The sequence below is a fragment of the Muscardinus avellanarius genome (genome assembly GCF_963383645.1).
Source record: "Muscardinus avellanarius genome assembly, chromosome: 14".
NCBI lineage: Eukaryota > Metazoa > Chordata > Mammalia > Rodentia > Gliridae > Muscardinus > Muscardinus avellanarius.
In genome coordinates, this window is record NC_137800.1 from 8,204,265 (window position 1) to 8,272,194 (window position 67,930).

General features: G+C 43.0%; 1 protein-coding gene across 3 annotated transcripts; it reads right to left on the reverse strand.

Moving 5' to 3' along the window:
- Positions 1 to 1,103: 1,103 nt before the first annotated feature.
- On the reverse strand, positions 1,104 to 47,967 carry FZD3 (frizzled class receptor 3; the record flags this gene model as incomplete). 3 transcript variants are annotated; one of them, XM_080710446.1, is made up of 6 exons in its annotated part: positions 1,104 to 1,317; positions 9,935 to 10,168; positions 12,228 to 12,376; positions 30,349 to 30,599; positions 35,547 to 35,679; positions 47,779 to 47,967. In XM_080710446.1, the coding sequence occupies 6 exons, from the start codon at positions 47,965 to 47,967 to the stop codon at positions 1,104 to 1,106; spliced, it is 1,170 nt and encodes a 389-aa protein (XP_080566572.1). The 3 variants fall into 3 exon arrangements, with proteins under 3 accessions (XP_080566572.1, XP_080566571.1, XP_080566570.1); XM_080710445.1 differs by having other exon boundaries at positions 30,349 to 31,366; positions 35,483 to 35,679; XM_080710444.1 differs by having other exon boundaries at positions 30,310 to 31,366; positions 35,483 to 35,679.
- Between the last annotated feature and the right edge of the window lie 19,963 nt (positions 47,968 to 67,930).

The following is a 67,930-nucleotide window of genomic DNA, read 5'->3' on the forward strand; positions in this document are numbered from 1 at the left end:
TTTTTAAGATTAAAAAATACAGCAAGACTAGTCATGCTCCATTTAGCTACAATGATTTTCAAATACCCAAATTAATCACCACTTTGGACTTAGATTATATATATTTCAGCTGATCCAGAAACAGCATACAAACGCGGGGCAAAACCTGCAGCCGACCGGCCACCGACCGAGGCAAGTGCAGACCAGCTCCGGGGTCCGGAGGCCAAGGTGTGGTGGCTGCGCAAGTCACAGCGCACAGCAGAAAATACGAGTACAGAGAAGTATTCCGCCATTTTACCACAAGAACCTTATGATGTGCGATGCTCATTACATGCCTCCACAGAGCAGATCGGAACATGAAGTTCTCTATGAACCAATGCTATTTACTACATGGGAAAGGTGGCTGGGAACTAAAGCGTCTCCGTCATGCATATGGATACGGTAAAAAGAGCCAGTAAAAGCAATATTTACAAAAGTAATAAAGCAACACAATTACAGGGGATAAATGCCCATTTGTTATTCCATTGCTAATCCAAGTCCTGAATTATCTCTAGATGAAGATTTGAGTAGAATTTTGAGAGACTCTCCCACAGACTAATCTGATTCTTCTGTTGTATTATATTAGCTAAAATACCCTTGCTGACGTATCAAATTCTCTTACAGTTTAAAAACAGTCTTTATTTCACTTAGTGGAAAGAAAACTACAAAGTCCTACTACTATTCATCTGAGAAATAAACCTTGCATAGAAAATGTCTTCAATTCTGAAACTTTGTTTTATTAACAGAGCTACCAGAATGTTATCTCACAACTAGTCCATATTATGTGAACTTTACTACAAAGCAGTCACCACACATTTGGGGTTCTTCTAAATATAAAATAAGTGGGTTTATAAAAATGCTTACTAGACAAATAATTATCTCTTTAGACTAGAAAGAATTATTTTTGTAATGATATAACTCTTAGTAGTTTGGGTGCCTCGATGTTCCCAGTTTGATGTGGTATAAAAAGCAAAGGTTTCCCTTCCCAAAGGACACGACGTGCCCTGGCGGGGCGGGACAGTGAGTGACAGCGCTCCGCCAGGCAGAGGCAGAGAGACACCTGCTTTGCAGGGCGCGGCCCCCGCCTAGGCGCTGGTGCCGTCCTCCTCGATGACGCGGTTCATGCTGGTGCCGTGTGTGATGTGCGTCAGGGGGTTGCCGCTGAGGTCGCGGGCGCTGCCGTGCCGGGACTGCTCGTTGAGCCGGTGCGAGCTGCTGTGCCGGGAGTGGTCCGTGAGCCGCGACATGCTGCCGTGAGGTAGTCTCTCCTCCACTCCTCGGTAACTGCACGGCGTGTACCTGGCGCGGGACAGGAAAGCACAGTAGGAAAAGGCCTCCGCACAGCCAGAGGTTGGGAAAACCACGAGAAGGCAGGAACCCGCTCTGATTATTTAGCTCAGCACTACAGAATCATCTGACACGGCCAGCACGGAAGGGAGACCTTTCCATCCAGGTGCAGAATGAAGGGCCTAGTCCCCACATAAACACAAGCTGAGGCCAAGGAAGGCCTGCGAATGTGGAGCTGCATCTGGGTGCTTTTCTCATTTCAGGTCAGCTTTGGGCAACCCAGTGGGTTTGATTATATATATATATATATATATATATATATATTTAGTACTGGGTATGGAACCCAGGCACATTCTACCTCTGAGCTACATGCCCTGCCCTTTTTTAAAAATTATTATTTATTTTGAAATAGGGTCTCACTGAGTAGCAAAGGGCCTAAGTAGCTGAGGCTGGCCGTGAACAACGATCCTCCGGTCTCAGCCTCCCAAAGGCTGGGATTACAAGTGTGCGCCACCACGCCCGGCTCTCCAGTGGGTTTGAGGAGAACAGCATTAATAGAAAAAATGTGGCTCTGATTATAAACTCAAATTTTACTAAAAGACTAGTAGAACTGGACGAGGAAACATAAGAAATCAGAGTAGTGTAGCCTACTCTGATGAGTGTAACCTAAAAGTAAAAGCCAAGTGATTGAATGGGCGAGCAGTGATGACAGTCTGTGCCGACAGCTTCTTCCAGATAGACAAGAGCGGACTAACCACCTGCCAGTGATCTGTTTTACTTTCATTAGGCTTGCGGAGGTGAGGCTCCTCTGACAGACACTGCACCTGGGTCATGTGACACTAACACTCCGTCACCTCTGCTGGCACAGGGCGGTTGCTCTGTACCCCGGGTGCAGGCGTGGGGAGCACGGCCCCTCCGCCGCGGTGCTTTTCTTGAAAGGCAGCAGCGGGGCTGCTCAGCTCTCTCTTCTGCAAGTCTGACTCACTGAGCCCCTTCAGAGGCAAGACTACTAAAATATTCTCAGCCATGAAGAAAGAGAAATTATTAGCTCTAGGCCAGTCAAGGTCATGAAAATCAATTACGTTTTCTTAGGTCTTCGCTTATAGAGTTCGTATGCTATTTATCAATCTTTCTGGCTTAATAGCTTTTTCAGGGCAAGAGCTATATTCTATTTCTTTTAATCCCTAGTGCCTCAAGAAAGATTTTTTCAAAAACAGCTTTTGTTCATACACTTACACATATTTTTGCAAAACATTTATTTTAGGAGAATAAAACTGAAAACAGTATAATTTATAACGTGTGTGTGTGTGTGTGTGTGTGTGTGTGTGTGTGAATATGTATTGCAGTGCTGGGGATCAAATCCAGGACCTCGGCAATGCCGGGCAAGCTATTTTCCACTGAGCTACATGCTCAGACTGTTTTTTTTTTAAACAGACATCAAAAATAATAAGTAATTGCCTCTTTTTTTTTCTTTTTCTTTTTTTCTGCGAGTCTGGGGATGGGCATTCTACCTTCAAGCTACACCCTCAGCCCTATTTTTTATTCTTTATTTTGAAACAGGGTCTCACTGAGTTGCAAAGAGCCTCACTAAGTAGCTGAGGCTGTCTGCGAACCGCGATCCTCCTGTCTCAGCCTCCTGAATGCCGGGATTACAAGCGTGTGCACCATGCCCGGCTAGTATTTACCTATCATTTTTTCATCATAATTATAACACATTTCATGACTCAGTGTGAAGCATTAGTAAAATTTAAAGATCTGAACAAATTCATATTCTACTAAGGTAGTTCTCAGGGTTTATTTTATTTATTTTCCTTCCCCCTCTCCCTCTGGCAGCTCCGTGTCTTCCTATCCTCACGTTTTTTGTTTGTTTGTTTTTGGTAATGGAAATGGAACCCAGGGGCATTCTACTTCCAAGCTACACTCTCAGCCCTATTTTATTTTATTTTTTATTTTAAAACAGGGTCACTGCCGGGCACGGTGGCGCATGCTTGTAATCCCCACGCTTGGGAGGCGGAGACAGGAGGATCGCGCAGGTTCGAAGCCAGCTGCTCTGGCTTAAGAGACCCTGTTTCCAAATAAAACCTATAAAATAGGTCTGGGAATGTAGCCCGGAGGTAGACAGGCTTCCAGGAACTCCAGTACCACAAAAAAAAGAACAAACAAAAAAACAGGGTCACACCAAGTTGTGAAGGGCCTCACTGAGTTGCTGAGGCTGGCTGTGGACCTGCGATCCTCCTGTCTCAGCCTCCCAAGTACTGGAATTACAACTGTGTGCCACCATGCCTAGCCGTCAGTCCTCAGGTGTTAAAGGAGTACTTGTCAAAGAAAACGTCCATTATATTACAGAGTTTTAAAATTGAGACACTAATTAAAAATTGAGAAATTATTGAAAATAATTTTTTAAAAGCATATCTCAGCTGGGTGTGGTGGTACACACTTGTAATCCCAGCTTTTGGGAGACTGAGACAGGAGGATCGCGGTTCAAGGACAGCTTCACCTACTTAGTAATGCCCTCTGCAACTCAGTGAGACCCTGTTTCAAAATAAAGAATAAAAAATAGGACCAGGGTGTGGCTTGGAGGTTGACTACCCCTGGGTTCCACCCCTAGTACAGCAAAATAAATAAATAAATAAATAAATAAATAAATAAAATAAAAAAGCATATCTCTGTTCCTCATTTAAGTAAAACAATTTAAAACAAAAAGATGCATATTCAAAAATTTTTATGCTAATGGATACAAGTATTTAATTTTTTTTTCTTGTTGTTGGTACTAGGGATGGAACCCTTCTACCTCCGGGCTACACTCCCAGACCTATTTTATATTTTTTATTTGGAAACAGGGTCTCTTAAGCCAGCGAGGCTGGCTTTGAACCTGTGCAATCCTCCTGTCTCCGCCTCCCAAGCGCGGGGATTACAAGCGTGCGCCACCATACCCGGGGTATTTAATTCTTACTGTTAAAAGTTATTTCACATTTAGGAACTAAACAGGTTTATTATTATTATTATTATTATTATTATTACTACTACTACTACTACTACTACTACTATTATGTGTGTGTGTGTGTGTGTGTGTGTGTGTGTGTGTGTGTGTGTGTGTGTGTTACAGGGCTTGAATCCAGAGGCATTCTACCTGCAAGCTATACCCCAGCCTTATTTTATTTTATTTTTTGTTTTGAAAAACAATGTCTGCTTAAGTTCTTAAGATCTTGCTAAGTTGCTGAGGCTGGTCTTGAATCTATGATATTCCTTGTCTTAGCCTTCCATGTACTGGGATTACAGGCATGCACCACTATGCCCAGCTACAGACTTAAATTTGTTCTACATGTTTTGGTAAAATAATTAGAATGCTAGCAGGGCATGGTGGTGCATGCTGAGAGTCTAAGTATTTGAGGCTGGCTTCAAACCTATGTGATCCTTCTGTCCCAGCCTCCCAAATATGGGATTACGAGTGTGTACCACTATGCCCAGCTATGGTTTCCTAGTTGATCTGGAGATATTTTACCTCTCTACGGCTTTATAAGTATTCATTTCAAATAAATATGGCTAATGACAACTCAAACTGCACAGTGTTAAAAAAAAATAAGAGCAAACACGAATTGGATATTTTCTAAAATAAAACCTTTATCTTTGGGCCGGGCGTGGTGGTGCACGCTTGTAATCCCAGCATCTGGGAGGCTGAGACAGGAGGATTGTCATTCGAGGACAGCCTCAGTAACTCAGTGAGACCCTGTTTCCAAATAAAGAATAAAAAAGAGGGCTGGGGGTGTAGCTTGGAGGTAGAATACCCCTGGGTTTAATCCCCAGTACCACACACACACACACATACACACACACACACACCCTTTGAGGTACAAAAACTCAAAGAATACATTTTTCATAAAAAATTACTACAGTATGTAATTCTCATTACGAACACCCTAATAAGGAACCAACTTTAAAGTGCAGTGAATACTCTCAATTATATATGAAGGACTTGTTAAATGTATTTATCTTTGAAAGGCGTTTAAATCAATATGACTATTTGTTCTAATATACAATCTGAAAATACAATAATTTCAGTATCCGTTTAGGCAAAATCACTGGGATGGTTGTTTGCTGCTGCTGTTAAAGAGAAATGGTGATTCCAGAGTTCAAATGAAGAAACTTGAAGATGAGCTAGTCTTTTGCTCTCCGCAATGTCTGCCACCATTGACTGGGTAACTGAATTGACTTTCGCTTCCCTGGTATCTCCTTTCCGTTGTCAGAGCATCTGCTCCCAGCTGAATCACTTTCCAAGCTCCACCTACCTGCTCACCACTTTCCTCTCTACCCACCTCTCATCTAACTACCAATTACATATTCTTTGAAGCTGGCATATGGGTAGCTGTGCTCAGCACGGAGGTCAATAATTACCCACCAAGGAGCCTGCAGTGAGCGCTGGGCGTCTGTGGCCCCTCAGCCAAGATACCATGAGAGGGCGAGAGGGTGGCCAAACACAGTAACATGCAAAGTCGAAAGCAGAAGGAAGCGTCTGTAAGAAGGCTTTGGGACTTACGAAAATCCTCATTCGACTTTTAGGTTCTACACAGTCATGGGATCGCTCACACCTGCCCTATATAATACCTTCAAAGGCCGTCACTGTAGCTCTGGGCCTATCCCTACATTTTTCTTTTTTATTTTTATGTGGATCATATTAAAAATGGCATACATTCAGACAGTGATATTCCTACATTTTTTTTGAAGTCATTATTTACTTGATGGATTTGCTCATCTACTTTATTTTCTCTCTCTCTCTTTTTTTTTTTTTTTTTTTTGTGGTACTGGGAATTGACCCAGGGGCATTCTGCCTCTGAACTACACTCTTATTTTAGCTTTTATATTAAAACAGGGCGTGTGTCAGTTGTGAGGGCCTCGCTGTGTTGCGGAGGCTGACTCCAGGCCTGTGGTCCTCCGGTCTCAGCCATGTACCACAGCGGGACATCTTGGTACATACACTCAGGGCTCTGCTACATGCCAAAGAGGAACGCAGAGATTATGTCACCTCATCTCTTTCTCTAGAAGCTGCACTTAGCTCGAGGAAAGAAACTGTACTGAAAATAGTTCATAGCCTAAAAATGATAAAAATAAAAAGGACTAAATCAACTGCCATGGAAATTGGAATTACATAGGTCTTAAAGGATGGTTATGATTTTGACCAAGCAGAGAAAGGCCATTAGTAGAAGTCATAATTTATTCTCTGGTTTTCATGATACTTTCAGCTTCCCTCATACGACTTACGAACATTTTCTGAATCACAGGCCCACTGTGCTTCTCCCCTTATTATTTTTACTCTTAGTCTTACTAAGGTTTTATTTTATTTTGCAGTACTGGGGATGCAACCCAGGGGCATTCTACTTCTGAGCTACGCCCCCAGCCCTATTTTTTATTCCTTATTTTGAAACAGGGTGTCACTAAGTTGCGGAGGGCCTAACTAAGTAGCCGAGGCTGGCTGTGAACCTGTGATTGATCCTCCTGTCTCAGCCTCCCAAGTGCTGGGATTACAAGCGTACGCCACCATGCCCGACCACTAAGATTTTATTTTTTTCAACTGCAATTCAAAGGATTTTATTTCATATTTTAATTACCAACTACCTCATGCTGGTGATTATAAACTTTCTTACTGAGGTTGCAGTTCCACTCAGATTATAGTGATTGAAACCCATCTTTAACTGCCTTCAGAAGTTCTGTACTCAATATGAATTTACCTTTTATCGTTCGTTCAAGTTAGCTCCTCTAATATGTTTTCAAAGACTAATCCAAATATTTCTTTTTTTCTGAGGTTTATAACATCTACTATCTCTAACACTTTATATCCTGGCCTGACCTTCTGTGTAACTGGCTTATCTGTACATGTCCTGTCCTTTCCATACGCTTATGTGCTCCTAGAATGCAAAAATCACACCCTCCCTTTCTTCTGTATACCTTTACACAGACTGCCACATGCACAAGAGCTGTGCTATAAATAACTGATCATTCATCACTGAAAAGGATGAGGCCAATAATGTCAAACATCAATTAATGAGGTTTCAGGCAGGAAGATGACTGGTAAAATATATTCTAAAAGACTGTAGAATTCCTTATCAGTATCTTAAGTTAGGACCCCTGGGTTACTGTAGAAACTCCCTAACTGATTTTACGTACAGTCGTCTTCTTTCTTACACTGTTGCCAAGGGATTTTCTTTTCCTTTTTTTTTTTTTTGGTGCGGTACTAGGGCTGGAACCCAGGGGCATTCTACCTACCAGCCCTATTTTTTTTTTTTTTTTTTTTTTTTGGTGGTACTGGGGTTCCTGGAAGCCTTTCTACCTCCAGGCTACACTCCCAGACCTATTTTTACATTTTTATTTGGAAACAGGGTCTCCTAAGCCAGCGCCCGCGGCTGACTTTGAACCTGTGCGATCCTCCTGTCTCAGCCTCCCAAGCGCGGGGATTACAAGCGTGCGCCACCACGCCCGGCAACCAGCCCTATTTTTTATTCTTTATTTTGAAACCGGGTCTCACTGAGTTGCAGAGGACTCACTAAGTAGCTGAGGTTGTCTGCGAACTGTGATCCTCTGGTCTCAGCCTCCCGAGTGCTGGGATGACAAGCGTGTGCCACCACGGCTGGCTTGCCAAGGGATTTTCTAAAATTCAAGTTGATTTTATTACCCGATGCTCAAGGTCCCAGAATAGTTTCTCACTACCATCAGGAACAAAGTCTAAACTCCTAAGTGTGGTTTCATCTCCTAAAACGGCCCCGCACACTGCGCTCTGGCCGAGCCTCCCACGCTCTGGTGCCCGGGCGCCGCTGTCCTCGCCTGTGTGCTCTTCCCTTGCCCCTGCTCCCTCACCTGCTCTGAACCCAGTCAAAGTGCCACCTCCTGGAGAGCTGCCTCTGACTTCATAAGGCGAGTGTTCTGTTCCCTCTGGATCCCGAAGCACCTGTACATGTTTTTATTACACCTATTACGCTGTACGGTAATTATTTAGTTGCTACCTTCCATCTCTGCATCCTCAGCACTTAGAACGCTTCTCACATAGGAGTGCTTAGTGGAAGGAGAGAAGCCAGAAAGCAGAAAGGATCTTTGAATGTGGTTAAGATGTCACTGGTGATGTAGGAAAGTACAGTTGCGGTAAGTAAGAAGGAGAAAAAGACTAGATTTACCAGGAATGGAGAAAGGAATACATACAAAGGAAATATTCAAACCTTCATTTCAAAAATCTGACAAGGGAGCAGGGTGTGGTGGCACACACCTGTGTCTCAGGAGATGGGAGGGTGGCAGGTTCAAGACCAGCCTCGGCAGCTTAGCAAGACCCTGTTTCAAAATAAAAAGGGCTGGGGTACAGCTTGGGCGTAGAATGCCCTGGGTTCAATGCCCAATACCCTCCTCCCCTGGCAAATGTGACAACAAGGCAAAGAAAAAGAAACAGATAAAACAGAATCAGAGCTGGAGTGATGGCCCCGCCCCGCCACCCCAGCTACGCAGGAGCCTCAGGCAGCAGGATCAAAAGTTTGGGTAACAAGACCCGTCTCAAAATAAAACATTTGAAAGAAGGGCTAGGGATGCAGCTCAGTGGTAGAGTGCTTGTCAAGCCCATGTGAGGCCCTCAGTCCAATACCCCGTCTCCCGCTCAGTGTGTCTCTGTCTCACACACACACACAAAGATTTATCAGAGTCAAAAAAGAGTGCTGCTTTTAAAACACAGAAGGGAGGGTAGTTGATAAAGTTTTAAGGCAAAAGAAGGTAAGATGCGAGGAAAAACCAGAAGGTCAAGAGGATAGGAGCTGGGCACGGTGGCGCACGCTTGTAATCCCCGCACTTGGGAGGCTGAGATAGGAGGATCGCGCAGGTTCGAAGCCAGCCTTAGTGAGGCTCTCAGCAACTTAGTGAGACCCTGTTTCAAAATAATGTATAAAATAGGTCTGGGAGTATAGCCCGGAGGTAGAAAGCCTCTGGGTTCCACCCCAGTACCACAAAAAAAGAAAAAAAAGAGTATAAGAGCCACATTCTACACTAGGACAGGAGAGAACGGGAACGCTCACCATGTGGCTCCTCACTGGCCTGGACGGTCACACGCAGGCTTCACTTTAATTCCTCACTAGCAGCCATAACAGAAGCTAGTAGGCGGCACTTACCGACTCGGGCGCCACTAGGGAGCGAGGTTATCTCAGTAGTTTTTACGTTACTGAGGGAAGATGTTGACACTGCTTCTGTTTTCATGGGTGAGGAAAGGAGGCTTATCCTTCCCACCCACAGTCTAACCGCCACACTGTCTTCTACACACTATCTTCTAAACAGACCAGGAGCGGCGACCATGCTAAGCCATCCCCATTTCCCCAGTGCCACCGCAGGTCTTCTATGACTCTAAGTGCCAGTGCAGTCGGTCCTGCTGACACACCCTCCCTCACCGCGTCTTCTCCTGGTCAGTGCCCCACAGTGGCTCCATACTGCTTGCCTGTACTGTCCGAGGTCCCCTCATTGGCTTTGGGTCTGACCTTAATCTGCAACAACTCTACCTAGCAAACTTCCAAGTCTTACTGCTCAACTTCTGCTTTGAAATTGGCTACGTTTCTTTCTTGGGCCGTATGCCCATATTAACACAGGAAACGAACGAAGCCGCGGCGGAACTCACCTGCCGTCCCGCGAGCGGTGCAGGCTGCCGTGGTAGCTGCTTACTTTGCTGCGGACGCTCCCGGCTTTGCTCCTCTGATCGTCCACCACGGCCAGCTGCGTTGAGGACGCGTGGGTGGAAGTCCCTTGAGTGGAAGTCCCCCGTGACTTTCTGATAATGGGAGTGTTCGGGTCCCTTAGGAGCGACTGGGCAAAGTCAGGTTCTTGGAGCACCTGCCGGCTCTCATTCACTATCCTAGACGATACAAGCACGAGCTTAAAATACAGATTAGCATCCCTACACACCAACAGACAATACTGCCGTGAAATACAGAGCTAATATTGACATTTGCTGCTCTACAAATTAGGTCTCCAGGCTTGACTCAACGTAGCACTGTTGAGAGAGGGAAGAATATAACAAAAGCCATGTCAATCTGCCCCCGAACGTGGTATGATGGAAAGAACAATGTGTGAATAAAAAAACCAGCTTTCTCGAGCTGGGCGTGGTGGCGCACACTTGTCATCCCCACGCTTGGGAGGCTGAGACAGGAGGATCGCACAGGCTCGAAGCCAGCCTCAGCTATTGTGTGAGGCTCTCAGCAACTTAGTGAGACCCTGTTTCCAAATAAAAACATTAAAAAAAAAGAGTTCTGGGAGTATAGCCTGGAGGTAGAAAACCTCTAGGTTCCATCCCCAGCACCACACACAAACAAAAAAAAAAATCAGGATATAATATATCAATACTTATTTATACTTATTTTATTAATAAGTATATAATTTTAGGCATCACTTTTTTCCTTCACTTTTCTCATGTATAAAATGTTACAATGATATAAAATAGAAACTTTTTTCTTTCATAGTTTATGGAGATAGTAGAGGCCTCATTATAACAAAACGTTTTTAACTTGTAAGAGCACACGTGTGTGTGTTACTGGGGATGGAACCCAGGGGAGTCTACCTCTGACCTACACCACCAGCCATATTTGATTCTCTTTTAAAACAGGGTCTTACTAAGAGGTAGATGGCCTCGCTAAATTGCTGAGGCTGACCATGAACCTGCGATCCTCCTGTCTCAGCCTCCCGAGTACTGGGATTACAGGCATGTATCACATGGCTGGATAATTTAACACTGAACACCTGAGAGACTGGCCAGGTACTTCAGAATACACATCAACCTTCTCAGGATTATCACAAAGAACAAGTAAATATGTATAGAAAAGAAGTAATTTGATTTTAATTTAAGAACATATAATTTGGATATTTTTTCCATACAGATTAATTAGCCTTCTGCCAGATGTGGTGACACATGCCTGTAATCCCAGTATTTGGGAAGCTGAGACTGGAGGATTACAGGTTCAAGAACAGTTCATCAATATAATGAGACTCAGCAACCTAGTGAGATCCTATTTCAAATAAAAAAGGTTAGGATTGGCCGGGTGTGGTGGCACACGCTTGTCATCCCAACATTCGGGAGGCTGAGACCGGAGGATCGCGGTTCACTGACAGCCTCAGCTACTTAGTGAGGCCCTCTGCAACTCAGTGAGACTCTGCCTCCCAAAAATAAAAAGACTAAAAATAGGGCTGGGGGTGGAGCTTGGAGGTACAATGCCCCTGGGTTCAATCCCCAGTAACACACACACACACTTTTTTGATTAGTCCAGGAATATACTGTAGGCATGGTTCTACTTGGCCATCTTCAGTTTTTAATTAAAACCTGCTACTATGCCAGTCATAACTGGTGGCTGCTGCCAAAGTCACACTCTTATTTGACTAATTCTCCAAATCCAAACTATATTTTTTTCCCATGGTACTGGGGATAGAACCCAGGGGGCATTCTACCTCCAAGCTACACCTCCGGCCCTATTGTTTAGTCTTTTGTTTTTTGTGAGTCTGGGGATAGAACCCAGGGGGCATTCTACCTCCAAGCTACACCCTCTCCCCTATTTTTTATTCTTTATTTTGAAACAGGGTCTCACCGAGTTGTGGAGGGCCTCACTAAGTAGCTGAGGCTGTCGGTGAACTGTGATCCTCGGTCTTAGCCTCCCAAAATCTTAAACAAATGTGAAGTTTGCTAGCTGAGCAGGATGGCTCATACCTGTGATCCTAGTACTGGGAGACTGAGACAGGAGGATCACAGGTTCAAGGTCAATCTTAACAACTTAATGAGGCCCTCAAAAACTGTTTGAAAATAAAAATTAAAAAAAAATAGGGCTATGGGTGTAGCTCAGAGGTAAAATACTCCTGAGTTCAATCTGCAGTATTACCACCCCCCAAAAAATGAGGTTTGTGAATACTCTGAGAATTTATAAACTTACTCTTTTTTCCTACGACCATGAAAAAAACTGGCCCATTCAAAGCATGTCTTTTTGCTTCCAACCCAAAAAATAGAGGGAATGCCAACGATAAGAGCCATCAGGTACTTCATCAGAAAGAGAATCAGGTCTGGACGACTCATCTGAGTAACCTGCAAAAAGGCAAAGAAAAATACCTTATACAATAAGTTCCTATGAAAGACCATTGTAAACATTTAAAACAAAATAGCAACAGTAAAACAATTGTACAAACCTCATATATGAGACGCGATAGGCAATTTCCTTGTTTTATGGTAAAGATAAGCCTTGGAAGTCTTGGCAATAAACTTACACTCTATGTATGAAGCCCTATATTTATTTTTACTGACTGACAATAAGCATCTGCTAAAGAAAAAGTTTGCTAACTAAGAAGATAAACCACAAGCCGGGCGTGGTGGTGCACACTTGTAATCCTAATACTTGGGAGTCTGAGACAGGAGGATCACAGGTTTGCAGCCAACCTCAGCTACTTAGTGAGGACCTCTGCAACTTAGTGAGACCCTGTTTCAAAATAAAGAATAAAAAACAGGGCTGGGGGTGTAGCTCGAAGGTAGAATGCCCCTGGGTTCCAACCCTAGTTCTGCCAAATACAAAACAAAACAAAACAAAAACACCCTCTTCAACCATGTCTACTCTAGTGCTTATTCTATCATTCAATTTCCATAATCTTATGTTTCACTTAAAGTACCCCATCGGTCCAGCTCTGAGCTACTGCAATCCTACCTCAGCCTCCTCCCTAGTGCTGAGATTGCAGGTATGCACCAGCACACACAGCTCACACTGACTTCTCAGGAGGTATGCGAAGAGCTCAGTCCATTACTTTTGTCTCATCTAAGAGTGAATGCATTTTCTAATTGTTGATTATGTTGGATACTGTTTTAGGTTTAGCTTTTTTTTTTTTTTTTTGCAGTACTAGGGATTGAGCCCAGGAGCATTCTACCTGCGAGCTACACCCCAGCCCTATTTTTTTTTTTTAAATGGTACTAGGGGTGGAACCCAGGGGCTTTTCTACCTCCGGCCAGATCTATATTTTTTTTAATACTTTATTTGGAAACAGGGTCTCAGTAAGAGGCTGGCTTCAAACCTGTGCAATCCTCCCGTCTCGGCCTCCCAAGCGCGGGGATGACAAGCGCGTGCCACCACGCCCGGCTAGCTTTTCCTTTTTAATAGTGCTTTGGAACTTAGTTTGTAGATCTTGAGAAGGCGCTCTCCCCTGTCTCATGCCCGTTTTTTGTTTGTTTTGTTTTGTGTCATATTGGTGACTGGAAGCTCAACATACTAAGGCTCCCACTGATTCTGGTACTGAGCTGTTGCAGTGTGGCTCAAGTCCTGGTTGGTCTTCAGGCCTTCTCATATCTCTGGATAAATGTTTTTGTATAAACCACGCCTTCAGGGAGCCCATCTGTCATTCCTCCTCAGCCAGCGAGCCCAGCTATGGCCTCCTGGTTTTCATACGATATCAGCCCCCAACACCACACAGGAAAGGAACTGCCAGTCGCCTCCAGCCACCTCCACACCTAGAGTCCTGTAGACACGAGTTTTATCTTTAGTCACGATTCTGCGTTTGTATTCTACAAATTAGTTTATATTTTAGAATATATTTAAAGGTTTATTCCTCATTAGGTTTTACCTTGTTACTGCCAAGTAATTATGTTTGGCCTGGTAAATTCAAAACACAGAACTTAAGTTACAATCATGATTTGAAACTAAGGTGTAATTCCTCTAGGTCTTACAAAAAAACACCCAATAAATAAGTATGGGTAATCTACCGCTCTGAGGATAGTAGTGAGTCCCATGGACGTAAGTATAGTAGGTGCTCTCACCATGAAGAACTCCAATTGAGAAGTGGCAGATCACAAACTCCTCGTTAACACACACAATGGCTTCTGCGGTATCCTTTTTCCAACGCTTCTATGTAGCATCAGTTATCAATGGTCTTCTATTCTACATGTATTTGCATTTTCTCCTTGGCCTCCTACTCCTGCTTTCTTCTACCATTTTCTCCCCTACTGTCCTCTTTATAGTTCTCTTTTAATACTTATATCGGCGTAGTCTCACATCCTAAAGTAGTTGAGACTGACAGTGATACCCACATGCATAGCACTTGGGGAGATCCCCCTGGCCTCCCCCATACAGGAGACTGAGACTGGCCTTGGTATTCTCGCAGATGTACATAAGTCGCCTTTCTCTTTATAGTCTCGACTACTCACTCAGAAGTCATCCAGTCAAACCCTTTACCTAGCAAATAAGTTGGCTCTTGACTTAGTTTTGTTCTATGGATGCAACTAATCCAGCAATACTGATAAAATACTAGGCTGCCTCGACCATGTTCAAACGCCTATAGCTGATCTGGCCTGCAGAGCTACAAGGAATAAGGCCACAGGTGCTGTCCAGAAGTCCAGGCCAATCAGTAAGACATCCTGCCAGTCAGAAAACACTGTGAGCACCGGGAACAAAGAAACAAAAGGCTAGCCCGAAATCAAGGGAAAAGCTCACGGAAACGATCAAAGAGCTCGGGAGGTACGCTGGACGAGATTAATGTAAGAAGCCAAATGTTTTCTTATAGATCAATAACCAGGTTAAGAAACACAAGAAAGCCAATTTCCTTTATAATATCAATAAATACTACACGACGCGCAGGAGTAACTCCAACAAGAAACAAAGGGAGTAAAATCCCCCTGAAGAGGAAACCCCGGCAAATGGAGAAGCGACCCACGTTTCTACACGCAAGGCCTGTGTTTAAAAGGTCAACCTCACTACCTCCCAAATCATCCTATGCACCTAATACGACCCCAGAAAATGAACAGAAAAAGGTGGCATTTTGAATTAATGTGAAAAAGATAGATGGCTTAATACAGGACACCTGAAAGGTTAGCCATCCAATCCACTTGGAAACAAAATAATTTAGATGCTACCTCACATAATAAAGAAAAATAAAACTATACACAGGAATAAATAATAAAAGCATGAAAAGAACATGGAACATTTTTATAATGGCATTTTTATAATGGGGTGATGGAACAGAAAGTTTTTTTTTTTTTTTTTTTGGTACTGGGGATGGAACCCTTCTTTCTACCTCCGGGCTACACTCCCAGACCTATTTTATATTTTTGTATTTGGAAACAGGGTCTCTTAAGCCAGTGAGGCTGGCTTTGAACCTGCACAATCCTCCTGTCTCTGCCTCCCAAGCGCGGAGATTACAAGCGTGTGCTACCACGCCTGGCCAAAAAGGTTTTTAAAACCAGTAGTGTGAAAATAAAAAGATACAAAGTGAAAGTACTGACAGTTTTCGTCCACTAGAAATTTAAGACTTCTACAGATACAGTGAGAACATATACATCAAATTAACAGACAAGTGGCTAGAAAGAGTAATTGTACTATCAATCAATAAAGCAAACTGAAGGAAAAGAAAATGAAGGATTAACAAAGACATTAAATAATTATAAGACAAAAATACTGGATTAATTAATAAAACCAAAGTTGGTTATCTAAAAAAAAGTAAACAGACCATTCTCTGATCTGATTAAACAAAGGGAAGCGTAAAGCACACACACGTGCACTGATGAGGAACTTTACAAGAGCACTTTGCTCGATTCCATGCAGACGTACTTGAAAACAAAAATAGACAGGAAAAATGTATCTTAGCAAAACTGACTCCAGAGGAAACAGAAAATGTAAACAGCTGAATTGCAGAAGAAATGAAATAAAGTTGTCAGAGGGCTGCGTCCTGGACTGAAGCCTCCGCCTGTGCAAGGCCCTGGGTTCAATCCTCAGCACGGGAAGTGCGGAGTAGGCAGCTACCTCCTTGCAAAAGGCACCGGACTCAACGGCATCACAGCAGGTTCTAAATGGTTCCAGGATAGTTGCAGCCAGATGTGGTGGCGCACTGGTAATCCCAGCACTTGGGAGGCTGAGACAGGAGGGCTGCAGGTTCAAAGCCAGCCTCGGAAACTCAAAGAGGCTCTGCAACTTGGCGAGATTATTTCCAAATAAAAAATAAAATATGTCTAGGGGTGTGGCTTTAGGTAGAAGGCCCCAGGTTGCATTCCCAGCAAACCCTTCCCTGCCCAGAAACCCTAGTTGTCCTAAAACTTGGGGGTGGGGGGGGGGGAGAGGACCACTCAAAATCTTTACATAAAGCAAGCATAAAATTGTATTTAATACAGACTCCATATAAAATAAAGGCAGCCGGGCATGGTGGTGCAGGAGGATCGCAGGTTCAAATCCAGCCTTGGCAACTTGGCAAGGCTTTCTGCTGTACTTAGTGAGACCCTGTTGGGTTATGACTTGGAGGTAGAATGCCTCTGGGTTCCATCTCCAGTACCAACCTTAATTAATGGAATTGCAATTTGATTTTACTCAACCATCATATGGAAAACATTTACCCACATTTTGTTTTTCCTATTTAGATTCATAATCTACCAGACACTGGAGCTTAAATTCTTAATTAAACAGAAAAAATTACTCATGCTATAGGAAAGCCTTGCATAAAAAGAAAACCACCCCAGGCACACTCATGGTTACTTGGTGGCCTGCATTCAGTTCTCGTTCCTGGGGCCTTGGCTCTGATCAGGCTGGCAGTCCTTGGCGTCTTATCAAGTGGAATCTATACTGTACTAATGGAGACACATAGTGCATTAGGTGTGGTGTGGTTTTGTCTTATAAAATGTTTACTTGGATCAAGCTTGTGGTCAATTAAATCAAATGAACTACTTACTGACCAAGCTCATAAAGAGTCTATCATACAGTAGATAAATAGCAACAATTCTTGAATAGTATCTTCTGATTCCAACTTTGGGGCACTTTTTAATTACACTACACTGCTTTATCCAGTCTTTACTTTTTCTTTTATAGTACAAGGAATTGAGCCTTGGGCACACCAAGCAGCCACTGTACCACTGAGCTAGATCCCAGACTTTTTAATTTTATTTTTGGGGCAGGGTCTCACTAGGTTGACCAGGCTGGCCTCAAACATGTGATCCTCCTGCCTCAGCCTCCTGGGTATCTGAGACTACAGGCATGTGCTACCATGCCTGGCTATTAGCCTTTAATGTTATGATGATATGAAAGTGACCTACTTACCCTATCAGATATAAAGGCCTGCTATAATGTTATAGTAATTAGGACAATTTAGAAGAGACAACAGGGAACAGAACAGCTAAACAAGTTTCCCATATGGAAATGTGATACACTGTCAGAGGCAGCAATGCAGTTCACTGGTAAAGGACGGGCTAGTCAATAAATGGTGCTAACTGGGTTTATGCACACTTAAAAATGGCGTCCTCATTCATACCCAATATAAACAAATTCTACGGAGTAAAAACCCAAATCCAAAAAGCAAAAGTTTTAATTGCTAGAAGAAAATATAAGAAACATTTTTATGACTTGGGGGTATAGATTTCTTAAATAAGACAGTATTTAAACAAAGAAAAATATGAATAAATAATAGATAACATATTAAAATGTAAATTTCTGTTTATTAAAGGAAAACACTAAAGAAATAAATAGCCGAACCAAATGATAATCTGTAAAGCATGAAAATAACAAAGAATTATAACCTAGAATATATGTGTTTATATTTGTGAGTGAATAAATTAGCAAGTCATAGGAAAGGATATCTGGATAGCTAATAGGCATAAGAAAGGAAGTTGGTTTTCACTAGTAATCAAAAAATATAAATTAAAATTGCACGGATGATCCAACAGCCTGGATCCCGAGTGAAGGTAACGACTGTACTTTGACAGGGGCTCTAAACTGGCAGAACCACCACGGAAAACAACTGGCAACACTAGTAAAGTTGAAGATGACCCCCAGACTCCACTGTTAAGCAAGAGCTTCGGGGAATCACAGACATGGCTAAGAATGTCAGAGCAGCACTGTTAATAATCTAAGAAAAATAAGATACAACCTTAATAGCCATTAAGAATCAACAAACACCACAGAATGCTGAACAGCAGAGAAAGCAAATGAACACATGTTACCCCAGATGAATATCACCACCAGGAATGACAAAGCCTGCAGAAAGTCTCGTCATCAGAAGGTCTAAAATATAAAACTAATATTACATGTTACTTGGAAAAACACACATATAAGTAACTGTGTAAGGAAAGACACAAAATACTAAATTCGGGACAATGGTAGTTTAGAAAGGAGATGTGATCAGGGAGGGGCAGCCATGGTGTTTTGTTAGTATGCTATTTATTAAATAGTCGATCTATTAGTAGTTAATGTATTATTCCTTAGCGTATATATCTGCACATTAGAAATGTCTTAAAAGGAAGAGATGAGGCGTGTGTGGTGGTACATTCCTGCAATCCCAGTACTTGGGAGGCTGATAGGGGGATCTCAGGTTCAAGGCCAGACTCAGCAACCTAATGAGACCTTGTATGTGTGTGTGTATGTATGTGTGTGTATATACATATATATTTATTTTGTATTTTATAAAAAGAAATATTTTTTTAATAAATGCCCCTGGGAGGCAGGTGTGGTGACGCATGCCTGTCATCCCTGCGCTTGGGAGGCTGAGACAGGAGGATCACACAGGCTTGAAGCCAGCCTCAGCTACTGAGTGAGGCTCTCAGCAACTTAGTGAGACCCTGTTTCCAAATAAAATATAAAAAATAGGTCTAGGAGTGTAGCCCAGAGGTAGAAAAGCCCCTGAGTTCCACCCCCAGTACCACACACACACAAATAAAGAGACTAAAAAAACAGGGCTGGGGGCATAGCTCAGAGGTAGAATGCCCAAGTTCCGAGTTCCTTCCCTAGTACTGGAAAAAAAAAAAAAAAAAAAAAGCCCCTGGTTTCCACAGAGGGGGTAGGAGGAGGGAGTGAGGTCAATCTTTCTATAATTTACAATATACTTTGTTCTTCTCAAGGAAGAAGAAACTTCTTTTTTTGAGTTGTTTTGTGTTTTTCTTTCTCCCTTTTTTGGGTTGGAGGTTTAACCCAAGGGCACTCTTATCTCCAAGCTCCATTCTCACCTTGTTTTATTTTTGATACGGGGTCAGCTAGGTTCCAGAAAATGGCCACCTCGTCCCGGGATCTGACATGTACTTCGAGGTTAGGCTTATTTGATCAGGGTCTGGAAGCACACGCTGACCTAGCAAGTGGCACACGTGCGAGTGGGTTATTTTGGGGCCGTTGGCATCCACTCCCGCACTCTCTGAGCTCCTGGGAGCTCCGTCTCACCTCTTGCTCCACCCCCACATAAAGTGTTCAGATACAGTCAAGGACAAAACCAAGCTCTCAGAAAGGTCAGCCTGTACCAACAGATGGACATTTTGTGGGAGGGGAAATGAAATGTAAAGCATTGGGAGCAAACCCTGATGATTCCTTTCCTTTTCCCTTGTTGACATGTCCCTTTTCTTACTGTGAAAACCACCACTTCCCCGATTAATCTTTGTGGTGCTGGGGAATGAACCAGGGCCTCCCACAAGCTAGACAAGCAGTCCAGCACTGAGCCGTGTCCTCAGCCCAACGTGTCCCTTTCACTGGAAGGGCAACTAGAGTTAGGGAGGGGCCCGGAGAAAGAAGGCACAGCGGGCAGCTTGAAGGCTCTGTCCAGAAGGCAGGCTGTCATTTCACATCTTCACTACCAAGGACAGCTGTGGAAGCCTCAGAGAGGACAGACATTTGTAAAGCAGGCCACGTGGCCTTTCTCTTGTTAAAAGGGGCAGATGAAGCCCTCTAGACAGACAGACACACAATCCTTTCAAATGAGCAGCACGTAAACAACTCGCCAACCTTAGAACAGCAGAACTGCAAGCACCAAGAGGCATGCAGAATATAACTGCACTGTGCACATAAAAATGGGTCTGCATGTATCTGCATGCAAAGTACTGTATTTGGTGGTATTTTAAAGACCGTTTATTTTTACTCTTTCCATAGTTATCCTTTAGGATTAAAATGCTCCATTTTATTTTGGGGTAAAGATGATAAAACGTGTTTGAAAAACCGTTAAAGTGATTATCTGGCTGCTGTTTTTTGTGGTACTGGGGATTGAGCCCAGACGTGCTCTACCACTGAGCTACAACCCATCATTTGCATTTTAGGACACAGTGTCCCTAAGTTGCTGAGTCTTTTAGTTGTACATATTCTGTGTACTAATATTTAAAGTAAAAGCAACAAGCCAGGTGTGGTAGTGCATGCATGTAAACCCAGTACTTGGGAGGCTGAGACAGGAGGATCGCCGGTTCTAAGACAGCCTTAACAACATAGCGAGTCTCTCAGCCATCTGCAAGATCCTGTTTCAAATAAAAAAAAAAAAAAAAAAAATTAAAGGGCCGAAGGTGAAACTCAGAGGTAGAATGCCCTGGGTTCAACCCCAAGTACCACAAAAATCAATGAATGAGTGAATGAATGAATGAATGAGAAAGGAGATTTAGATTTAGTGTTATTCTGCTATTTTTATAATTTTTTCTGAATCAAGACTAGATAAACAGTGGATGGGATGACTTGAGTAGCTGGAAGAATAAAGTTTGTTTTCGATAAAAATTAACTTTTTTAGAAATCTACAAGTGGCTCTAATGTGAATTTCATAGACTAAGCTGCTTGGACTATGGTAACATTCCTCTTACTGAAACAAAAGTTCTAGTGTCAAAATTCCTTGGGACATACTGCACTGGCTGAAAGACGAGAAAAAAGGAGTCCTTCAGGAATGGAAATGTGTGCTTCTGAACATCAATGTTTAAAATTTAAAAAAAAAGCCGCTTCTTGGCCTTTGGCTAAGACCAAGTACAAATTTTTTTAAAAAGATGATTCTGATGCTCAAACCTAAAAAATTATGTACTTGACAAATTTAATATTAAAATTTTACTTTATGCAAGGCACTCTAGTATGAGGCTTATATTTGCTTGATTTAATCCTCATAGCCACTCGAAAAAGTTACTTTACTACATATAATATTTCCTGAATTTTACATGAAGAAATGGTAAGGCTAGGACATAACCCAGCCCTCTGACTTTAAAGCTCTGTTGTGTGTGTGTGTGTGTGTGTTACTGGAGATGGAACCCAGGGGCAGTCTACCTCCTAGCTACACTCCCAGTCCTATTTTATTCTGAAAAAGGGTCTAAGTTGCAGAGGGCCTCACCAAGTAGTTGAGGCTGGCCATAAAGCTGCGAACCTCCTGTCTTAGCCTCCCAAGTACTGGGATTACAAGCATGTGTCACCACGTCTGGTTCTAAAGTCCAATTTTTTAACCAATATATTACATTAAATGCAAAATCTATTCTAGAAAAATCAACAACCTTTGAGAATTGTATCTCATAAATTGCTTTGAGTCTCTTAGAAGACACTAAATAGAAGTTCTTATTAGCCAGGTGTGGTGGCCACACTTGTAATCCCAGCATTTGGGAGGCTGAGACCAGAGGATCGAGGTTCACAGACAGCCTCAGCTACTTAGTGAGGTACTCTGCAACTTAGTTCCATCTTCAGTAATACAGCCCATGTTTCATATTATAAACTTAGTATTTTGAAATAATGTCATAAACTACAAACTAGTTTTTCAGATACTTGAAATATTCTATAATATAAAATGACTATAAAGTATCCCTGCTTTTTTTTTTTTTTTTTTTTTTTTTTGCAGTTACTGGGGATGGGACCTAGGGGCATTCTACCTCCAAGCTACACACCCAGCCCTATTTTGTATTCTTTTATTTTGAAACAGGATCTCACTAATCTGCAGAGGTCTCACTAAGTAGCCGAGGCTGGCCACGAACCTGCAAAACTCCTGTCTTAGCCACCCAAGTACTGGGATTATAAGCGTGTGCCACCACACCTGGCTTGCACCCTTCCTATATTTAATAAAGTATATTCACATATTTTTCCTTTTTCTAAGTCACTTGAGGAGGATACTCCAGCACTGCTTAATCCATTCGCTAAGCGTCTCAGCCAGATGCAGCGGCACGCCTGCCATCCCAGGAGGTGGGCGGCAGACAGGAGGATCGCAGGCTCAAGACCAGCCTCAGAAACTTAGCAAAAGGCCCTCAGGTACTGTGCAAGATCCTGTTTCAAAATTTAAAAGAGGGAATAGGCTAGGGGGTAGCTCGGAGTAGTACCAAAAGAAAACAAAACCAAAAATATAAAAACCCTACTTCTCATAAGCCTTTCCATCAGAAACTCCTATGTGTTCTTTAGGCATGTTCAATGAGAGCAAATCTTCAATTACGTGTGGCTACTACTTTAAAATAGGAATGTAAGCCTGGCGTGGTGGCACACGCTTGTAATACCAGCATCTGGGAGGCTGAGACCGGAGTATTTCAGTTCTCAGACAGCCTCAGCAACTTAGTGTGACCCTGTTTCAAAATAGAGAATAAAAAAATAGGGCTGGGGGTGGAACTCAGAGGTAGAATGCCCCTGGGTTCAATCCCCAGTGCCAAGAAGAAAAAAAAATTTAGTATCACTGTTACTCAACTCACAAGTCTATGTAAGATTTCTCTAAAGATTTTGAATGAAAAGTATACTAATATCCATATCTGAATATTTAAAAACCACAAACTAGAATATTATATAATTCCACTTATCTGAGGTACTAGTGTTATCAAATTCCTAGAGACAGAAAGTAGAGGAGTGGTTGCCAGGGCTGTGGGAAGAATGGGAGTCACTTATAATGAGTAGTCTCTCTGTAGGAGAAGTGTCTGGATAGATGGCAGTGATGGCTGCATAATGAAAATGGACTTATTTAGAAGTGTATGTTAAAACGGTCAATTTTAAGCTGGGCATGGTGGTGCCGCTTGTAATCCCAGCATTCGGGAAGCTAAGACAGGAGGATCCCAGTTCGTGGACAGCCTCAACTACTTCCTGAGGCCCTCTGCAACCTAGCAAGACCGTGTTTCAAAATAAATTTAAAAACAAAAAACACAGGGCTGGGAGTGTAGCTCGGAGGTCGAATGCCCCTGGGGTCCATTCCCAGTACCACAAATAAATAAATAAATAAATAAATAGGTAAATCTTATATACATATTTAATAAATTCACATACAACTATAATAAAAACATAATAGACAATCAATGATTTCATATATTTAGCACTTTCTGTTTTATGAATAAGCCAGGTTCAACCCAACATCTGTTTACTTGAGTGAGAATTGAAAGCATGATCTCAAAGGAATTCATGGAACTCGTAGAGAATACAGCTTTCACCATATAAGTACCCCTTCCAGAACAGCCTCTGAACTATGATGTTAAAGAGAAAACTGAAGCTGGGCCTCACAGAACACACCTATAATCCCAGTTCTCGGGAGGCTGAGACAGGAGGATCACAAGTTAGAGATCAGCCTTGGTAATTTAGTGAGACTGGATCTAAAAAAAAAATTAATAGGATTGGGGGGTTCAGTGCTTCTAGGTTCAATCCCTAGTACCACCCCATCCCCAAAAGGGGAGATAATAAAGTTAATAGTAATTCTGGGGCGGCATTTTTTTTTTTTTTTTTTTTTTTTTTTGGTACTAGGGAGTGAACCCAGGGGCATTCTACCTCTGAGCCATACACCACAGGCTCTTTTTATTCTTTATGTTACTACACACTGGCCTTAAACCGCTAATCCTCCTCTCTCAGCATCCCAAGTACTGGGATGACAGGTGTGCAGCTGGCCTGGCTACCCAAATGTTGAGTAACCGTGAAGACGTGCCCTTCGGCACGTTTGCCCTTGCTTTCTTTCTGGAGTGCCGGGGATTGAACACAGAGCGCACATCCTAGGCAAGAGCTCTGCCACTGAGCTGCATCTCCAGCTCGGAAAAGTCTTTCTATGAAGAAAAGAAGGCCAGGTATTCTCTAACTTGAATGAAAAGTTCTCAAAATAAACCAATAAAATGTCACAGAGCTGTCAAGAATAGGGAAGAGAACGAATGAACACCTGGTTAGTAATGATCTTTTGGTTAAATTTGCAGTTAACTACTAAAAGCATTTTAAAAATTAGGAAATACTAATATACGAGTTATGTTTTTAATTCAAGAATCTAGAAAAACAGTTATTCTAAAGAAATAAGAAGAGAAATAATCAAACTAAAAAGATAACCTTTATCAAGTCTGATCAGGGAAAAAAGGATATACGTTAGGAACAAAAACAGAAATGGTAAAACAAAATTTTAAATATAAACAATCTTACATCAATGCATTTGAAAGTCAAAGAAAATAATTGTTCAGAAAAATCTACATTATGGAAAGTACCTCAAGAAGCAATAAAAGTGCTAAATAAAGTGATTAATGCCCAAGATGTGAAGTGGTCATTTTTAAAACCTAACCGTTTTCACATCTCTTCTCTTACTTCACAGATTTCAGGAGAGTTTTAGGAAGAGGATGTGGCAATTCTTTCAAAGAGCAGACAGCTCTTACTTAAAATAGAAGAACTAGAAAGCTTGGAAGAGACAAACTTGTCCTTATTTACAGATAATATTTCTACAAAAAATACCTAAGGGAATCTATAATTGGAACTAATGAAGGCACTTAGTAGGACTGTTCCATTTAAAATCGATATACAAAAGGAATTCGTGGCATTCCTGTACCCAGGTAATAACCAATTTAAAATGTAATAGACATCTCATCCATGATTGTAACAAAAACTATCCGTTACAAGTGAATAATAATATGAACAAAAAGATAGTAAAACTCAATATTACCAAGATGGCGACTTCCCCAGTTTATGAATAAAAACAATCTCAATAAAAATACCAAGTGTTTTTCATAGAAAATTGATTCTAAAATTCATATAGAAGAACTATGTTCCAAGAACAGCTTAAATAAATCTGAAGAACAAGGCAGAAGAAAGGGGGAACAGGCGTGTGGTTAAACAAATGGACCACCAAACAGAGAGCCGACCCTGAATTCAACCTGCCAGCGGCTGTGTTAAAACGCAAATGGGTGAGTTTACATAGAGTGCAGAAAGCACATTACTTATTTGCAAGAAAAATATAATTATGCTCCTATAACAAAGATAAAAATAGATTTCAAGAGATAGAGATCTTACAAAAAACAAATCATAAGATCAGGTAGAAAAATTGGGGCAGAAAATCTTTATGACTTAGAGCACAAAAGGTTTATTTTAAACACGGAAGACACAGCTTAAACAGAGTGAAAAGACGAGCTAAAGGGCAGACACCTGGCACACAAGAACTGACAAAGAATACCACGAATATTAAACAACAAGCAAATAACGCGGCAGAGCACTGGGCGGAGCTAACAAACGGCGAATGGCGGAAGAGAAGCCCCGTGGCCGGCAAACACTTTCTCTTACTAGGAACAAAGGGCGTAGAAATGACCAAATCACCGAGGTTTTGTTGTTGTTTGCGCAATACTGGGGATTGAAGCCAGGGTCATTCTACCTCTGAGCCACACACCCGGCCCTATTATTTATTCTTTATTTTGAAACAAGGTCTCATTAAGTTGCGGGGGGGGGGGGCCTAATAGCTGAGGCTGGCCGTGAACCTGCGATCCTCCCGTTTTAGCCTCCCAAGTACTGGGATTACAAGCGTGCAACACCACCACCACCGGCTCTGAGATTTATTTTAAAGGCTGGCAAAAAAAATAAAAGCCTGAGAACACTAAGGGAGAAAAGGAAAATCCATACTCTGGTGTGAACTGAAATTAAATAACCACTTGAACTGAAGACGCTTATGTCTTACATCGCAACAATTCCACTTTGGGTCGGAATCCTATGAAAACTCATACTCTTGTGCGAGACAGACAGGCATAAGAATTTAATTGAAAAGTGGTTTATAATAGAAAAATTAGAAACTACCTGGGCATGGTGACGCACACCTATAATCCCAATACTTGGGAGGCGGAGACAGGAGGACTGGAGGTTCAAAGACAGCCTCAGCAGCTTAGTGAGACCCGATTTCCAAACTGAAAAAACATAAGGCTGGAGTGTAGATAAGAGGCTTCTGGGTTCCATCCCCAGTACCACAAAAAAACAAACAGGCAAACAACCATATATAACGACATCAACAGAAAACTGAGCAAATAAACTAAAATACATTTATATAAGAGCATGCTACTGTAATTAAAATAGACAAATTAGAATATATATGTTAAGCCAGGCGTGGTGGCGCACGCTTGTCATCCCCGCGCTTGGGAGGCTGAGACAGGAGGATCGCGCAGGTTCGAAGCCAGCCTCAGCTACTTAGTGAGGCTCTCAGCAACTTAGTGAGACCCTGTTTCCAAATAAAATACAAAATAGGTCTGGGAGTATAGCCTGGAGGTATATATATATGTTGATGTATAGTCTCAAAAACATAAAATTGAATGAAAATAGCAAGCTACAAAATGATCCCTGTATTTTTAAAAGTTTAATATTTACTAGCAGTATAAAATATTTGGAGAATATAACTCTGAGTGGGAGATGAAAAGGGAACAGAGAAGGCATTGGCTGTACCTTTCATACTAGACACAGACAGTTATAGATGAATTTGACATAATGTTAAGACTTTAAGATAAGCTGGGTCTTGAGCATATGGATGTTACTTTCTATACTCCTAAATATTTGGAGTATTTTATACTATAAAGTTCCTTAAAAGAAACACATTAAAAATAAACTATACTATTATTGATTTATTTATTTAGCGGTACTGGGGATGGAACCCAGGGGCATTCTACCTCTGAGCTACATACCCTCTGCCCTATTTTTTATTCTTTATTTTGAAACAGGGTCTCACTGGGTTGCAGAAGCCTCACTAAGTAGGTGACGCTGGCCGTGAACCACGATCCTTGTCTTCTAATTTTACATAGACTTACATATACAATGACATGTGTGTGTAATGGATAGACTTCATGGGAATGACATGCTCAGGATGATGGCTCCCTCTGCACACAGAACAGGAGGAAGAGTACTCGGGAAGAGTACACAGAAAACTTTAATAAATAGGAAATATAATTTTTTATTTTTTATTTTTTTGTGTGTGTGGAACTGGGGATGGTACTCAGGGGCATTCTACCTCTAAGCTACACCCTCAGCCCTATTTTTTTATTCTTTATTTTGAAACAGGGTCTCACTGAGTTGCAAAGGGCCTTACTAAGTAGCTGAGGCTGGCCATGAACCATGATCCTCCTATCTCAGCCTCCTGAATGCTGGGATTACAAGCGCGCACCACCATGCCCGGCTATAATTTCTTTTAAAAGTCTGAAGCAAAGACCGGGCGTGGTGGCGCACGCTTGTCATCCCCGTGCTTGGGAGGCTGAGACAGGAGGATCGCACAGGTTCGAAGCCAGCCTCAGCTACTTAGTGAGGCTCTCAGCAACTTAGCGAGACCCTGCTTCCGAATAAAATATAAAAAAGGTCTGGGAATATAGCCCGGAGGTAGAAAGCCTCTGGGTTCCACTCCTAGTACACCAAAAAAAAAAAAAAAAAAAAAAAAAAGTCTGAAGCAAGCCAGGCATCGTGGTGCCTGCTTGGGAGGCTGAGACAGGAGAATTGTACAGGTTCAAAGCCAGCCTCAGTTACTTAGTGAGATCCTGTTTCCAAATAAAGTATAAAATAGGTCTGGGAGTATAGCCCAGAGGTAGAAAAAGCCCCTGGGTTCTACCCCCAGTACCACCTCCCCCCAAAAATTAGAAGCCTGAAGCAGCCGAGCATGGTGGCACACACTTGTAATCCCAGCATTTGGGAAGCTGAGGCCAGAGCATCACAGTTCGTGGACAGCTACTTAGCGAGGCCATTTGCAACTCAGTGAGACTGTGTTTAAAAAAATATAAAGACTAAAAAATAGGACTGGGGGTGTAGCTTGGAGATAGAACGCCCCTGAGTTCCATCCCCAGTACCACAAAAAAATTTTTTTTAAAGTCTGAAGCAGAAGGGAAGGAAAGGGGATGTACTTGGGACTGAACCTGATCAAATTATGTTTGAATATGCAACAGTGAATCATATATAATTATAATACATAATATATTTTTAAGTCTGAAGCAATATTGTATTTGCTACAACTTTGTATGTGGTATCTTAAAAATTCATACACATATAAATAACAGTAACAACAGCAATAATAAATAGAAGAGTAAGAACAGAATTAACCTTTTTTTTTTGGTGGTGGTGGTACTGGGGATGGAACCCAAGGGCCTTCTACCTCCGAGATACACCCCCAGCCCTATTTTTTATTCTTTATTTTAAAACAGTCTCACTGAGTTGCAAAAGGCCTAAGTAGCTGAGGCTGTCCTTGAACCATGATCCTCCTGTCTCAGTCTCCCGAATGCGGGGATTACCAGCGTGCGCCATCACGCCTTACCTAGAGGTAACATTTAGCTGGGCTCAGTGGCACATCTTTTCTGGCCTCTAAATTTTTAGTTACTTTTATAAAAACAGTAGCTGTATTTATAAATGACAAAACACCATCTCTGCAGGACTATTTATATCCCAAAGCAAATGGGAAGTTGACATTCTCAGTCACTGAATGTACTATGTTAACCCCATACTGTGTCCCCAGTACTGCTATTTATGTCCCTTCTTCTCAACCTCTACACCCACATTCACCACTTACCAACCTACAGAATATGTTTTGGAAAGTAAAAAAGTTCACAATTGTACAAGTATACTGCAGTAGAGGAAAAAGTGAACAAAGTTATCTATAATACACAAGTGTTATTATTATTATTATTATTATTATTATTATTAATTATTATTGTGTAGTACTGGGGATTGAACCCAGGAGCATTCAACCTCTCAACTCTGACCTCTTAGTTTTTATTCTTTATTTTGAAACAGGGTCTCCCTAAGTTGCAGAGGGCCTCACCAAGTAGCTGATGCTGGCCACGAACCCGGATCCTCCTGCCTCAGCCTCCCGAGTACTGGGATTACAAGCGTGGGCCACCATGCCCAGCTAATACATAAGTACTTTAATAAAACATTTAAAGTAGCCAGCCCCGCTGGCTTAAGAGACCCTGTTTCCAAACAAAAAAGTATAAAAAATATGTCTGGGAGTGTAGCCCGTAGGTAGAAGGGTTTCCAGGAACCCCCATACCACCAAAATAAATAAATAAATAAATAAATAAATAAATAAATAAAATGGCTGACTAGGGATACAGCGTGGAGGCAGTATGCCTCTGAGTGTAACACACACTCACACACAAAAAAGAGAACTCTTTTTCCAAAAGGAAGAAGAGGGTACTAGGTTCTAAGGAAGAATTTAAGGTGGGAGAGATAAATACTTAGCATCAATTCCTCAGAACTATTTTCCTTGGCTGTACTCTAAAATTAAATTCCAGTTAGTCATTTACTAAACAAGAGCAAGTCACTTACCATCTGTAAGCTTCAAATGAGAGAATGTTTAAAAACTGAATCAGAGAGACAATCTCAAAAATGATCTCTAAAGATCTTTCAGGACTAGTAGAGGCTCTGAAACCTTTAAACCCAAAGGTATATCATAAAATAATCAGTAGGCAAACAAGGAAAACCCACACTGTGTTTGTATAGCTACATTCTATTATCTTGACAAAACTGTTTGAACAATTAATTCCTAATCTAACTACAGTAAAATTTCCACAAAAGACAGGGCCTTCTGATCAGAGTTGGTACAGTATTTTCCCCCATAAACCTGGACTTCTAAAGAATTAATAGAAAACTGTTTTGTGACGATGGAAATAAATCACTTAAAAGCCCACAGCTTAGATGTGTAAATCATTTTAAATGAAGATGTCTATGCAAACATACATATTGCATACTTACTATATTTGTTATTTTTCCTTTAAATTTTAATGCATTCTACAATGAAACCCATTACTCTGTATAATTAAAATGCAACAATACAAAGAAAATAAAATCAATTTTAACATACAAGTTAGAAACTCATGAAGTTTTTTTTTTTGTTTGTTTGTTTTTTTTTTTGCGGTACTGGGGATGGAACCCAGGGGCATTCTACCTCCGAGCTACACCTCCAGCCCTTTTTTTAATTCTTTATTTTGAAACAGGGTCTCATTCAGTTGCAAAGGGCCTCACTAAGTAGTAGGCTGTCTTTGAACCACGATCCTCCTGTCTCAGCCTCCCAAATGCTGGGATTACAAGCATGCACGACCACGCCCGGCTAAGATTAGTTCTTTAGAGTAATAAAAAATAGTTTTTTATTTTTTACTATCACACAGTTTGACATCCATAACAAGGTCTCCCTTACCTGATATGGACATGGAATGTGATACTCTCTGCAGCGTTCTTGTATCCACGTCGTCTCCCAGATGCCACGGTACGCTTGCTCATAAAAGTAGCATCCGATTACAACCAAGAGTGGGACCAGATAGAGGATGCTGAAAACACCGATCCGGATCATAAACTTCACTAACTTATCTTGGTTCTCTTTTTCTAATGGAATCTCAATTCGAACTCTGTTCAGGGATATAATGCCGGCTAAGAGGAGAGAAACCCCGACTACCACATACAGGCAGAGGGGGGCAAGAACGAAGTACCTCAACGCATCGACATCGTAGAGGCCAACAAAACACACGCCACTGATATTGTCACCTTCAATTTTATTCATCGCTAAAAGGATGATAGTCAGAGTTCCAGGAATGCCCCATGCACTGGCGTGAAACAGCAATGCTTTCTTCTCGATAGCTTCACTACCCCACTTTGGCACAGCTGCTAAAAACCAAGTGATGGTAAGAATTACCCACCATACACTGCCAGCCATCGTGAAAAAATAGAGTACCATAAAGAGCATGGTGCAGGCTTTATTGTGAGATCCTTGTGTCACTGTGGAAGCCTTATACTGTGCGGGGCTAGATGCATTGCAGGCTACTCGGTCCTCAAGCAAAAACCCGATGAAGAAAATTAACGATACCATCATGTAGCAGACTGCATAAAATATAATCGGCCTTTCAGGATAACGGAATCTTGTGACATCAATCAAAAAAGTTAAAAACGTAAACAATGTGGCAGAGAGGCAAATGATTGAAATCAATCCTATGAAATAGCGGGCAAACGACAGTTCTTCTCTCCTGAAGTACATGTTTGGACAAGGAGGTGAACAATCACGCACGTGCAAAAAAGAGTACCCAAGGTCAGGATCAATTTTCAGCTCTCGGGGACACCAAAAACCATAGTCCCTCTGCACTGCCACTGGGGCGCCTTCAGTCGGATCTCCAACTAAGTTCAGATCCACAAGTCGAGGATATGGCTCATCACAATCAGGAAACCTAAAAAACACAAGATGAGAACCACTTGTACTTATGGGAAAATATGCTACCACCTAGCGATTTGAAGTTCCAAGACTAGCTCCCATGGCCTTACTTATTCCTATGTTCCTGGAGGGCAACTGCCTAAGAAGGGAAAAAGGAAACGGGGATAACTTGTTTGTGGGACAACAGAACCAGATTTCCATGGTTGGCCAAAATAAGATATGGTTTTAAACTTATTTTGTTTTGCCCTCAAAATCATCATTCTTTATTAAAAGAGTCAAACATAGCTCTCAGTTATGAATGGTATAAAGTATTTATTTAGGACACAGTTAAAATTGCCTATGACTCCAAAAAGAGAAAATACATAGGTATAATTATATAACTCAGCTAAGCTGCATTAAACTTCCTTGCAAGCTGGGTGCGGTGGTGCACACTTGTAATCCCAGCTACTCAAGAAGCTAAGTCCGGGGTCATCATGAGTAACTTTGCCAGATCCTATCTCAAAATAAAATAAAAATGGCTGGAAAGATGTACTCAGTGATAGAGCACTTGGCTGGCACGTACTGGGCCCTATGTTTAATCTGTAATAAAAAAAAATCCTGCCGGGCGTGGTGGCGCACGCTTGTAATCCCCCCCGCTTGGGAGGCGGAGACAGGAGGACCGCGCTGGCTTAAGAGACCCTGTTTCCAAAAATAAAATAGGTCTGGGAGTGTAACCCGAGTTAGAAGGGCTTCCAGGAACCCCAGTACCAACCAACCAACAAACAAACAAGCAAACCAAGAACTATAAAAAAAAACCCTTACAAGTGGCTCTCAGTGTTCAGATGTTCTCTTTCCATTTCACGGTTACTCTCTGCTTATCCTGCTGGCTAATGAAATGGCTGATAAGGTCTCTAACTAGCCAACTAGTTCTTTCCTACCATGCCGATTGCTCTCTGCCCCGCTACATTCTCTAATTTAGTTATTTTTACACTTTGCTTTGTATAAAAAAACTTGAAAATATTTTAAAAGTGAAAATTATTGGTCTCTACCACCACAAATCATACTTCAGAATGCTTTGGACTGAGAGCTCGGAAATCCGTGCTTTAACAAACTTCCAAAGAGAAATGATGCACAGACTGGAGAAAGTGTCAAAGCCTCAGAACAAAACCAAGCTGTGGACAGACAAATGTATGCAACTAAGGGTGCCGCTCTCACAAATTCCTTCCGATTTTCTTGCTAATATCAGTTTCTAAGCCCTCAGATTCCCAACAACTAGCTGCTTACTGTTTCATGTCAAATAGTTTCCAATAAACTATCACTGATGTTAGGTTTCTCAAATACATGTGTAACCATAGGTGATTAAATTTTCAAGTTCTTTTATATTCTAATATAAGCCATTTTCTTCATGGGGCTTAAAATTCTAAAAGCCAAACTACGGAAGCTTAACCTATTCAAGTATTTATTGGAACCCTGCAGTAAGCCGGGAGCTGAAGACAGAACAACAACTTCACAAAACCAGGCTATCTTTTTGTACTGGGGGTTGAATTCAGGACATTCTACCTCTGAGCTATACCCCAGCCCTTTTTATATTTTATTTTTAAACAAAGTCTCACTAAGGTACTGAGGGCCTTGCTAAATTGCTGAGGCTGGCCTAGAACCTTTGATCCTGCTGTCTCAACTTCCCAAGTACTGGGATTACAGGTGTACACCACCACACCCAGCTCAAGAAAAGCTATTCATTCATTCATTCATTCTATTTTATTTTACATTACTTTGTGGTACTGGAAATTGAACCCAGGAGCATTCTTTTTATTATTATTCTTTATTTTGAAACAGGGTCTCACTAAGTTGCAGAGGGCCTCATTAAGTTGCTGAGAACCTGTGTCTTTCTATTTCAGCCTTCTAAGTATTGAGATTACAAGCATGTGTCACACCACACCCAGCTAAAAAACACTTTTAAAAACTACACTGAATTTGGGCGTGGTGGCACATGCTTGTAATCCCAGTACTTGGGAGGCTGAGAAAGGAGGATCACAGGTTTGCAGCCAGTCTCAGCTACTTAGTGAGGCCCTCTGCAACTCAGTGAGACCCTGTTTCAAAAATAAAGAATAAGCCGGGCGTGGTAGCACACGCTTGTAATCCCAGCGCTTGGGAAGCGGAGACAGGAGGATCATGCAGGTTTGAAGACAGCCTCTCTAGCTTAAGAGACCCTGTTTCCAAATAAAAAACATAAAAAATAGCTCTGGGAGTGTAGCCCAGAGGTAGAAGGGTTCCATCCCCAGTACCACAACCAAAAAAAAAAAGAAAAAATAGGCTAGGGGTATAACTCGGAGGTAGAATGACCCTGGGTTCTATTTTTTTTTTTTCTAGTACCGAAAAAAAAAAAAAAAAAGAAAGAAAGAAAGAAAAAAACTACACTGAGATTCCATCTAACTCCAGTTAGAAGGGCAAGCATCAAGATTACCAACAGTAACAGCCGCTGGTAAGGACGTGGGGGAATATGAGCTCTGATTCACTGTTTGTGGGATTATAAATTATTATTAACCACTATGGAGATGAGTTTAGGTTCCTTAGAAAACTAGGGTGGAAGCACTGTATGACCCAAGCACGGCATTCTCGGTATCTTTTCTGAAGACTGAAGTCAGAACGCTATCATGATACACACGTGCCCGCCTTTATAGCCGCACAGTTCACAACAGCCAAGTTACGGAACCAACCCTGGGGTCTGCCAGCAGGTGGATGGATAAGGAAGATGTGGTATATGCGCACAACAGAGCTTCACTTAGCCATCAAGATGAACAAATCATGCCAGTTGCAGGAAGATGGTGGGACTAGCGAATGCTATGCTGATTAATCAGTCTCAGAAAGTCAAGGGTGGTATGTGTTCTCTCATTTGTAGAAGCTGGAAACAATACGATATATGAGGGCTTTTTTTTTTGGCGGTAGTGGGGATGGAACTCAGGAGCATTCTATACCTCTAGCCCTATTTTTTATTCTTTATTTTGAAACAGGGTCTCACTGAGTTGCAGAGGGCCTAAGTAGCTGAGGCTGGCTGTGAACTGTGATCTTCCTGTCTTGGTCTCCCAAGTACTGGAATTACAAGCGTGCGCCACCATGCCCGGCTCATGAGGGACTTTAAAATAATGCAGAAAGCTGGGCATGGTGGTCCATGCTTTCAATACCAGTGCTTGGGAGATTTAGAAAGGAGGTTCATGGGTTCAAGGGCTGTCTCAGCAACATAATGAGACTCTTAGCAATCTAGTGAGACCCTCTATTAAAACATAAGAGCTGGGCGTGGTGGCGCACGCTTCTAATCCCCCGCGCTTGGGAGGCTGAGACAGGAGGATCGCACAGGTTCGAAGCCAGCCTCAGCTACTGAGTGAGGCTCTCAGCAACTTAGTGAGACGCTGTTTCCAAATAAAGTATAAAATAGGTCTGGGAGTATAGCCCAGAGGTAGAAAGCCCCTGGGTTCCACCCCCAGTACCACCAAAAAAACAAAAAAACAACAAACAAAAGCATAAAAAAAGGGATGAGTGTGTAGACCGGAGGCACAGTGCCCCGGGGTTAATTTCCCAGCACCCCTTCCGCACACACAAAATAATAATAATGCAGAGAGAAAGATCAGTAGAATACATGAAGGAGGTTAGGAGAGAGCCAGAAGGGAAGGAGGAGGACGGAGGAAGGAAACAGTTCAAACGATGCTGAGGCAGTACATGAAGGAATTACTACCACCAATCCCACTACTGTGCGTGGGGGGAGAGTAGGATGTGGAGAGAAATACAGAAAAAGCTATGTGCATGAACCTCACTGTGATACATAACTGGACTGTACCAATGAAGTATTTTTTAAAAGCTTTTTGAGCCGGGCGCGGAGGTGCACGCTTGTGATCCCAGCATTCGGGTGGCAGAGACAGGAGGATCGCGGTTCGCGGCCAGCCTCAGCCACTTAGCGAGGCCCTTCGCAACTCAGTGAGACCCTGTTTAAAAAAAATTTTTTTTAAAGACTAAAAAGTAGGGCTGGGGGTGTAGCTTGGAGGTACAATGCCCCTGGGTTCTATCCCTGTACCAAAAAAAAAAAAAAAAAAAAAAACTTTGTGAAACAAAAGAGATGTATTTTCAAACACACTGCAGCATCAGTGACCATGACTCATACCTACTGCACTCCATATCCTCAGGCCAAGGAACACCAAACATCTCCATGAGCTTGGAGCACTCACTGTAGGCCCGCTGGCACAGCCTGCGGCAGGGCAGCGTGACGTGTCCATACTCCATACAGACGGGGGCATAGAGCGCACAAAGAAACGGCCGGAAATCCTGAGAACAGTCCAGATTCACCATAGGGTGGAATGGCTAAGGAAATAAAATTGGATAATTAGAAAAAGAATGCATGGACGTTAAAGTTTTTGTAGTATTTCAACTTTCATTTTTCCATCTTAAAAAAGTTCTGAAGAGCCGGGCGTGGTGGCACAGGCTTGTAATCCCAGTACTGATGAGGCTGAGCAAGGAGGGCCACAGGGTCACGGCCAGCCTCAGCAAATTAGTGAGACCCTGTTTCCAAATAAAAAATAAGTAGGTCTGGGAGTGTAGCCCAGAGGTAGAAGGTCCTGGGTTCCATCCCCAGTAACACACACACACACACACACACACCACCACCACCACCACCAACAACAACAACAACAATAACAACAACAACAACAAAACAACTTCTCAAGATTATTAAAAACTTCTATAAAGAGTTTTTTAAAATAAAACTCTTAGCTTTACTCCTAAGAATTCTGACTGAGTTAAGTCCAACATTTATATCAGAAGCTGTATGTATATTCTAAATGTTAACATATGATTATTACTGAAAGAGCAGGGATGAGAACCACTAATAATAAAAATATGATCTTACATAGGGAAAAAACCCACAAAAGATATGCCTCAAAGTTCAGAAGGACGATTACTGCTTGGTGGTGGGATTATAAGAGATTTTAATATTCTTAAACATTTCAATTTCTACATTTTCTTGAGTATATGCATCAAAGAGAGAGGACAAGCCATGAATGAAGAAAAGGAAAGAGAGGGAGAGGAAAAGCAGGTGTATGTAGGGGTTATTTGGAAGGCTGGGCTGGGGGAAAATCTCTCACTGCAACTCACTGTGACCCTGTTTCAAAATAAAGAATAAAAAATAGGGCTGGGGTGTAGCTTGGAGGTAGAACGCCCCTGAGTTGAACCTCTGGGAACACACACACACACACACACACACACACACACACACACACACACACAATTTAAATGAAAAACAGATGTGACATCTCATACGTAGCAATAAACTACATGTGACCATCACTTCCAAGTACGAGGGAATTGTTTTTGTTAACCAATGTTTCCATCAGGAACAACTTAAAAATAGTGGAAAAAAAAAGTTTGAGTTTCCCGTTTAAAGCTACTAGAGAACTGCTAATACAGGAGAACCAGCGGGACCAAGAATTCCGGGGGCAAGGAGGCACAGGCAGGTGGCTTTTCCCACGGAGGCAACTGTTAAACCTAGGAGAAAGACACTGCGAATCCAGCTTTGCCCAGGCTGGTGCTAAAGAACTGAGGGGGAAAAAAAGAAATTAAGAGCAACAAAAGAGATGGATATGTGGAAAAACATAAATGAACTCCTCTGTGACAAGTATCTTAAAATACATACAAAATACATGTAAAACTTGCATGTACAACAGCAACAAGGAAAGGCTGGGGTCAGAGGAGTACTAATAGGGGAGTGATTGAGTCATCATTTTTATTAGAATTCCTAAGGTCAAAGGTACACACCAGCCTGGCGTGGTGGCGCAGGCTTGTGATCCCCGCGCTTGGGAGGCGGAGACAGGAGGATCGCGCAGGTTGGTAGTCAGCCTCGCTGGCTTAAGAGACTCTGTTTCTAAATGAATAAAAAATATAAAACAGGTCTGGGAGTGTAGCCTGGAGGTAGAGGGGCTTTCAGGAACCCCAGTACCAACAACAACAAAAAAAGGTATACATCATAGCGGAGCATGGTGGCGCAAGCCTGGCATCCCAGTGCTTAGGAGACTGAGACAGGAAGACTTCAAGGGCAGCCTGGACAACTGAGTGAGGTCCTATTTGAAAAGAAAAAGTAAAAAGGGCTCGGGGTGTAGCTCCCTAGTAGAGTGCCCCTGGGTTCAGTCCCCAGTACCCTCTTTCCCCTCAACACACACACACGCACGCACACACACACACACACACGGCTTTTAGAATAAGTAAGAAAAAGAATGCACAACAAACAAGGTAAAGCAGGCAAGAGCATGACATAAAGAAGGCAGGTAGGAGAGCGAAGCCATGTGAGACCATTCAGACGGGTGGAGGGCAGCTCGGTGGCAGTGTCTGCCTGGCACACGTGTGTGATGCTCTGGGTCTGATCCTCAGCACTGCAAAGCAACAACAATAAACAAATCTATTTTATATACAACAAACACAAGGGAACTACAATCAAAACAACAGATTAAACACGGGTCTAAATCTCACAAAACACAAAATTTGTATGCGGAAAACTAAAATGCTAATGAAATCAAGAAAGATCCAAATAAGTGTAAAGATAAACATTTGTATTAGTTTGCAAAAGTGCCACAACAGAGTCTGTAGGTGGAGTGGCTGACCCAGCAGTGTCCTTGGAAGTTACAAGGCCAGAATCCCAAGGGCCAGGCCCTCGGAAGGCAGAAAGGGCCTGCCGCAGGCCTCTCTCCAGTGGGGCCTTGGCTGGTGCAGGAACGCCCAGTCTTCACACAGCCGTCCCCTGCATTTTCCTTCTAGGTGTGCCTCTGCCCAAGTTTCCCTTTTGTCAGGATCCCAGTCGTGATGGATGAGGCGTCCCTCCCTACTCCATAAGGACCTCATCCTAACTAGTTACATAGGGAATACCCTACTTCCAAACAAGGTCGCATTCTGAGGTACCAGGGTTAGGATTTAAACATACACTTGGGGAGACACAGTTCAACCCCATAACACATTGCTTATGAAACGGAAGAGTCCACGTAAGGCCTTAATGCTCCCGACAGCAGCTCTGGATTTCATGAAGTTCCTACCCAAATCTAGCATGATTAGCCTGGCCCCGTCCGGCCCTCCACCTTCCGCTGTGGGAGGACACCGAGCAAGATCCTCACCAGAGGCCAGCACCTCGAGGACTATGCAAGCCAAGTTTCTGTTCTTTATAGATTACTTCATCTGTGATATTTTGTTAGCGCAGCATAAAACGGTCTAAACGCACGTGCACAAGACTCTTGAAATGACAGAATCAGAGATGGACGACAGACTGGCGCTCATCCGGCCTGGGAAGAGGAGGCAGCAGTTCTGTATCCGACTACAGCCTCGGGCTACAGAATTTATACAGAAGATGACAACGGCAAGACGTCCTCACACACACACACAACTGCACAGACAAGTGAGTCCGTGCAAAACGGGTGAAATCCGCTAAGGCCTGCAGACTGAGCCAATGTTAATTTACTGGTCTCGAAAGTACATTATGGTTAGGTCAAATAGTAAGATGGGGCGGGAAACAGAGAAAGGGCACAGAGAATTCTGTGTACTATTTTTGCAGATTTCCATGAGCCTATATTATCTTACAAGTTATAGATGTATTATGCTCACATGCTAATATAGGTACATATATCATGCGCACATATGACATACATCTCAAACTTGTTTGGTACCAGAAACATGTAAAATGGCAAATAATCAGCCCTCACTATGTTAATATGCAAATCCAACCTGAGTCTGTGAGCCCATAATGAACGAGGAAACTGACTTGGAGGCTGTTCTGGGCTGCCCACGGGGCCTAAGCCACAAGCTGGGGCTTCTGCCCTGACCGCTGCAGGCCGCTCGGGCTGTATCTTAGGGGCACTTACTCTCTAGCACGGGCACTGCTGAGGGTGCCTTATAGACACTCACTTCAATCTCACGATTCCAGAAGGTAGGTACTAGTATTATTACTTTTGGGGGGGGTTTGAACCTAGGGGCATTCTACCTTTGAGCTACACTCCAACCCTATTTCATTTTTTATTTTGAAACAGAGTCTTGCAAAGTTGCTGAGGCTGTCCTCCTGTTCCAGACTCCCTAGTACTGGGATCACGGCCATGACCACCATGCCCGGCAGTACTATTCCATCAGTCCTATTTTGTAATACCTGAGAAGGAAAGTGAGGCGCAGAAAGCCAGTCGGGCTGGCTAAGACCATAGCTGAAAAGACGACCCAGGAGTCAGCCAGACCTGGCATTCTCATCATTTCCTGGCCTTTTGGCTAAGACTAAGAGTAGTATCTGCTCTTATCAGCTCAGTATCTGATATGTGCCCTATCCGAGGCCAACATGGTAAATGAACTTTGGAGCAGGGAGGGCATGGAGCTTGCTCCATCTACTCTGCCCATCACTTGGTGTTGCAGCACCTCCAGGAACCGGTACACGCCCTCAGGAACATCAAACAAAAACACCTTGGCATTTGGATCCGGAGCCCTTGACTTAACCCACTCATTCTACTTAGCCTTTCTGAGCTTCAATTTCCTCTTCTGTAAAATGGTCTAACACCTAAGAAGATACAATTAACATACAGAACACAGTAAGTGCCGGCCTGAAACTGGAGTAGGGAGTTGCTGCATGTTAACAGAGCCGTAACAGGCCTCGTTGGTGGGCATGAGGAGCCTCCCAAACTCCCTGTTCTCAACTGTAAGTCCACTGGAATGACATTTTTTTTTTTTTTTTTGGTGGTACTGGGGTTCCTGGAAGCCCTTCTACCTCCGGGCTACACTCCCAGACCTATTATACATTTTTTATTTGGAAACAGGGTCTCTTAAGCCAGCAAGGCTGGCTCTGAACCAGCGCGATCCTCCTGTCTCCGCCTCCCAAGCCGCGTGCACCACCACGCCCAGCTGGAATGACATTTTTAAAAAGCAAAACAAATAAATCTCAAAATCATGATGTTGGGTAAAAGAAACCAAAAAGTACATACTGTAATTCCATTACTATAAACCCTAGAAAATAAAAACTAATGCATAATGACAGAAAGCGGATCGTGGTTGATCTGGAGCAGCGAGTGGTGATGGGGTGGACTGCAAAGGGAAGGAAGTAAGTTTCTGAGGTGTGACAGGTTCCCGATACTCTGACCACAGTGGGGCCAGAGGGTCTGCCAAAACTCATGGAAGCAAACAACTTAAACGAGTATAGTTGACAGTACGCATGTTGTATCTCAATAAACTGCTATAGAAAAACAAACCAAAGTATTAATATTTCTCAAGTAAACAAATTATCATAATTTTAACCCTGACATTTTTGGGGGGTGGGTCTGGGAATGGAACTCAGAAGCATTTGACCTCCAAGCTACATCTTCTGCCCTATTTTTATTTTATTCTTTATTTTTTTGAAACAGGGTCTCACTAAGTTGCAGAGGGCCTAAGTAGCTGAGACTGGCTTCGAACCTGTGCGATCCTCCTGTCTCAGCCTCCCAAGCGCTGGGATTACAAGCGTGCGCCACCACGCCCGGCAAACCCTGACAGTTTTTAACCATAGCAAAATCTTAATTAAATGAGGTATCCTGGATAGTTAATAATAGAATAAACCGGGCATGATGGCTCATGCTTATAATCCCAGCATTCTGGAGGCTGAGACAGGAAGATCTGGGTTCACAGACAGCCTCAGCTACTTAGTGAGGCCCTCAGCAACTCAGTGAGACCCCGTTTCAAAATAAAGAATAAAAAATAGGATTGAGGGTGTAGCTCGGGGGTATAAAGTACCTGGGTTACATCCCCAGTACCGCAAAAACAAAACAAAACAAAACAACCCTGAAAATACGTAGCATCCAACTATTAGCACTCTATGAGGTAGAGGGAACTTTAGGTAATTGATTTTAAAAGATTCTGACGATTTCCCTAAACAATACCTTTGTACACTAATTCAAGACCAGCGTAGAGGAAGTTTACAAATGGGAAAGTAACTCTCTAAAATTAAATTTCTGATTTCTACAACAAAGGTGCTCTACATGGAACCCTGAACTCTTTGTTCAAATTGGAATGAACCAGCCTTTGTGCTCCCATTCTTTCTTCCTTCAAATTTCCATGCCTGTTACCATAGGAACCTGCTAGCTGACAGGCCTTCAAGCACCGACAACCCAAGCTCAGCAAGGGGTGTGAAAAGGGGACAGAGTCAGAGGCCACGATTTGACTCATGAGAATCACAATTCCAACCCTTGTCCCTCTACAAAGGGTTTGGTAACCATAGAAACTGGGCTCAACTGAGTTTGGGAATATTATTATTAAACTCACTAACTGTGAAATCACATGTGCAATGGCCTTGAAAACTCAAAAACACAGCTATTTCAAACTCGAATTAGAATAAGAAATTATTCCAAATCAACTTTTTAGAATAATTCTGAGTGCAAATAAGAGGTTTAAAAAAACATGATAGTGGGATTCCATGTTACACACTTACGTGCACATGATTTTGTCGTGACTGGTTTTGAACTCGCTATCCTCTTGCCCAGCCTTTTGAGGAGCTGCGATTATAGATCTGTGCTACCAGTGCTGGGCTGAGCCCAGGGGCACTCTACCTCCAAGCTGTACCCCAGCCCTATTTTATTTTTATTTGGAAACAGGGTCTTGCTAAAATGCTGGGGCTGCCTTCTAACCTGTGATCTTCCTGTCTCAGCCTCTCAAATACTGAGATTATGAAAATTGTATGCAGAACAGTTCAAGCCTCATTTTGTTTCTTATCAACTGTGTGGCAATAAATTACAGACGCTTGATGTTACCATTAAAATGGAATTATAAGGACCAAATTAAAAAGACACTGGAAGAGCTGGATGTGGTGGCACATGCTTGTAATCCCAGTACTTAGGAGGACCACAGGTTTGCGGCCAGCCTCAATTACTTAGTGGGGCCTTCTGCAACTTAGTAAGACCCTGTTTCAAAACAAACATACAAACAAATTGAAAGCCAGGCATGGTGGCGCACACTTGTAATTCCAGCATTCAAGAGGCTGAAAGAGAAGGATAACAGTTCGAAGACAGCCTCAGCTACTTAGTGAGGCACTTTGCAACTTAGTGAGATCCTGTTTCAAAATAAAGAATAAAAAATAGGGCTGGGAGTGTAATTTGGAGATAGAATGCCCTGGTTTCAATCCCCAGTTCCATTAAAACAAACAAAACAAAACAAACAAAAAGAGAGAGAGAGAGAGACAGACAGACAGACAGACAGACAGAGGGGTGAAACTCAATGGTAAAATGCCCCTGGATAGTAAATAAATAATGGGGGGAGGGGAAAAAGGAAACCTTAAAAAAAAAAAGCTAATATTTGAATCTGGGCAACTAGGAGGCTGGTTGTTCTCTCTCTCTCTCTCTCTCTCTCTCTCTCTCTCTCTGTCTCTCTCTCTGTGTGTGTGTGTGTGTGTGTGTGTGTGTGTGTGTGTGTATGGAACCCAGGGGCATTCTACGCCAAGCTACACCCCCAGCCCCATTTTTTATTCCTTATTTTGAACAGGGTCTCACTTAGTTGTAACTAAGTTGTAGAGGGCCTCACTAAGGAGCTGAGACTGGCCTCGAACCCGGATCCTTCTTTCTCAGCCTCCCAAGTACTGGAATTACAAATGTGTGCCACCATGCCTGGCTACTTTGTTCTTAATGAACCATAAAAGACAACTAGGATAGTGGTTGCCAGAACCTGGGAAAGATGCGGGAGAAGGGAGGTGGGAAAAAAAAACAGTTAACAGGTGGAGGGGTGTAGCTGGACAGGAGGAGTAACTTCCAATGTTCTATAGTACAACAGGATAACTATGGCTGACAATTGAATCTTCCAAAACAGCTAGGAAAGGGTATGAATGCTTCTAGCACAGACATGATAAATGTCTGAGGTTAGAGATATCCCAGTCCCTCTGATCTGAGCATTACATATTATATACATGTATTGAAATCTCAATGTGTCAATGAAAAGTTTTTTGGCGTACTGGGGATGAGACCCAGGGGCATTCTAACTTCAAGCTACATCCCCAGCCCTAATTTATTCTTTATTTTGAAACAGGGTCTCACTAAGTTGCAGAGGGCCTAAGTAGCTGAGGCTGTCCGCAAACCGTGAACCTCTTGTCTCTGCCTCCGAAATTGCTGGGATTACAAGCGTGCGCCACCATGCCCGGCTCCTATAGGATGCATTTTTAAAAATACCAAGAATGTTCCGGCTTTTAGGATCTATGTTTCTACTAAGATCTATCTTGCCGCCAGACTCCCATTATAAGAAAATCTTAAATAGCAGAAAAAGCTTAATGTGAATGTCACAGGAAACGGCAAATGGAGGCAAACACAAACCATCCCGGGAGCTCTTCCTCTGATTATCCTATGAAAGCCTAGTCTCTAAAAAAGAAAAGTTGTCAAGCAGTCACCAGGCTCGACGAGATTAAAGACTGTTCTCCCACACAACTGCAATTAAACAACACCATGGTGACAGGCAACGAAGAATGATGCTCTGCATTCAAGCAGCACTTTAGCTTTTCCAAGTTCTTAACATAATATCACTTATCTCATTTGAGCCAACAACAACCCTATAAAAGGGACAGGAGAAAGAACCCACTTCCTAGCGAAACTAACGCAAACAGGACACAACCTAGTTAGAGGCAGAATGCAACTCTCCCATCCCTGCCCTAGAGCTTCTGCCGCCAACCGCCTCTCTCCCTCTCCGATCTGGTGTCATTCTTTGTACGGGTGCAGAGCCTGCCCACATCTCTTTTACTGCCACCGGGGTTGTAAGAGCTTGCTCTGAGTGTGACCCCCAGCACTGCAAACAAGAAACAAAAGCCCGGACACTATGTGGTTCAGTGAAAAGACAGTTGCCGACAGTTTGGTGGTTATTGTTCCATGCTGGACAGCTCCCCCAAATTTACTGAGCAACGTGGACAGCTCAGCATGGTCTAGGAAACTCAAAACAATAAAAATAAAAAGTATAAAAACATTAAAAAGGCAGGCGTGGTGGTGCACGCTTGTAATCCCCGCGCTTGGGAGGCGGAGACAGGAGGATCGCGCAGGTTCGAAGCCAGCCGCACTGGCTTAAGAGATCCTGTTTCCAAATAAAAATATTAAAAAAGTAGGTCTGGGAGTGTAGCCTGGAGGTAGAAGGGCTTCCAGGAACCCCAGTACCACCAAAAAAAAAACAAAAAAAAAAACATTAAAAATCCTAATAAGAGTCAATAATGCCCAACATGTTAGCACACACTTGTAATCCCAGTACTTAGGTGGGTAAAACAGGAGGACTGCAGGTTTGGGGCTAGTGCACAGTAATTTAGCAAGACCCTGTTTCAAAATAAAATTAAAAAGGAGGGCAGAGGTGCAGCTCAGTGATAGAGTGCTTCTCTCTCTCTCTCTCTCTCTCTCTCTCACACACACACACACACACACACACACACACACACACACACACACAAAGAGCCACCGATAAATGGGAAAAAAGAAAAATATCAAGAACTAAACAAAAAGAACAAAAACTCAGTGTGATGCTCGTGTACCGATGTGTGCGTTGGGAAGGCAAGGACAGAGGAAATAAACATTCGCAAGGACCATCTTTTGTTTCCAACTTGATGAGCTGACACATCCATTTACTTAAATGTGTCATAATTTAAGCAGAAAACACAGACTAGGAGTTCTATACACCAGCTGAGAACATTCAACCTGGGTTTCTGGTTACGTTTTCTGGTACTGGGACTTGAACAGGGGACGTTCTGCCTCCAAGCTACACATTCAGCCCTTTATGTTTTGTCTTGTGAGACAGGATCTCACTAAGTTGCACGGGCTCGTCTTGAACCACGGATCCTCCCTTCTCAGCTTCCCAGACCTGGAACCACTGCTGTGCAGTACCATGCCCGCTAAGAACATCCACTTTGTTTATTATGAATAATCAGACTTACAATAAAGCAGGTTCTGCACTTTCCCTCACCCTCGGCATCCTGCGCTGATGCCATTTTGTTCCCGCACTTACTTATATGCTACTTATTTATATATTTATTTATTTTTGGTATGGGGATAGAACCCAGAGGCATTCTACCTCCAAGTATACCCTCAGCCCCATTTTATTTCTTATTTAGAAACAGGGTCTCACTAAGTTGTGGACAGCCTTGCTAAGTTGCTGAGGTTGGCTTTGAACCCGTCATCCTCCTGTCTCAGCCTCCCAAGTACTGGGATTACAAGTGTGTGCCACCAAACCCGGCTCAGCCACTTACTCTGATTCATCAAATGTGGGTATAGAAGTAGATCCTGTGCAGGCTTAAAGCCTGGGCCTGCTAATGCTACACTAGGACATTCAGTTCACCTAGTCTCCAGAGAACACTCAACACAGTGCCGGCTGGGGCACTAATCCTAGGACTTGAGGATCAAAGGGTCTCACTAAGTTGTGGAGTCTGGCTATGAAACTGTGATCCTCCTGTCTCAGCCTAACAAGCTGGGATTACAAACGTGTGTCACCAAGCCTGGCTAGATAATTTTAAAACGGAATTCGAAATAGAATTAAGATTTGCAGATCAATTATTGTGTTCTATGCACCACTTTATAAATCTCTCATTTACTCTTAATGGCCTTTCCAGGTACTTTCATTATTGCCTTTTTACAGCAACGTTGAGTAACTTGTCCAATGTTTTAAATTTACCCCAAAGCAGAGCCAAAGTTGAACCCAAGTCAGTACAAACACCTTTATGGACTTATTTCTTACAACCCCATTTGCTTTCCAAAGTAGTTACAACTTACAGCGATACTAAATACGGGGCCTGCCTCCAGTGGTACTCTACGACTGAACTACACCCGGCTTTACTTTGAGAAAGGGTTTTATTTAGTTGCTGAAGCTGGCGATTCTCCTGTCTCAGCCTCCCAAGTACTGGGATTACAGGTATGTACCACAGTGCCCAGCTGAAATAAAGGTGTTTCTAACTCAATTTTTTTGGTGAGAAATGAATAACTTTGGTTTTGGTTTTGGTGAACCTGGGGATTGAACCTCAGGAGCATTCCCTTTTTTTATTTATTTTTTTGTGACACTGAAGCTACACCTCCAGCCTTCTTTTCATTTGGATACATGGACATGGTCTCTCTAGGTTTAAGAGTCTCACTACTTGCTGAGACTGTCTTTGAACCTGCGATCCTTCTGTCTTAGCTTGCTGTCTTGACTAACTTGCTGATTCAACAAATATCCCTTTTCAGATGTTCCTACCTGACAATCTATACCAGATCTCTCTCCTTACCAGTTAGGCCTTTTGTAGTCAGAGGAAATACAAAAAAATGTTTTGTTGAACCTTTACAGCATTTTCAAATGTTTGAAATATATAGGATGGCTCTCACATTTAAAAATTTATGAATAATCTTTCTACACAATTTCCCACAGATTTTAGTCTACCTCTAAGTAATGAACATAATGAAGAAATCCTAAACATTTAGGCTTCCATTTGATGGAAATACTGTACAAATGGATAAAAGAATAAATTTAAAAACATTCTTCCTAAATTATAATATGTACCCAAAGTAATGAGAATATGGATAAATGGTCAAAACTATCACTTACAGAGTACTTTCTATGTGCAAGTACTTTAGAGATCCATTTCATTTTGCACTAAAAAGCCAGTGTGAGTATTATTACCCTTCTTCTATCAGCAAAGAAACTCTGGTAACAACGCTCATGTCAAGGTGAACTGCGGGAAGAATGGCAGAAACACCGGCGGGGCCGGGACCCAGCGCAGGGTCCAGCCGTGACGCTCGGCTCTGCGCCTCCCACCTGGCCAGCGAGCCCCTGCTCAGCTCTATACCACTGCAGACACACATGCACATTCTTAAGCCCATTATCTTACACATCCATTAATGTGTCACCGTTTCTAAGTCATTAAAAAGCGGCTGACGAATTACTGTAAGGAAAATTCAAATAAGGCAACAAATTTTCATAAAATTCTCAGGTCATCAGCAGATAATCCACATAACAAAACCTTTTTCACTGCCTGGGAGCTATTCTTAAACTGATGTGAACATGGTATAACCAGGCTGTCATCTTGAGAATGGAAGAAAATTCAAAGATTATAAGCCTCAAGGTGAAACAAAGTAACTTTTTAAAACATTATATTCAATATCTAATGACTAAACTATACCCATTATTGTATCCTGCTTTTTATCTTAAGGTTTTTATGACCCAAGTAATAGGAATATGATCATGTCACGGCTTGGACAATTTTAAACTTCTGAATAGCTGCCTCTCATCCTCCAGTGTTTCACATTTCTCTGTAAAAGTATAATGTCTAAAAACAATAAACCAAACATGAGTTCCTCCATCTATTACAATACGAACAAAAATACATACACTTTTAAATGCACACGATATAATAAAAGCAGCTTATTTTCCTTTTGTTTATCAAGCTCATTAGTTGAGAGGGCAATATGAGAGTCATTTTCTAAAAGACGTCAAGGATAGATCGAGTCTTACCTCCATTGCTAAAGCTGCTGTCTGTTGGTCATAATGATTCAGAAGATTAGGCATGAAGGTGGTATTATAAGGCAAATCTTGGCACATCCTCAAGGTAATAGGTTCACATGAAAACAAGCTGTGCCCACCTATATGCCCCACAAACATAGTCAAGAGCCAAAGATAGAAGGCGATCCAGCCCCTAGCCATTCTTCCTGGATCTGAGAGTCGGTGATCAGGCCTGCTGAATGTGTTTTAGATCAGAATACACCGCAGGTCTCGGCTTGAAAGCACTTCTCCGTATCGTACTGGTAAGTTCTTCAAAGAGTTAAGTACTCTGTGCCGTCAGAGTTAGTTGGCTTGGTCTCACAAAAGGCATTTGTTTTTGGTTTCGCAACACGGGAAAATGACATCATCTTGTCTCTTGTCTTCATTTTATTGCAGAGGGCACATCTGGCCAACTTATCAGGCTGATCAACCACATTCCCAAATCACAGATTCCATCTTAGGAGAAGAGCTATTTCTTTCTTTGATTAAAATACCTGAAAAGCATTATTTAAAAAAATGGTGAAAAAATTAGTCATTTCCTTTCAAAATATTATGGACTTAACATCTTTCACAAGACATCATCCTGATCTAATAGATAAAAATACACAGGCGCGTCATAAAGCTATGTTTTTCTACTATATGTGCTAAATACCACTTAAAGGCAAATTTAATTGTCTTTCTTGTTGCTTATAACACATAGTTTAACTTCCTGTCTATGATAATTTTTTGCTTCAAGATATAACTGACTTGCCAGGCGTGGAGAAGCACACGTGCAATCCCAGTAATTTGGGAGGCTAAGAAAGGAGGACTGTGGGTTCCCAGCCAGCCTCAGCTACTTAATGAGGCCCTCCACAACTTGACGAAACTCTGTTTCAAAATAAAGAATAAGCTGGGCATGGTGGGCATGGGAGGCAAACACTTGTTATCCCCACACCTGAGAGGCTGAGACAGGAGGATCGCGCAGGTTCGAAGCCAGCCTCAGCTGCTTAGTGAGGCTCTCAGCAACTTAGTGAGACCCTGTTTCCAAATAAAATATAAAATAGGGCTGAGAGTATAGCCCAGAGGTACAAAGCCCCTGGGTTCCACCCCTAGTACCACCAAAAAAATAAATAAAAAAGAAAAAGAAAAGAATAAAAAATTAGGGCTAAGGGTATAGCTCAGAGGTAGAATGTCCTGGGTTCCATCCCCAGTACCACAAAATAAATAAATAAATAAATAAATAAATAAATAAATAAATAAATAAATAAATAAATGGCTGGTGTTCCTGGGTTCAATCCCTAGTATTAATAGATTTAAGTATCTTACTAGCTACGTGGATATAAACATATCATTTAACTTCTCTGAACACTGAATTTTTCTTCTTCCTAAAAACCAATTCCAATACCACCTCTCTCACAGAATGAGACAGAGTGAATTATGAGATAATGTATTCAAACGTATTTAATAATTAGTAACAGTATCAAACATTAGATATATTTATTTATTTTTATTATTATTATTTTTTTTATTGGTGGTACTGGGGATGGAACCCTTCTACCTCAGGGCTACATTCCCAGACCTATTTTTTATTTTATTTGGAAACAGGGTCTCTTAAGCCAGCTGAGGCTGGCTTCGAACCTGTGTGATCCTCCTCCTCCTGTCTCAGCCTCCCACACGCAGATTACAAGTGTGTGCCACCATGCCCGGCTAACATTAGGTATTTTTATTAGAGTTGACATAAATGCTACCTCTATCAACCAATGCTTACTGAACTGAATGTTCTACAAGTAATAATAAGGAAAATTTCCCAACATTATATTTTCTTTTTATTATTATTATTATTATTTTTTTTTTTTTTTGGTGGTGCTGGGGGTGGAACCCAGGGGATTTCTACCTCCGGGCTATACTCCCAGACCTTTTTTATATTTTATTTGGAAACAGGGTCTCACTAAGTTGCTGAGAGCCTCACTAAGTGGCTGAGGCTGGCTTTGAACCTGTGCGATCCTCCTGTCTCAGCCTCCCAAGTGCAGGGATTACAAGCATGCGCCACCACGCCCGGCCTATATTTTCTTTTTAGATAGCTCAAAAATTTAAAACCATAGAGTCCCTGAATTACATTTAACCAACAAATAGCCATTACACACAGCCAGGCTGCACAGAGAATACAAATCATCCCCCAAAAGTCCGCAGGAATAGGAATGATGCCCAGTTATCATTCCACTGAACTTTACAATCTCTGACTTGCCCCTATTTTTCTAAGGACAAAAATTACATGTGACTCTCAATTGGGGCTGGGGGGCTGGGACTGGACTGGAAGGCAGGTCTGGTATGAAAAACACATTATTTTTTTTTTTCTTTTTTGGTGGTACTGGGGTTCCTGGAAACCCTTCTACATCTGGGCTACACTCCCAGGCCTATTATACTTTTTATTGGAAACAGGGTCTCAAACCAGTGCGGCTGGCTTCGAACCTGCGCGATCCTCCTGTCTCCGCCTCCCAAGAACAGGGATTACAAGCGTGCGCCACCACGCCCGGCCTGAAAAACACATATACTAAACTAACACAGTTTGATCTGTTTCAGTAATGATGTTAACTTTGCTTTTATTAAATTCTGTTCCCTATGCTTTGGATATTCTTGTTGTAGACAGCCTAGGTTGAGGGAAGATCAGAAATTCAGGTTCAGAAATTCTCAGAGGCCCAGATTAATAGGCCACCTCAAATACTAGCGCCCACGATAGCTTAGACCTTCAGACCTGGAACTGGATTAACAGGGAAAGAGTCCGTCCTTCAGAAACTGTCAGTGCCAGGGACCGCTGTGGCCTGGCTTCAGATACGAGGTGGTAAAGCCATGTGGAGAAAGTAAAGTACTACAGGGATCTTCCCCATCTCTAGTAGATGTCCTGAATGGTGGGAGCCTGTGGCCTCTAGAATTAGGAACACTAAGGTCACAAGCAGTTCCTGCTCAAAAAGCCTAAACCTCCCTAGACTCTACATCAAGGATGTCTGCAAAGGCTTCTTCCTCTGCCTGTGTCTTTTTCCCCTTCAGGCTGGCCCCAGAAATGTTGAGATCTGTCTATAGAAAGCGGATATTAAACATAGTCAAAAACATGTTTAAGTTAATTACCGTGCAACATGGTACAAATTATGCTTATTATTAAATACGTATCAAATAATTTTAAATTATTAAAATTTGATTTTAGTTTTGATTATAGTTAGTTTGATTTAGTTTTTATTATATTTAGCTTTGATTGTAGTTATTTTTTTAATTGCAGTACTGGGGGTGGAACCCAGGGACATTCAACCTCCGAGACATACCCCCAGCCCTGTTTTTTATTCTTTAGTTTGAAACAGGGTCTCACTGTTTCAAAGGGCCTCGCTAAGCAGCTGAGGCTGGCTGCAAACCTGCGATCCTCCTGTCTCAGCCTCCCAAGTACTGGGATGACAAGTGTTTGCCCCCACGCCCAGTTCTTGATTATAGGATTAACACATCCACGTAAGCTCAGTCTTTGTAGTTGACGGCTTATGCAGTATATTTATCTACTTGCACGTAAGGAAAAATTGATGAGAACACTGTTTCCTAAGGACTACGCACACACCAATACCAAAAATAAAAAATTTCATTTAGTCACTTTTCTAAGGGTTTGGGCTTTTTTTATGGTTCAAAGACTGCTTCATAAAACTTGAAGAAACTAAGCAATACCCCACTGGGTTTTTAAAACCACACGAAAAGCCCTCTTACCCTTCTGCACACTTCATCCATTTTAGTCGATTTACCACCAATTACTGTGCCTCACTAGCGAGTGAAGCCCCCAACGTCTTACGACGGCGTTCCTTCGTGTAAGACAACATTCAAGTTACCTGTATTAAAATGTTTTGTAGGCTGGACTTGGTGGCGCATGCTTGTAATCCCAGTATATGGGAGGCTGAGACAGGAGGATCACAGGTTCAAGGACAGCCTCAGCAAGTAATGAGACTCTCATCAACCTACCAAGACCCTGTTTCAAAAGAAAAATAAAATAGGGCTGGGGATGTAGCTCAGAGGTAGAATGCCCCGGTTCAATCTGTAGTACCCAAACAACAACAACAACAACAACAACAACAATGCTTTTGTAAAATCTAAGCTACAGAAAAACAATATTTTCTATGTGTAAATATGGTTATGGTGCTGGGGATTGAACCCAGGGGTGTCCTACCTCTGAGTACACCTCTCAGCTCTATTTTATTAATTTTGAAATAGGGTCTCACTAAGTTACTGGCCTTAAATCTATGATCCTCCTGTCTCAGCCTCTGAACTACTAGGACTACAGGTGTGCACCACTGCACCTGACTGTGGCTCCCTAATTTTAATGTATAATGGACTCATGGATCCCTAGTACAGGTCTAAGAAATCTGCATCCTAGAGAATTACATTTACTTTAATGAATACCAATACCTCAGGATACCAATGTTCCATACAATGGGTCTTGAGAAATGCTACCATATAATAGATAAAAAGTAAATTTGTATATAATAACATATATAATGAGTTTAAAAACACAACCAGGTAAAGAATAATAAAAAAGGGCAAAGAGCACAAATTTACAAAAGAAATATAAACAGCCAATAAAGACATGAAAAGATGCTAATAATAAAAATGCAAACATGAGATAGCACTCTGTCAGTCAGATAAGCAAAAGTAACAGTGATAAAATACAATAAAGGAGATGGTTAAGGAAAAGAACATTTTCCAGCACAGTGGTAATCCCAGTGCTCGGGGGGAAACACAAGTTCCTAGCCAGTGCACAGCAACTTATCAAGACTCTGCTTTGAAATAATAAAATAGAGCTGAAGGTATAGCTGAGAGGTAGAACATCCCTGGGTTCAATCCCTAGTACAATAAGAAAAAAAGAACATTCTCAAATACTTATACTTGGGTAGAAATATAAAACTAGATACTTTTTTTTTTTTTTTTTTTTGGTGGTACTGGGGATGGAACCCACCGGCTTTCTACCTCCGGGCTACACTCCCAGACCTATTTTATATTTTATTTGGAAACAGGGTCTCATTAAGTTGCTGAGGCCCTAAGTAGCTGAGGCTGGCTGAGAACTTTGCGATCCTCCTGTCTCCCGAGTGCTGGGATTACAAGCGTGTGCCACCATACCTGGCTTAGATACTTTCTAAAACATGACTACCTATTTTAAAAGCCTTTAAAATGTGCACAATTTGATCCAGCAAACCTATTTATAATTCATTCTAAGGAAATAAATACGCAACTACATATACTGGATAACTAAAATATTAGCCTAACAACAAAAAACAACCTAAAAGTTCTCCAATAAGGGATTAGTAAAATTAACTATGGTAATAATCACAGAATGAAGTATTATATAGCCACTAAAAATGATGAGCATAACTAGGGGTATAGCTCAGTGGTAGAGTGTGTGCTTACCACGAGCAAGACCCTGGGTTCAATTCCAGCACCAAGAGTGTGCGCGTGCGCATGCGCACGAGAGAGAGAGAGAGAGAGAGAGAGAGAGAGAAAGAAAGAAAAAGAGAGAGAGAGAGAGAGAGAGAGAGAGAGAGAGAGAGAGAGAGAAAGAAAGCTGGGTTTGATGGCATGAGCCTGTAATCCCAGTACTTGAGAGACTGAGAGAGGAGGTTCACAAGTTTGAGGCCAGCCTCAGCAATTAAGCAAGAACCTGTTTCAAAACAAAAAATTAGCCGAGCATAGTGATACATGCCTATAGTTCTAGTACTTGGGAGGCAAAGACAGGAGGATCACAAGTTCCAAGCCAACCTAGGCAACTTAGTGAGACCATTTCAAGCTAAAAAAATAAAATTAAAATTAAAATATAAGAAAAAGAAAAGGAAATAGGGCTTGGGGGTATTTATATCTCAGAGGTAGAGTGCCCCTGGGGTTCAATCCTAGTATCACAAAAAAGAAAAAGAAAACAATCAAAAGAGTTGGGAATAGAACACCTCTAGTATTTCCTACACATATACACAGAAAAGAAAAAAAAGAGTATAGACTTTCATTTATTGGCATGGTAGGATATAATTAAAAAATTACATTTTAAAGCAGCTTACACAATAGGGTGTATGGATGTATGCAGATATATGACTGATTTTGACAGGTAAAAACACATACAGGAAATATAAAAAAACTATTTCAATTACTTAAAAATAATATAAATGCTCGATGGAATTTCATAAAAGAACCACTGTTACATTATTTTGTGTGTGAAATAATGAACTCTGCTAAGTCTATAAATGTGTTCTGATTAGCTGGCAGGGATAACGACTAGCTGAGTAGTTTACAGGCTGCTAATTAAGGCAACAAGCCAAGGATCGTCTCGTCCTGCTGCAGAGATAACATGAAAAGCGAGACTGAAGCCCGGCATGGCGCGCACACTTGTAAGCCCAGCATTCGGGAGTCTGAGGCAGAAGGATCGCAGACTTATGGCCAGCCTCAACTGCTTAGTGAGGCCCTCGCAACTTAGTGAGACCCTGCCTCAAAGAATAAACAGTACGGTCTTATAGAACGGTATTATAGCTTGAAGGCAGAATGGCCCCAGGTTCAATCCCTAATACCACCAAAAAAAAAAAAAGCAAACATGATAATCAACTTAGTATGACTCAAACTTAGGTTTTTAACACTGAAAAAGTTCTGATCCACCTATTAAATGAATCAAATACTATGCACATTTTTAAAACCTTCTGATACATATTCCAAATCAGTCTTCAAGCCGGGCGTGATGGCGCACGCTTATAATCCCCGTGCTTGGGAGGCTGAGACAGGAGGATCACACAGGTTCGAAGCCAGCCTCAGCTACTTAGTGAGGCTCTCAGCAACTTAGTGAGGCCCTGCTTCCAAATAAAGTATAAAATAGGTCTGGGAGTATAGCCCGGAGGTAGAAAGCCCTTGGGTTTCCCCAGTACCAAAAAAAAAAAAAAAAAAAGATTCAAATCACTCTTCAATAACATAATCATGTACCTGCTTCTAATTGGGATCACACGGGCATACAATTTTTCCTAGGGTAGAGTATTTCATGAAAAGCTCCAAGTTGAAGTTCCAGACCTGCAGGATGCATAGAAAATTCTAGACTCGGAAAGATCTTGACAAAATATAGCAACTTATTTAAAAAATAGGTCAGCAGTGGCTTTAGGTGTTCCTGCAGTTATGAACATGTATTTTTTTCAATTTCAGGAATCTGTAGTCTTTCAACTGAATCAAGGAACCTACTACGTTAATACAACTGGAGTGAAGACTTTTAGGAACCAAGACCCAGGAAAAAAGCAAATGCCCACTGTTAACGCATCGCTGTGGGAAAAGAGGCACGTTCACGTCTCCACAGAGCAATATGAGATATGCAGAAAACGGATTTCTTACTTTAAGTTACTTAGTCAACATCACATCAGAAAAGAAAAAGGACTAGGGTTGGGGTGTAGCCCAGTGGCAGAACAGCTTGCCTAGCATGAGGCCCTGAGTTTGAGAAAGCAAAAAAGAAGAGGAAGGACTTGATACTTTTTATTTATTTTTATTTATTTATTTATTTATTTATTTATTTATTTATTTTTGGTGGTATTGGGGTTCCTGGAAGCCCTTCTACCTCCGGGCTACACTCCCAGACCTATTTTTACATTTTTTTATTTGGAAACAGGGTCTCCTAAGCCAGCGCGCGCAGCTGGCTTCGAACCTGAGCGATCCTCCTGTCTCTGCCTCCCAAGCGCAGGGATTACAAGCGTGCGCCACCACGCCCCGGCAGGACTTGATACTTTAAACACACACACCTTTGTATTTTCATGAATGTACATCATCAGAAGTATGATTTCCCAATTGTTACTTATCAGCTGAGTACCTGTCCTAAAGGACCTCCATAAAGAGAAGGGATGACTTTGGAAGACCAATTTCCAGGCGGCTACAAAACCAGACCCACAGAACCCAGGTGCAAGTAGCAGAAGGAGACGAGCAGGTTGGATCCCTGAAGAAACGGGGAGAAGAGTGGACCTCAGGGCTTCCCAAGGGGGCGGCAGCAGGGGCAGCTCAGCAATTCTGCTCCAACACTTCCTCTACAGAATGGGGGCCCTGGCCCATACGCTCAGATTAGACTGATTTTCCTGACGCCCCGTAAACACAGGTAACATTTTTCATTTCCAATTCAGAAACATCATCTAAGGTAGCCTCGAAGTAAATGTTGGATGCACAGTGGCTACAGCAGGAGAGATACTCTGTCTTTCCGACATGTTTTCCAAGAATGCATTGCAAGGATTAGCAGGGCCTACCTCTAAATAACAGCGTTCCTTCTCTGAAAGGAAGTTACCATCTAATTAGAGAGAAAATATACACTCAGAATACAGGCACCGTTCCAGTGCTACTTTCCTCTTCTTAGCACCCACGTGGTCTTTGGCCTTTTACTTTCCTTATTATTTGCAAAGTAAATTCATCCTCAAAATACTGCCTCTTGAGAGCTGGAGGAAAGCTTAAATGGCTCCATATTTAATGCATAGGACCTGACTCCCTACCAGTCTCAGAGTGAGTAGCTCTCTCTTGACCTTTCCTACTTTACCTCTCTAATTTTCTTTTCTTTTTTTTCTTTCTTTTTTTTTTTTTTTTTGGTGGTCCTGGGGTTCCTGGAAGCCCTTCTACCTCTGGGATACACTCCCACGGGCTACACTCCCAGACCTATTTTATATTTTTATATTTGGAAACAGGGTCTCTTAAGCCAGCGCGGCTGGCTCCGAACCAGCGCGATCCTCCTGTCTCCGCCTCCCAAGTGCGGGGATGACAAGCGTGCGCCACCACGCCCGGCTACCTCTCTAATTTTCAAGTCCATCTTGTCATCTACTGATTACAACAAATAATGTTATCTTTCAATATGTTGACTGATAATGGCTTAAAAAACAAATACATCTAGGTTTAGAATTAACAATGGGAGGCATCAAAACGTAGTCCAGTTTACAACTTAGTTTAAACACTAAGACTAAAAAAAAAAAAAAAGGCTAAGATCTTTTCAAATTAACCTGAAAATAAAACTGAACTGAAAAGATGGATAGATTCTGAAATTAAAAAAAAAAGGTCAGTCTGAAATGCCAACCCAGCTTCCCTTTACAGTTAACATCTGTTCAGCAGAGAGAACATCATTATTCTCAAATCCTCTCTGAATTCTCATCAGAAAATTTCAAGCCCCTGCTTTCTCCTCCTTAACAAAGTTGTATGGTTTGTATACCCTGACTAAAGAATTATTTCAGGGAGATAAAGTTTGAAGACCAAAATGTGTTTGTTAAGCTCACGCTAGTTATATTAAACTCAAACTTCATTTGCAATACATTCCTCGGAATGCCAAAGTTCCAACAGCTCTCAGCACGATCAAGGAGAGAGTCCAGGGTGAATTCATTTTTGACACAATAGTTAAAACTTTCCCGGCCAGTTAAGAGCTGTTACTCTTCAAACATATATTTCTAGCCTTACAGAAATACTTTAGAAAACATCTTTCCTTTCAAGATCTTGCTACCTATCTTTCCCCCAACCTACAGAATCATTTCTCCAGTGCACACTTTTTTTGTGTGTGTGTGTGTGGTGGTACTGGGGTTCCTGGAAGCCCTTCTACCTCCGGGCTACACTCCCAGACCTATTTTTACATTTTTATTTGGAAACAGGGTCTCCTAAGCCAGCGCGGCTCCCTTCGAACCTGCGTGATCCTCCTGTCTCTGCCTCCCAAGCGCGGGGATTACAAGCGTGCGCCACCACGCCCGGCCCAGTGCGCACTTTTGAAGTCAGTCTTTTTTGTTACCTTACTGCTCTTTTTGTGCACGGCTTCAACTTTAACTAAGCATAATGCTAGAGTTCTGGGGGCTAAAAAACAAAAAAACCTCGAGGCCTACACCACTTTCCCTTGTGAAAGAAGATAAAGATCTGCTAAGAACTGTTTTCTAACTCCTGTCTCCTAAAGAAAATAAAGTCAGTAGCAGCCTAACCTCAACAAGCTAATATGCTCAGAAGTTTTGAATATAAAAATTTAATTAGACTTTTACTACCAAACTAATAAAAAATGTAAGCTGAGTAGATACTTTTTCTCAAGGTCAGGCGGGAAACAGCCAACCTATTGTGAGCGAAAAGCTCTCCCCTTCCCCAATGATAAAGCTTTCACATTGTACTATACAAAGAAAAATGTGCACTCCGCTATTAAATTCCTCTTGACCTTCTCGACTTCAAATCTCTCAATCATGAAACTCCCGATAAAAATCCACCAAATACTCAAAGCACAAAATACAACTCGAAGACACATAGTGGTTAGGACGAGGACCACATAGTCCTTTCTCTTTTTATGAATAAGACGGAGATAGATTTAGGAGAGAGATAGACAGAAATTATTAGTAGTGGATGAGGAAAAACGAGGAGGAGGAAAGAGGACAGAACGGCTGGCTTTATTATTTGTTTTCCTAATAGTTCCAAGGTATTTGGACTTGGGGGTGGGACACATTATTTTACTAAATACAGGGCAGTGTCTAAGTTACAGTTTATCTTCAGCTCTCTCCTTCCAAGTCCACACAGTCACGTTTTACACTTCTTTCCTAGGCCCCCTAACTGAATCTTTCTACCTTTATAATTGTGGTTGGGTAGTTTAAAGAGATGTTGTTGTTTACTGCAGGGAAAAAAAAAAAAGGATACTGATTTGCTTAAAAGCAAAGATGGACAGTATTCTCTTCGGGTGTACCTGCTGCTTAATAACAGAACTAAGGCTCGACCTACTCCTTTTTTAGCCTGTAATGTGGCTGGCGGCGTACCATTAAGGGCTAAAAGGAGGTCCGAGGAGGGAGGTGATACCCAGGGTCAGCCAGGCCTTTGTTTTCTTGCTTATATGTCCTGGCTCCGCGAAGAAACACAATTCTCACGACTGAACACTCCAGGTCTATCAAAGCGGACTGTTCTAACCCAAGATTTCGTTTGAAACCAGGTGCGGCGGCGCATGCCTGGTAACCCCAGGTACTTGGGGCACGGAGGCAGGAGGACTGCAAGTCCCAGGCCAGCCTGGGCAACTTGGCCAGACCCCGTTTCAAAATAACAGGGCTGGGGGAGGTCGCGGAGCGGAGGAGCGGTCGCCTCGCAGGTCTAAGCCGTGGGTGCCAAGCCCAGAACACGGCGCGTGCACACCCGCACACGGACACACGCGCACACCGAGGTCTGTTTGCATCCTTCACACAGCAGTGCCCGACACAGCTGTCCGCTCGGGCTGCAGCCACCAGCATGAGAAGGGAACCCCGGCCAATTTTCATTCTGCCCCGGGGCCAACGATGCCCTTAACCCTGGCCCTCCTGCCTGGTGCTTTGCCACCACGTCTCCCGCTCTGGCCTCAATTAAGGGCACGGCGCTTTTGTCCCCTGTGAGCCCCCGGGGCGGGGGCCACGAGCCCGGGCTCCCCGGGGCCTGGGGCTCGGCGGCCTGGCGGGCAGGGGCCGCGAGGGGCAGCTTCGGGGCGTGGACGGCGGGGCCGCACTCGCACAGGTTGGCGGCGGCCCCGGCCCCCGGCCCCCGCCGCCCCCGGCCCCGCGGCTTTTGTTGTGGCCGCGGCGCGAACCGCGACCCGGCGGCGGCGGCTCCGGGCTCCGGGCCCCCTCCCCGCCCTCCCGCCGCCCCGGCTCACCTCCGGCGGGCGCGGGCTCCGGGGCTGCAGCGCCGGCCGCGGGTCCCGCGGGCGCCCGGAGCGGAGCCCGTCGCGCGTCTCGCCGCCTCCGCGAGCGCCCGGGCGCGCGGCCCGGGAGCGGGGGCGCGCACGCACGGCGCCGGCGCGGCGGGGGCGCGCGCGCTCGGCCGAGCCTCCCGGCGGGCGCGCGCCGAAGGAGCCAGGCCGCGGGCCCCGGCCGGGGCGCCCCGCGCTTCGCCGTGCGGGGAGCCCCGGGCCCCCGCGGCAGAGTATTGGCCCCCATTGGCCCCGGCAGGGTTTTCCTCCTCTCGGCCACGAGCGGGGGAAGACAGGTGGAGCTTGAGGATGCTGGGGGCGGGCCCCATGGCTCGCTCCCTACGAAGATGCCCTTGCTCCCCTCCCTTTCTGCACGGGTGATTGGAGACGGTTTGGGAAATGGTCGTCCGAAACCGAACCTCGGTGTTCACACGGCGAGAAAAACACCCAGAAATGTTAGATGATTTTCATCCGAGGGGTCTTGCACTCATTTAAAGCCGTGACTGCTTTTATTTATCTATTTACTGTTTCACCTCCCTTTCTCTTCCTTTCTGTCCCCCTTCAACTTAGACTTTCAGAGGGGTCATTTTTGTTCTGTCGGCAGCACACAGGACTGTTGCACAGCCGGAGTCTATTTAACACTATTGATGTATGCGCTTAAAAATGGTTAGGATACGGTTGTATTGTGTCTTATAGTTTTTTAAAATGCTCAGTTATTACGGAAGTACTGAGGAGTTGAGCTCAGGCAGTACTTTTCACATCAGAAGATGGTGTTAGGGCTACGGTTTTAACTCAGTGGGAGGAGATGTTTCCCTAGCCTTAGGAGTCCCTGTTACTGATTTCTGGCACCACCAAGAAAAAAAGTGAGCCCTGTGCACATAATAAATGCGATCTAAAATGACAATTTCCATTTTCCTAATAAGAATATACTTGTACAATTGGGAGCACTGGGGATTGAACCTAGGGTCATTCTACCTTTGAGCTACACCCCCAGCCCTATTTTTTATTTTGAAACAGGGTCTAAGTTACTGAAAGTCCCATTGACATTGCGGAGGCTGGCCTCCAACCTGCAATTTTCCTGATTCAGCCTTCCAAGTACTGGGATTTTAGGCACGCACCACCACGCCAGGCCCTGGCAGCAACAATCAAAAAAGAAAAAGTAGTATTGAACCTTGGGCGGATTCTAGGCAAGCCAGTGTGTCCTGGTTGTTAGCTAGGGTTTAGAGAACGTCTGTGTGCCCGCTGTATGTATTTCCAGATCTTTCTGTGGCCGAGGAACCTCTGGACAGGTGCTGCTGGGTGAATTTCCATTCAATTTGCACATCATCCTGTAGAAAAAACTGTCAGGCCTAGAACACATCACAGCTCACACCCGAGGAGGTGGGAGTGATGTAGAAATGACCGTGAGATTAAGGATAGGACTAAGCCTACAAAACGCAATATTTAGTGAAAAAGAAAACTGCAAGATCTATAAATGGCCATGCCTCTTTTAAAAAATAGCAATAAAATATATTGCTTATGAGGGCGAACATGTGTAATTAATAAAAGCACAAAGATGGATAAGAAGGCTACACACTGGTTTCATGACATTAACTGTCTCTGGACAGCCAGGGAGGGGAGATGAGAGCTGGGAAATACACGAAAGGGGCTTCTACTGAATCTTCTTCTTTTTTTTTTTTTTTTTTTTTTGTGGAACTGGGGTGGAACCCAGGGGCTTTCTATCTCTGGGCTATATATTCCCAGACCTATTTTTATATTTTGTTTGAAAACAGGGTCTCACTAAGTTGCTGAGAGCCTCACTCCGTAGCTGAGGCTGGCTTTGAACCTGTGCGATCCTCCTGTCTCAGCCTCCCAAGCGCGGGGATTACAAGCGTGCACCACCACGCCCAACTTACTGTATCTTCATGAAATACAAGGGTTTCTTCTGAAAATCTCTAGGTTTTTTTTTTTTTATGTTTGAGTTGTCCCATATAAAAGTAATGTTGAGCGTCACAGTCATTGAGGTGTGTGTGTGTGTGTGTGTGTGTGTGTGTGTGTGTGTGTGTGTGTTCCCTTGGAACACGCAGAATGGTGTGACCCCCCCCCCTTTGGGGGAACTGTAGTCAAAAGTAGGAGCTACAGGACAAGAGGAGACCCAGAAGGTGCTGTTGAGAAGACATAAAAGGAGCCTTTTGTTGGGGATAAAAATATTCAGATCCAACAGGGAGAAAAATGAGGTGCTCTTGAAGTCCCCCCTTGATTTCCTTCCATGTTGCAATCGCAGCCAGAAAGTCTTCAAAGAGCCAGGGGGAGCTTCACAGAGCGGCTGTCCACACTGTTAAAACTGGTCTCTTCTGGAGGAACCCGTTCTGAAGCCCTGCATGTTCGCGGTAATGCATGGTAATTTAGTATTACGTCTACACCTCCCCCTCGCACCCCCAAAGGCTTTGTTTATTCATTTACATACGACCTGGTCATGTGGAAAAACCACAAGGCTGGAATTCAGACAACCTGCTTCTAATTTCAGTTTGGCCACCTACTGATCCTTTGTTGGTTTAGGGAAAGCAGCACCCCCCAAGAGCTCCTCTTTCCTTTTTTCTACTATTTAAATCGGAGAGTCACAGATGCCGCCTATTTACAAACTCCGGGGCACAATGCAAGCTTGGGGTTCATGCATGCGCTTACCCAGAGGAGAGTACAATATTTTGGGAAACGAAGATAGTAAAGAAAACTTATTTTTAATCTTTTCCCTTCTTTTTCTTTTGGGTTGAGGGAATTTTTTGTGGTGGTTGTTAGCTGCTGCCTGTAAGAACTGCTTTACACTTGCCCCCAAAAAAGCTCGATTCTAAAACTTTGAACTCTGTGGTGTTCACCAGCACTTAAGAGTCTTCTCACAGCTGCTGGGACACTGAGCCTTCCACCAGTTATTTAGACACTGCATTTTGGATTGGATTCCTTTTTTTTTTTTTTTAATCTTTTTATTCTCACGCGGGTCCTTATTACAAGGCAAACGCTCAGTAAATTTACTTATTTGTTTTTTCAATAAATTGAATTCATTTAATTAGGCTGGCTAGTAAGAGTTCCAGACTTAGAGTTACTGAGGCGTGCCATCTGCCGGTTCCCTGGTGTATCTGGCTGTCATTCCGCCTGAGCGCCCTAATGCGATCCATCGAAATTCGCGATGGAGCTATCTGTGTGCTGGGCAGTTTCCCCAGGACCTTCCACATGCAGCGGCAGGTGCTGTTCTTCCATTGAGTCGGTCACTGATTCCTTCTCCTCCAACCCTCGTTTACCTCTTGGCCACTCTTAAAACCTGGCAAGGTGGAGTTTGCATTTCGGGGCTCGGGAGCCACCAGAACAATGTAACTGAGCATGCTCAGAGGTAGGACGTTTTGGAGAACAAGTGCGGCGCTTGTCAGTGGTGCCGGCTGGGGATGGCGCGCATCTTCATCCTCGCCTTCTACCGGATGTTGCAGCCCCCACCCAACACCCACTGGGTGCCCAGCCTCTAAAACCCGTCCCGGGGCCCAATTGCGGAGCCAGCCCTCCCGATGGCCCAGCCAATCAAGACGCCACACACTGTTGCCCGAGAGACCCCGGGTGCCAGCCACAGGGTTTATACATGGTGATTGATTGGGCCGAGGGAAGCTGGAGCCCAGGGGCTGGAAGGAGTCAGAGAAAAGCTGACCCGGTGCAACTATGGCAACCCCGGCGCCGGAGGCTTGAGGAGCGAGCCGAGCTAAAGGAGGTGAGAGCCAGGGGCTAAAGGAGGTGAGAGCCAGGGGCGTGCAAGGAAAGATGGAGGCCGTTGTGCAGGCTCCGTGATCAGGGCTCCTGGAACTGCGCTTCGCTCCTATTTCAGCTACAGCCCAGGACTAGCTGCATCATACAGAGGAAATTAAGTCATTACACGCCGACTGAGCACTAGTTCCGTGCAGTGTGTTATAGTACTCGCTTTGTCTTTAACGGGTTGAATTAGCGGTGAGTTCAGATGCACTATTTTCTGATAACATTTGTGATTCCTTTGTCCAATGATATTACTGTTCCACGAGTGAACGTGTGTTGGCAGAGAAACTCAATCCTATTCTGCTCTGTAACCTTCAAATAAAAATCTAGTAATCCTGAGAGTCCCCCCCTGCCCCAGAATCCAGTTCATGATGTCCTGAGTTTCACTCTATATTTCCACTAGTTTTGTTTTGTTTTTGGAAGTGGGGATTAATCCCAGGGGCCTTCTGCCTCTGAGCTACAGCCCCAACACTTCTAATTTATTTTATTTTTAGTTTTTGACATTGGGGATTGAACCCGGAGACATTCTGCCTCCAAGCTATACCCCTAGCCTGATTTTATTTCTTATTCAGAAACGGTCTCACCAGGTTGTTGAGAACCTCACTAAATTGCCAAGGCTGGCTTTTAACCTGTGATCCTCCAGTCTCAGCCTCCCAACTACTGGGATTGCTAGTGTGTGCCGCCATGCCTGGCTTATTTCTTATTTTTGGAACAGGGTCTTGCTAAGTTGCTGAGGCTGGTCTGGAGCCTGTGACCCTCCTGTCTCAGCCTCCCACGTACTGGTATTACAGGCATGCAGCACCATACTTTTCTACTAGTTTTAATCCTTAAACCACTACCCACCTTCCATTGATATTTTCCTTCCTTCCATCAATTTTGCAAATATGTATTGAGCATCTATGATATACCACTGTGATTAGGATGAACAATATCTGAAACACACTTCGGCAAAGAAGCACTAAGGTTTTGTGCTAGGTTCTCGGGGGACGAGGTATTCTGTGTCTCTGCACAGAGAGTTAATGACAGGGGGTGGGGAGAGTCTGAAAAGGGAGGCTTGAGGCCAGCACAGTGGCACGCTCATAATCCCAGTACTTGGGAGACTAAGACAGGAGGATCGCAGGTTCAAGGACAGTCTCAGCAAGTAGTGAGACTCTCATCAACCTAGTAAGACCTGGTTTCCAAATAAAAATAAAATAGGGCTGGGGGCATAGGTTGGAAGCAGAATGCCCCTGGGTTCCATCCTAGTACCACAAAAAAAAGGGAGGCTGAGGCACGGTCACAGAGGACCCCAGCTTGCATTCTAAAGAGTCTGGATTCTGTCCTTATTACTGAGCTTAGGAAGGTTTTTGAATTGAAAAGTGACATGGTCAACTGGTCTTTCAAAAAACAGTTCTTTAAGCCAGGCATAGTGGTGCAGGCTTGTCATCCCAGTACTTGGGAGGCTGAGACAGGAAGATGGTAGGTTCTAGGCCAGCCTCAGCTATTTAGTGAGGCCCTCTGCAACTTAGTAAGACACTGTTGCAAAATAAAGAATAAAAAATTGGGCTGGGGGTGTAGCTCAGAGGTAGAAAACCCCTGGATTTCATCCCCAGTACCACAAAAAAAAAAAAAGAAAAAAGATCAGATTGGAAGCTTGTGGGCACTGAGGACCCACCTGGCTGCTGAACATGGGAACTGGAACCATAACTTGGGGATGAGGGCCCTATTTCTACTATGTGTGTGTGTGTGTGTGTGTGTGTGTGTGTGTGTGTGTGTGTGTGTGTCTGAGCCTTGCCCCCAGCCCTTTTTATTTATTTATTTATTTATTTATTTATTTATTGGGGTACTGGCGATGGAACCCAGGGGCATTCTACCTCCGAGCTACAATCCCAGCCCTATTTTTTATTCTTTTTGTGAAACAGGGTCTCACTGAGTTTCAAAGGGCCTCACTAAGTAGCTGAGGCTGTCTGCGAACTACGATCCTCCTGTCTCAGCCTCCCAAATATTGGAATTACAAGCTTGCGCCACCACGCCTGGCTTTATTTTTTTATTTTGAAACAGGGTCTCACTATGTTGGCCTAGAACATGCTGTCTCAGCTGGTCAAGTCCTGGGATTCCAGGCATAAGCCACTGCACCTGCCTCTCTCTTTCCACATTGTTAACCCAAGAACCATTAAAGATGGACATTTAATGGCCTCCGTGATAGGGAAAAGAAGTCACAGAAAAGCAACAAGACTTATCTGTGGAAGAAGAGGACAGGGCAGTTATTTTTCATGCGTTCTATAAAATTTTAAATTCATTTAATAGTAGTCAGTGGTCTATACCATGAACATGTGTGACAATCACATGATCTGGGATGAAATGAGGAGGAAAAATTGGAAAAGGATAATCACAAAAGATAAGGCAGGCCTCCCCACGGCACGCCCCGCGGGATGTGCAGCCATCCTGGCCAGGCACACGTCCTAGAAACCACGCTTTTCAACATTGCTTTGAAAAAAAAAAAAACACAAAACTGGAACTGAGCCTGGTGGCTCATGCTTGTAATCCCAACATTTGGGAGGCTGAGACAGGAGGATCTCGGTTCTGGGGAGGGGGGGGTCGCCCTCAGTTACTTAGCAAGACTTTTTGCAACTCACTGAGACCTTGTTTCAAAATAAAGAATACAAAATAGGTCAGGGGATGTTGCTCAGAGGTAGGATGCCCCTGGGTTTCATCCCCAGTACCACAAAGATAGATAGATAGATGATAGATAGATAGATAGATAGATAGATAGATAGATAGATAGATGATAGATAGATGATAGATACATAGATGATAGACAGATAGATAGATAGATAGATAGATAGATAGATAGATAAACTGATTCAAGTGATTTCTGAGGAACCAAGAGAAAGAAAACAGCGAGTGTGCAGACCAGACCCCTGGGGCATCATTGAGAAAAATCTGCTTTGTCCCAATTCAGAAATGGTGCCCAGAGTAAGTCGGTCATTCCCTACACAGACTGAAAATACAGGGAGCTTCTCAGCTTAAATCAGGGTTTTTTTTTTAATGTGGGGTAAGCACAGTTTTATGTTCATGTACATTTCTTTAGGGAGAGGAGTCATAGCTTTTGCTACATTCTCGAAGAGCTTTATGGAATCTCAAAAGTGAATGAAACATAACTGCTTTAAAAAAAAGAAAGTAGCCGGGCTTGGTGGCGCCCGCTTGTAATCCCGCGCTTGGGAGGTTGAGACGGAGGATCGCGCAGGTTCAAAGCCAGCCTCAGCTACTTAGTGAGGCTCTCAGCAATTTAGGGAGACCCTGTTTCAAAATAAAGAATAAAAAATAGGGCAGGAGGTGTAGCTTGGAGGTTGAATTCCCCTGGGTTTCATCCCCAGACCCGCCAAATAAATAAATAAATAAATAAATAAGCCAGGCATGGTGGTGCCTGATTGTAATCCCAGAATTCAGTAGGCGGAGACAGGAGGATCGCAGTTCCCAGACAGCCTCAGCTACTTAGCGAGGCCCTTCGCAACTCAGTGAGACCCTGTTTCAAAAATAAAAAAGTCTAAAAAATAGGGCTGGGGGGTGTAGCTTGGAGGTACAATGCCCCTGCGTTCCATCCCTAGTACCGCAAAAATAAGTAAGTAAATAAATAGATAGATAAATAAATAAATAAATAAATAAAGTGGGGTGGGGTTGTAGCTCAGAGATACAATGCCTCTGGGTTCAATCCCCAATGCCACAAAGAAATTTAAAAAATACTGTAATGAAATAATTCCTTTGCCTCTTTTAGCTTAGTGTAGTGACTCAGATTACTCCCTGTTGGGGACTTAGAAGGGACCTGGTTGCTGTGCTCTGGCGGCAGGAGGCGGCTGCAGAGAACATCGACCGATGACGGCGATGACAGCGTCAGGGTGTCAGACTCTGGCTCCATCTTCAGCCTCCGCCAAGCTGGGCGCAAGAATTACATGTCGAGGAGAGCCGCAGAGATTCCAGATGCAGTGTTTCACAAAATCTCATCTCAGCTGAAAAATAATGATATTTTAGAAAATTGTCCAATATTTGCCGCTATCAGGTCATTTGTGGAGCCCATGGGTCAGGCAGGCAGGCTCTGGCTTCCCTGTCCATCAGCTCTACCTGCATATGGGAAATCCATGTGAAGGAAGAAGGAGGGGGCACTGAAGATGTATACTGAAACTGCTGTCCGTGTGCTTTCATTCCAGAAAAAATAAAGGAGCGCTTTAATTCAAAGCAAGCAGGCTCGCTGGGCTTGCCGGTGCATGCCTGTAATCCCAGTATTTAGGAGGCTGAGAGAAGAGGACCACAGGTTCACAGTGAGGCCTTCTGCCATTTAGCGAGGCCTTCTGCAATTTAGTGAGACTCTGTTTCAAAATGAAAAATAAAATAGGGCTGGGGGTGTAGCTCAGAGGTAGAATGCTCCTGGGTTCAATCCCCAGTACCACACACGTACACCAAAAAAAAAAAAGAAAAAAAAAAAGCAGGCTATATATAGTGGGCAAATAAAACCAGAAAATTTCCTCCAATAAACTCAAATCTATTTATCTCCAAAGCTTTTGTCCATTATACTATTCTAGTGTGTGTGTGTGTGTGTGTGTGTGTGTTGTTGTTGTTGTTGTTGTTGTTGTGGATGGAACACAGTGGCATTCTACCTCCAAGCTACATCCCTAGCCCTATTTTTTATTCTTTATTTTGAAACAGGGTCTCACTAAGATGCGGAGGGCCTCACTAAGTAGCTGAGGCTGG